The sequence below is a fragment of the Dipteris shenzhenensis genome, chromosome 4 (assembly GCF_047967505.1).
Source record: "Dipteris shenzhenensis isolate YYH24624 ecotype China chromosome 4, Dip_SZ_1.0, whole genome shotgun sequence".
NCBI lineage: Eukaryota > Viridiplantae > Streptophyta > Polypodiopsida > Gleicheniales > Dipteridaceae > Dipteris > Dipteris shenzhenensis.
This window is the reverse complement of record NC_141599.1, coordinates 30,704,373-30,776,461: the sequence shown is the minus strand read 5'-3', so window position 1 is coordinate 30,776,461 and position 72,089 is coordinate 30,704,373. Positions and strand designations below refer to the sequence as shown.

General features: G+C 40.9%; 1 protein-coding gene across 1 annotated transcript; it reads left to right on the top strand.

Annotated features, from left to right (window-relative positions):
- Positions 1-42,398: 42,398 nt before the first annotated feature.
- LOC147902713 (zinc finger protein CONSTANS-LIKE 16-like) lies at positions 42,399-45,689 on the top strand. The gene is made up of 3 exons (XM_087373714.1): positions 42,399-44,330; positions 44,623-44,847; positions 45,068-45,689. The coding sequence occupies exons 1-3, from the start codon at positions 43,182-43,184 to the stop codon at positions 45,101-45,103; spliced, it is 1,410 nt and encodes a 469-aa protein (XP_087229840.1). The 5' UTR covers positions 42,399-43,181; the 3' UTR covers positions 45,104-45,689.
- The last annotated feature ends 26,400 nt before the right edge of the window (positions 45,690-72,089 follow it).

The window sequence follows — 72,089 nt, the reverse complement described above, 5'->3', positions numbered from 1 at the left end:
ATGTTCCATTATCATGGACCTAGTGCTACCATTGATTCACTGTTTTTCTTAGTGGCATTGTGGCTATATTAAGCTTACACAGTTAGTGGGGATAGATTGTCTCAAGAGCGATAGATTGTTTGGAAATGTCATTTAGATAATGATGAGTATTGGGTAGTCATGATTTATTGCATTGATGCTGCCCATCCTTCTACGTAATAGTGACTGGAGACAAAAAGCACCTCAAAAGTTCTATATTGTAGACTACTCCAACTCTCAGATCTCCCTTCAGAATCACATCTTCACAATTCGCAGTACTGTACATGCATATTGACGTATCTTCCTCAATTGAGAATTTAAGGTTTACTAAATTGATCTGTAACGATTTTGTGACAGATGGGCTTGTAGCCTCTCTTTTGCATATCTGCAGTTTGTGCCCTGGGCTTACGGATGGATTCTGGGATCGTCCAATTGCGTTAGGTACATGTGTGTAAGTTGGTGTATTTCAGCATGTGAAAGATGGTCTGATATCTTTTACTGGGTTCTCCATTTATCTTGGGCTTGCATAATTATGGGTGGAATTATTTCATGCATGAAATGATCTCTGAACAATCATAGAAAATGTGGTTAAGTCCCTCTTTGAATATAGTAGTGGGTATGTTGGTGATTTCGTAAGTTACCCTTGATGGCATGACTCAAATAATTTGGGTGTACAAACTACTATATATATGCAACCCTTATCATGGTTCCCTTGAAAGTGTGGATGGCCTGAGGTTTGGACCTCTGAGCATGCTAGTTCTTAAACATCCCTGTTGCTTTTCTATGTTCTTGAAATAAGATGTTTCTCTCCTTTTCTTTAAATTATTATGAGAAAGTCTCCCTTACATGGTACTAGCCAACTATGTTCTTAGTCCTCTAGTTTTTCTTTTTTCTTGTACCTTATCTTAATGGCTCCCTTTATACTAGGCAATCTAATCTATGGCTCATGGAATTTGGACTTGTGAGCTTGGCAACTTCCTCTAGCTTAGAATCTTTAGCAATAATTCTCTTTTCAAGCTAATTATAATATGGCTAGGTCTCTTGGTTGACTACTAGGTCATATTCCAGACTGCAATAACAAGCAGTCGGGGTCTATGACACTTGCAGTCCCAAGCTAGAAGATGTATGTAGTCTAACATAACCTTCTCTTGGATGGATGCAGGTATCAATCCCTAACACTAGTATATGTCTCGATGTAACCAATGAGATCATGTCTTCATTTCTTTGCATGGTCTTCATCACTCCAAATTAGGAGTTGTAATTTCTACAGGATTTCTACGTTATTTTATTTCTCATGTTCCACTACAAGTGTAATTTTAAGATTTGCAAGGAGTTTCTTTCACTTGTAATACCAAGTTCAGAACCACTACTTGTTCTCAGGGTAGTTTCTGTAAGCCTCACACACACACACACACACACACACACACACATTTTTTACACTCTTTCACACATTCATGTAGCTACTGACGTTTTGATATTCACATTATCCCCACTCCCCTCCCCACCCCTACACACACACACTTCCTACATTTCTCTCCCCCTGTACATTTTGCTTGCCCTTTTACATTCACACACACACACACACACACTTATGCTAGTCTATACAAGACATGGGTTGGCAAGCTTATCTTTGCTGGACCTCGTTGTTTTTTCCTCGTGATATACGTCTGATAGAGAATTGATTCCTAGTCTCTTCCTGATTGAACATGACTATGTGTAGCCGACAAGTTATATATGTTTATAAAATTTTTTGTTTCCCATATTAGACTTACAAATCTATGATTGGACCTTGTCTAACATGGTTTTCACACTATTGGTCACCCATGAAAGAAATTGTATATATGTATAAAAGGCTTACATATGTGGGCTCTAAATTCTTAAGATATTAATCCTAGACTTACCAACGTTATTAGAGCCTATAGGGTCTTATGTGTTTGCTTTTTTGAAATTATTAAATCTTGGTGGGAACCTATGGGATCATAAGTCATTCAAAGTCCTAGAATTGCAAAGCCCAAAAATAACGTGAGTTACATGAAAATGATCGTGAAAGAACAAAAGGTCATGGATGATGAACCAACTGCGTTGGTTGAGTTCCTATTCTTGCTATAAATTAGCTTCCATGGCTTTGTAGCTTCTTATAAGGTCTGTACGCCATTGGCTTTGATCTATGTCCTTGGCCTGCATAGCCTCCCTCGCCTTTTACTGCCTCTCGTGTATGATGCAACCTCTATCAACATTACTACCTCCCTTACGTGATTGGCTTAGCTACTGGCGCACTGCATACTTACTGCATAGAAGCCTCCCTCACCATTGCTACCTCCCGTATTAGGTCGGTATAGTGATAGCTATATTGCGTTGGGAAGATTGTAGCCTTACGTGAAGGGTGGCCTAAAATTCCTCAAAGACTTTACGGGTGATGGCATCGTAAAAGAACAGTACCGTTAGTAAGGTATTTACGCATAGCTTGGCTCAAATCCTCCGCTATCGTTCTAACTCATAAGAGATGGAGAGACAAGCAAAAAGATCAAGCTAAGACTAATGGTAGAGTGCATGCATCCACACTGATCAAAAACGTTGAGGTAGAAACCATTTTCGCTATACTTATGCCAGTATGATTATTTACCGTTTGAATATGGCTATGATTTCTGCAATGAACGATCTACCTCTGCGGATCAAGAGCATTGATACTACTAAAGCTAGCAAGAGTACGGAGAGTCGTTGGTATGTACATGAGCCATTGAGAGACTCCAAGACCACATACTTGCGGGTCGATACCTTGAAAATCCAAGGTAAGTATCTAAAATCAAAGATCAAAGTTTACGTATCTTTTTTCGGATCCATATACATAGCACGATGTAAACTGAGGTTTCCCATTACATTTGAAAATACGAGTTTTAAATAACATTCATTAGCATGATTGGAACTATCACCCATTGCCTCTCATATATGAAGGCAATGTTTATACAAAAAACGAGGGCTTATATAGTCACATATATTTGAATACATGGAGGCTTTATACACAGGTATTAATTCACCAAGACGTATATATCTTCACCAAGGCTTGTCTATCTTTCCATCCTATATATGATTGGTTATAAAATACTTGGGCCATGTAATTACTCCCAATATGGTGTTTTGAATCTATGTGTGATAGGATATCAGAATGACTATGACAGGTTCCTTTTTTACCTTCGCTATATGAGAAGGAAAGGTAACAAATACCTTAATGAAAAGAAGCATTTTTGCAAAGGGCAATTATGGCTTCTACATAGGGATATAACCCTATTGTAAGAAAACAATACAACGTCTGTGCTCAACAGATAACAAGATCTCGTATGCAACAGAGAAAAGTAGATAGTATGGAGAATCAAAAATTTGATTACTGTAAAATTGATACAATAGATGGTGCTGCCTCCCAGCCGTGCACTCCTGTGAGAGAAGCTTCGATGGCATGCTGGAAATAGTAGAGGACGGAGGCTGGATGCTAAGGAATCAGGGTTGCTGTAGCCAGTGATAAAATGGGCTTCATGGGCTTGCTCTTATAAAGCCACCACTAGTAGCCGATTAGACCCAATTGGGTGACTGACCCAGTCTGCCCAAAATGGTCGACTGGGGGTCGGAAGAGGCCACCGACCACACGATAGAACCGTGGTGCAAATAGAGCAACTAACCTACGATCTCTATTCGCCCAGAGCCATCCGAGATCATCTGAGCCTCCAAACGGGCCCCGCAACCCGAGAGTGGGCTGCCCTAGGAAATGCTCCATCTACCCTCAGTGCGGTCAGTCATGGGATGCCTTCTCGCACTTGCATGTGGCCTAGTTGGTAGTGTGCCAACTCTATCTGAAGCCGTCCAGCCATCATGCCACACATGGCCCCCATCTGGTGTCCAAACCAGGACCTACCGGATAACCGAGCTACTCAAATGCCTTCTCCTCATATGGGGGGCTTACAAGTAGAGTTAGCTGGCTTCTGCATAGTTACACGAGAGTGGAGCATTGATATCTAACACCTATATTATGATGATCATAGTCTTTATGTATTGGCGTATTTGACTAAGTGACCATTTTTACTTCGGATGGGGATATCTTATAAATCATGAAAGGGATTTTCTCATTACCTCATACTGGGAAATTTTGTATAATGCCAATTCTAGAAAGAGAAATACATGGAGCCTCTGGATACCTCTGACTCAAACATTGGGGTGCCACACGATGCACCACCACCCAAGGTTGATAAGTTTTGCTATTATTAATACCTTATGGTATTGTGACATCGATAACAAGTGGAGTTGTGCTTTGAAGCCTGCAATCCCATAATCTAAGGTTCTTGTTCTGACTTGTCCTTGTTGTGGATGGATGCAGGTGAGTGAAGCTCCTTCAATATGATTCGGTATTTATAATTGAGCAAAATTACATGATTTTTTCATAAACTTTCTTTGTAGAGATTATCTTATCACAAATTGTCTTGATCTCGATAAGTCGAAGATGGATAATGTTTGTCTTGAAATTGCACACACACACACACACACACTTACTAACCCCCTTCTTTTCCTTTCCCCCCCAAAAGTAACTCCCTCGTCCCATACATAATTTTTCCACAATTTGTTATAATTCCATCGTCCTTTATTTTTTTTCACTAATATTTTGTTTTCTTTCCCATCTCCCCGTCCTTCCCCCCAAAATTAACTCCCTCGTCCCATGATGATTAAACAAAATTTTTTTTTCCTAATTTTTGGTTCCCCCCCCCTTTTTTTTTCCTTTTAAAATTTAAAGTTATCACTTATTTCCTTAAATCCCACTTTTTTTATTTTAATCTTTTTCTTTTCTTTGTTATCACTTATTCTCTTAAACCCCACTTTTTTTATTGTAATCTTTTTCTTTTCTTTTTCATTAAATTTTTACCTATCCTACTTGCTTGCTCGAAATTTTTGGTCTTTTAAATGAAAAATTTTCCTATTCTAACTAATTATGCTTTTTCTAAGCTTATGGGAATGGGCTAATCCTACCTATAGTAAAGAACCCCCTTTCTATCGGCCCTCGTTTTCATGGCCCCCCCCTTTTTTTCCATACTAGCATGCGCCTAGCTACCCCCCCAAAAAAAGTATCTATGGACTATTCACCAGCGAATCCTGACTACCCGACTGTATGCTGCCTATATAAGAGAAGCCTTACCTCTTCTAGTCTCTAGCTAGCCCTATAGCCCCTCCCCCACTTGACGTATTGTATGCACTACTGTGCCTTTATGCCTCCCAACCTCCATGCTGTGGTACTGCAGCTGCTGCACTATAGTAGTAGATAGCTTAGACTCCCCGATACCGGTCCCTGTGGCACATGCTTGGCTTAGGCCTTCTGACAGCACTGCTACATGTACGTAGTCTGCAGATCCTACATACTTCTAGAGTCACTTCACCTTTAGCTCCTTTTCTCACATCCTGCTCAGGTACAGTCCACACAGCCTATGTCCTCCTTTTCCATTTAACCCCCTTCTTCTCCTCCAAATCTACTTTTTGGACCTTTGGGTGTCAAAACCCCCCCCCCCTTTTGTTTTTCTTTCTTTTTTCCTTTTGAAGTTCAAGTGTATATATTCTTTAGAACCCCCCCCTCCCCCCACTTTTTTTCTCTCTAAATTTATTAGTGCTTCCTCCCAGCCCCCTCGCTAAGTATATATATACTTCTTTAGTTAACTGCTCTCTCCCCCTCCTTTCTAGATATACTTTTTCTCCCAACCCCCCTCTCTAAGGATATATAAACTCCCCCCTACCCTCCTCTCCCCCTCTATTTAGATGTTTATATATTTTTTCCCAACCCCCTCTCTAACTATATATAGAACCCTCCCCTCCGGCCCCTCTATTTATATATTTTCTCCTTAAACCTCTCTCTAATTAAATATATTTCCCCCCCTTTTTTTCCCTCTCCTTTTCACTATATACATATTCTTATGTACTTCCTTAACTCCTCAAATATCTAATTATCTCCGTTAACTAATTACACATCAAACTTTTACATTTATCCACTTAGCCTTTTTCTACACTTATAGCATTAAAAATTGCTAGGTATTGTTTGCTTTTCTCTCTTATGGTGATAACATGGTTAAAACATTAACCTTATTTATAATAAATAAATGATAACTAGCTCTTAAGCTTGTATTTAATTTTTAAAAAAAGAGAAGAAGCATATAAAAAAATTCTTCTAGTAATGGTTCTCTTTTTTGTACCAATTGATTAGACACAGGTATTTCTCAAGCTTTTACTAAGCTTAAAATTTATTTATTCATTTCATAAAAGCTTGTAAGCACACTTCGTTCTAACCCCCCATTTTTTGTAGGTCTTTCTATAACACCTTAATCTTGATATTTTGAATCTGGATGGTTGTGTGGGTCTTTGGTAAAAGCGATAACAAGTCGGGGCACACATGCATTACTTGTCTACCCACTAGAAGCTATGTTGTTCTCACACTTAGTTTCTCTTGGACGGTGGTAGGTAAGTGGACCCCAACCTTGGAGCCTAGACTACCAGATGGATTTGACACTTTTTTAGCAGTTGTACTCATGAGAATCCATATGTCAATGTTAAAGTTTTTTCCACCTTTATCTGAGCATCGTGTGCCATGTTGTTTATAGGTTTCTATTTTTAAAACACACACACACCAAAAACTTGTTAACCTTTGGCCGGGTTAACCATGTGTAATGTTGCTAGTCCTTGGTTGGGTTAGCTGCATGACACATGCCACATGTCACATTGCTCGTTAAACTCTTATTTGGTTGTGCAGGATTGAGGTTATTGTATGACTTTGCTTCAGGAATGCTCATCCCCTCCACATTTTACTTTTTGTTGGAATTATCATGGCTACACAATCATTGTGCCTAGTGTGTGATTGTCTCCAGATAGTTATGAAAATTCCATGATGTGTCTTATTCCATTGAACAACTTGAAGTTCATAAAAGAAATATCCACTTATGATATAACCCCCTTTTTTTGCAACCACTTACATAGAGGCTTCCTCTTTCGCTTTTTGGTGTGGGAAAGGACACCACTTGATGGGTGTCGTGCCCCCATTGTGTGGTGTCCCCTCGGGTGAGGGTGGGTACACACACACACACACATACACACACACACACACACACACACACACACATTTTCTACACTCTTTCACACATTCATGTAGCTCTACTGACATTTAGATATTCACATCATCCCCACTTCCGCCCTCGCCCCACACACTTCCTACATTTTTCTCCCCCTGTTTGCCCTTTTACATTCACGCATGCACACACACACACACACACACACACACACATGTTAGAGCTATATATAACTTACCCTAACTTAACCGAGTCCTCAACTATATATATGCCTATGATCTATGAATAGAATCACTTCCTTGGGAGCAACTCTTGTGTCTGTCCCTCTCCTCTCTCTTTTCCTACAAACACAACTCTTGTGTTCATCTCTCTCCTCTTTCTCTTACTCTCAACATGGTATCAGAGCTTGGCTACACTCTAGCATGCTTGTGAGGAGAAAGCAACATATTTTTCGTCAATCTGGCAATGGGATCATTCACATAATGTTTTTTTTGATCGTTTCGACTACTTGATTGCTAGGTTTTGAGTTGATATGAAAAAGTTATCAAAGATGCATTCCAAATCATGATTGATGAAAACGGCCTACGATGGTTTGTTTGAAGCATATGCGCCAATTATTTTGATTGGTTGGATCACTATATTCCGATTTCAAGTAAGAAAGTTATGGTTATTTCTTTTTGCTACCTGCTGTCAATAAACTAGTAGAAGAGTGAAGATGAACACCCATAACCAGAGAGGACTTGATCTAGGGCATGAGGATGGAAAAGGTTCATACTTTTATAGAATCAACAATATTTGAAGCAAAAAAAAAAGTAATGAAAAAAATAGACTTAATGTTTAGAAGCTTCCTGATACGGTGTTGCCCTCTCGCTTTCAGTATCCACAAGTTGATCACACCATCTTGCACTCAGTATTTATGTTCTCTTGGATTTAACACACTGGCATATCATGATTTTACATTCCCACATGGAGAAATAAGATGCTCAATCACATAAAGCAAACTTCTTTAGCTATAGGACTCTATAAAAATCTAGATGAAAGGAGGCCCAATACCCACCGGTCATATCCATAAAAACCAAGAGCGCAGGATCATTATTATAAGTGTAGTCAATCTTTAGGGATCAAGATCTTATATAATCGATGCGAAGTAGAATCTCAATCTTGTCGTTAAGAGTAAGACAGTCCCATCTACATGCTTTTGCAGTGATAATTATATGCATTCAACAGACCAAAAAGTTGATTGAGAAAATCACTTGGACAAAAGGTTATCTATCATATGAAATCAATTTTTGATTTCTATTGGGTCATTAGCGAAAAAAAGAGTTTAGCATTTTAGCACTTGTGGTTTCATGCCGCTTTAGCAAAAGTAAAAGCCAATGATGCTTCACATATATTAAGCTAGTTTTTATTTAGTGCATCCTTTACTCATCAGCTTCTTATTTAGTTCATTGCTTGCTAAGTCTTTGTGCAAGTGCTTTGCTACTCAACATTCATAGAACATCCTTCAACCAAAGAGCTCAGTCAATATCTATACTCGGGTGCCTCACAAAACTTGATTATTTTTCACAAACATTATGACATACATCTATGTGTTAGAGCTTTTTTTTCCCTATTGGTATAGAGCTAAACCAACTTCCTTTAATGTTGTACATGATTGGGAACCATGATATCATTGTAGTTCAGTACAATGCTTTGTTCTTGATATTCCACTTGAAAGGTTATGTTATTTGTATTCCACTACATTCATATGCTTGGTGTTTTATTCGCAATGATAATACATGTATTATTATGTTTTGCTAACAAGTTTCGCCACAGCTGAACAAGTTTCCATGAATCTCGGTTAAAGAGACTTGCCAAATATTTTATATCAAGCTTTACTTTCAGCATAAGCTGATTGATTCAAAGGAGCTTCCAAAATATTTTGTCCTATTTCGAAGGCTAGATTTTCTTTGATTATCTTATCATTTACTTTTGATTTCCTAAATGTTTTATGTTATTTTGAAGGTGAGAGTTACTTTCGATTATCTTATGATTTTGAAAGCAAGTTCTCTTTCATCTTTTGTTAATCAAGCATGTCTATAGGCCATCCATTAGATTACTTGACGAATGTTTTATGTTGTTAACATGCTAACATATTTTCTATTTAGCTTTGATATAATTACTTCTTGGATACGTTACTTCACATATGCGAAGGTGCTTCTCACACATTTTCTTATCATTTTCAAGACACTCATTTGTTTCCAAGGTGAGCTCATATGTTCTCTTTCATCACACTCAGTTGTGTCTAAGAGTACATGCAGGTTTGCACAGGTGCCTAGATACAATCCAATGGACTAAATGCACATTTGATACCTATAGGATGAGTACATCTACTTTGTTTTTCATACTCATTTATATTTACGAGTGCATGCAAGGTCTTGCTAGATGAGTGGTTTGTTCCTTCTTTGTCGATTAACTTATTGATGACTTATGGTATGTATTTACTTATTCGTTCACCTTATATCTTCAAGCAAGGCATACTTTTATTATACCCTTTATGTGGTGAGGTATACTTATATGTCTTTCACGATGAACACATATGGCTGACTTATTGATTACTTGTTTGGTAGTGGCACCTATGGATTACTTATTGCGTACTCGTTTGAATGTGGCAAGGTTCAATGTCTTTTAGGTGACAATATTTATGAACACATATGGCTAATTGGTTGAGTACTCATTTGGATGTGGCATAGGGCTAACTACTTGAGTACTTGTCTGGACGTGGTACATGAATTATTATTGAGTCATTAATTGGATGTGACACATATTTACTCATCTGGATGTGGTACATGGATTATTATTGAGTCCTCTTTTGGATGTGATACATATTTACTCATCTAGACGTGGTAAATGGATTATTATTAGGTCCTCATTTGGATGTGACACATATTTATTTGGCTATCACAATGGACACATATGGATTACTTATTGAGTACTCATTTGGACATGGTCATATTACGTACTCGTTTGGACATAGCAAGGTTCAACATCTTTCAAGTGATAATATATTTATGAACACATATGTCTGATTGCTTGAGTACTCGTTTGGACATGGCACATATGAATTATTTATTAAGTACTCATTTGGACGTAGCACATATGGATTACTATTGAGTACTTGTTTGGACATTATCACCATTCCCAGATGCCCATTTTCTTAGTTACTTCTGGATGTTCTTTGTAATCTTGGATGCTCGTCTTTCCAATTGTTCGTGGTACTTCCAGATGTGAAGAGGTTGTTATTTCATTCCCACTATGATTATGTAAGCTGTGTCTAATCCACACCAGCTTTCCTCTTGTCATTCGTGTGTGGCTTATGCTCTTTGTATTTTCGGTTGTTCCGTACTTCCGGATGAGGAGGCTATTATTTCATTTCTGCCTATGATTATGTAAGTTGTGTCTAATCCACACCAGCTTGCCTCTTGTCATACGTGCGTGGCTTATGCTCGTTGTATTTTTGGTTGTTCGATACTTCCGTTTGCCTAGTTGTTCGGTATTTTTGGGATGCCCAATTGTTCGTATTTTTTGATTGTTTGATACTTCCGGTTGCCCAGTTGTTCAGTACTTCTGGGATGCCCAATTGTTCGATACTTCCAAATGTTTGGATGCTCGTTGTGTTTCTGGATTATTGGTTCTTGATTTGCAAGATCATAATGGGCCTTCCTATTGTGCTGTTACGGCTTTCTTACACTATGCAAGCAACATTTCAGCCCTGGCTTTGTTGGACATCTCAAATCTGACACTTTCGGATTCCTAGATGCTCGTTGTGTTTCTGGATTATTGGTTCCTGATTTGTAGGATCTTTATGGGCCTTCCTATTGTGTTGCTACAGCTTTCTTACACTACCTAAGAGACATTTAAGCCCCAGCTTTGTGGACATCTCAAATCGCCCCTCCATACTCATCTTTGGGAGATCTTTGGAGTGATCGAAGCAATTTTCTCATACATTCATCCTTGGTACAATAGAAAAGGACACTTGAATATTTGATGTGTTCATACACATTGCATGAAATCGATCATTTTAGGTGGATGAATTGTGAAAAACATGAAGGCATGATTATAAAGGTTTGAGCAGGTTTGACCAGATTGAACTTGGAGACAACAAGCTCTACTATTTAGATGAAGAGCTCAAACATTGAACTTGAAGATCTCAAGCCCTGATTATGCATCATCACTATGTCAAACAAGTTGAGATTTTTAGGCAGATTTTTCTATTTTTCACACATACTTTGCATTGTATCATGCACCAAACATAGCGCCTATACTTTGCATTGTACTAAGGACAAGTGCTTGTCTTATGCATTTGTACTATCCACATGCAATTTGCACTGTATCATCCAACATTACACTGTATCATTCAAACTGTCATACGGCCATCTTTGTATATATCTTTTCACATAGATATATATAGTGGCTCGGTTTTTTCCCTTGTACTCCCCAAGGGTTTTTTCATTCATAGCTAGAGGGCCTAGTTTGAGTGGGGGTGTTAGAGCTATATATAGCTTGCCCTAACTCAGCCTAGTCCTCAACTATATATATGCCTATGATCTATGAATAGAATCACTTCCTTGGGAGTAACTCTTGTGTCCGTCTCTCTCCTCTGTCTCTTCCTCCGAACACAACTCTTGTGTCCATCTCTCTCCTCTTTCTCTTCCTCTCAACAACACACACAAACACACACTTACTAACCTCCTTTTTTTCTTTTCCCCCCCAAAAGTGACTCCCTCTTCCCATACATAAAATTTTCAGAATTCGTTATAATTCCATCGTCCTCTATTTTTTTCACTAATATTTTGTTTTCTTTCCCATCTCCTCTATCCTTCCCCCTAAATTAACTCCCTCATCCCATGATGATTAAAAAAAGTATATTTTTTCTTATTTTTTGGGTTCCCCCCCCCTTTTTTTTCCCTTTTAAATTTTAAAGTTCACTTATTTTCTTAAACCCCCTTTTTTTAATTTTAATATTTTTCTCTACTTTTTTGCTTTCCCTTTTTATTAATTTTTTACCTACCCTACTTGCTTGCTCAAAATTTTTTGTTTTTTAAATTAAAAATTTTCCTATTCTTACTAATGTTTTGTCTAAGCCTATGGAAATGGGCTAATCCTACCTATAGTAAAGAACCCCCTTTCTACTGGCCCTCATTTTCATGGCCACCCCTTTTTTTCTATACTAGCATGCGCCTAGCCTACCCGCCCCCCCCAAAAAAAGTATCTATGGACTATTGACCATCGAATCTTGACTACTCGATTGTATGCTGCCTATATAAGAGAAGCCTTATCTCCTCTAGTCTCCAACTAGCCCTATAGCCCCTCCCCCACTCGACGTACTATATGCGCTACTGCTCCTTTACTCCTCCCAACCTCCGTGTTGTGGTACTGCAACTGCTGCACTATTGTAGTAGGCAACTTAGACTCCCCGGTACTGGTCCCCATGGCATATGCTTGGCTAGGCCTTCTAACCGCACTACTGCACGTACGTAGTTTGCAGATCTTGTGTACTTCCAGAGTTAATTCGCCATCAGATCCTTTTCTCATGTCCCGCTCAAGTACAATCCACATAGCCTATATCCTCCTTTTCCATTTAACCCCCTTCTTCTCCTCCAAATCTACTTTTTGGACCTTTGGGTTTCAACCCCCCCCCCCCCCCTTTTTGTTTCCTTTCTTTTTTTCTTTTTAAATTCAATATATATTCTTTAGAACCCCCCCTCCCCCCACCTTTTTTTCCTCTAAATTTATTAGTGCTTCCTCCCAGCCCCCTCACTAAGTATATATATATTTCTTTAGTTAACCCCCCTCTCCCCCTCTTTTCTAGATATACTTTTTCTCCCAACCCCCCTCTCTAAGGATATATAAACTCCCCCCTACCCTCCTCTCCCCCCCTATTTAGATGTTTATATATTTTTTCCCAACCCCCTCTCTAACTATATATAGACCCCCCCCCTCTATTTATATATTTTCTCCTTAAACCTCTCTCTAATTAAATATATTTACCCCCTCATTTTCACTATATACATATTCTTATGTACTTCCTTAACTCCTCAAATATCTAATTGGCTTCGTTAACTAATTACAAATTAAACTTTTACATTTATCCACTTAGCCTTTTTCTACACTTATAGCATAAAAAATTGCTAGGTATTGTTCGCTTTTCTCTCTTATGGTGATAACATGGTTAAAACATTAACCTTATTTATAATAAATAAATGATAACTAGCTCTTAGGCTTGTATTTGTTAAAAAAAAAAAGAGAAGAAAAATTTTAAAAAATTCTTCCAATCATGGTACTCTTTTTTGTACCAATTGTTTAGACATGAGTATTTCTCAAGTTTTTACTAAGCTTAAAATTTATTTAGTCATTTCATAAAAGCTTGTAAGCACACTTTGTTCTAACCCCCCATTTTTTATAGGTCTTTTTCTAACACCTTAATATTGATATTTTGAATCTAGATGGTTGTGTGGGTCTTTGGTAAAAGAGATAACAAGCCAGGGCACATAGGCATTACCTGTTTACCCACTAGAAGCTATATTGTTCTCACACTTAGTTTCTCTTGGATGGTGGCAGGTAAGTGGACCTCGACCTCAGAGCCTAGACTACCGGATGGATTCGATACTTTTTTATTAGTTGTACTCATGAGAATCCATGTGTCAATGTTAAAGGCTTTTCCACCTTTATCTGAGCCCATGATGTATTGAGTAGAGGTCACTACTTATACCTTTGGTGAATTTGTAGCTCTATTGTCCATAATTGTGGACTAGGTGACTGGTGTTCTGTTGTAAATTTTTTGAATTTTGGAGTTTACCAAGTTGTATTGAGTGGGCATGACTATTTTGAACAAAAAGTTCCAAGCAAAGTGAGAAAGTCAAAACATTTGGAATAGTGTAATATTTATATACATTTGGTTAATATGAGTTCTCCTTCCTTTCTTTATTGTGCCATTACAATCAAGGCTTTTGCAATTTTTGATCAATTATTTTTTCTTTGTTCTTAATAAATTTAAAATATGAAACTGGAACATATTTATCAATTAATGTATTAAGTGAGTAGGCTTCAATTTATTTTCTTATATTAATCCATGATTTCTGATTTTAAGTGCATCTTTATCAAAATTCATGGTCGTCAAATCATGAAGAATTTTACAATTACCTATCTCTTTTTAAAGATCCAATATATAGAAGCACAATTTTCTTGATATTAAGATGTCTAAAATAACCTAGTAAAAATATTGTATATCATATTATAATGTTTTTCTATAGATAGGTACAAACTTTACCTTTGTTTTAAAAGTCAAGTAAAATCTAGCACTACATAATAGTGTTACTAATGGACATTCAGTAGTCTACTAGTAAGACTTTATTAATCCAAAGCTATATCTTTATATTGACTTAGTATTGTCTTATAATTCCAACACATGGTCCTTTGGAACGTACACAAATCATGAATAGAATAAAATTGTCAAAGGAATCCAAATTATGTGAAAGCTACAAGGCAACAATTGCATGTAGTGACAATAGATGTCATAATTGAGGAGACGTATTGACCCTTGTAGGACATTAAAAAAAAAAATTCTAATACAAAAATATTGGTGGCCAGTAGTTCTTGAGAGTATAAGTTATGGTGACAAAATTTTGGACAATATACGTTTGCCACAATGTATTGGCAGGGAGGAGACATGGCGATGGACACATTGAAATTCCATTCTCACCTTGGAATGCAATGAAGCACATTTTACTAAGAATATTCACATTTTGAATTAGTTTATAGTTCTCTCACTACCTTGCAACTTCAATATTTCAATTAGCTAACACTATGTTTTCTCAAGCTAAAGCCAAATTCTTCTTAACTCAACCCTATATTGGGGCACCTAACATGCATGCTTCAGCAACAATTGCACACCTGTCAAAGCATAACCATCTATTCCTAAAGCATTCAAAATTACGCAAAGGCTTGGTAATTTGGTAAACTATTTACCACCAACTCACTCATAAGGGGAACCAAATCAAATCAATATTGGTACTAGAAATTGAATCAAAGTCTAGATAACTACTCAAATATATGCATGCTTGAAACATAGACCCACATTGTGACTTAGTTCAAAGGTCTCTAGCTACCTCAACTTGATTTTCATGAAAATATTGTTATAAGTTTTTTAGCCCTTTTGTCTTTTCTTATTTCTTTGTTATAAAATTTGAAATGGTTTCTTAAAGCAAGTTCTCTCGTACTCGTTCTAAATGCGTTGTGTCTTTCTTTGTCTCTCTCTCTTTCTCTAAACTCTCCTCGTACATGTAAAATCCATAGTGTGTCTCACAAATTCATTCTTACTTTGGAACGAGGTAGGGTTAACGAGCATGCTAGGGAATTGTATGGCAATGTTTTGTTTTGATGCTTGAAAGGGAGTTCTAAGGAAATAGTTTATTTTGGAGTATGACGAAATCAGAGCGTTAACGTCAATGAGTGTCACGGTGGTGCAACGCTTGTCCAAAATAATGAGGAGTCTTGAGGACCCCCGATAGCAATAATAAGTTTGAGGGCTCATCTGCCAAAGAGATTCAGCCTTGAGACCCACCATCTATGTGAAGCAAGAGATTCTCAGCCATGAGTTTCTTGTCAGAGAAAACAAGGTGGCAAGCGTGGCTGCAACCACGCCAGTAGTAGACCATGGAGCTCGTCATTCCTTCTCTCTTTTTCCTGTCCTCGTGGGTCCTCATGACTTTATACTTCACGGGCCCTTCGCCTGATTGCATACTCTAGATGATCGCCCTTGTCCTGTTGTTAATGCTAGACATAATAGATCTACGTGATTCGAGGATCTGATCCATCCTTCGTCTTCGCCTTAAAAAGTACTTTTCGGTTACTACCTTGAAAGACTCCGCAAGTCGCCTTCAAGCTTCGGCCGGTGGAAAAAATTCGGTGTCCATAGTACATGCTGTCATCGTGAATTCATATTTTGTGAATTCATATTTCTGGTGGGTTATCGTAGACTAAATTTGGACACTCATCTAAGTCGTCCGAGCTGGAAAGTGCAAACACACATGGTGGGCTTTTTCAGATGCGTCAGAACTGGGATTCTGTGCACATAAAAATCTCGACTGGGATTATGAAGTTTGAACTATGAGATTTTGGGGTTTTAATTTTAGTCCGGTGGCGTACAGCTTACAACGTTTACAAGTTGGACCGATACACATGTTCAATCCTAATTATTCTTGCTAGGGATGTCCATTATGTATTTGGATGTTTGTGAGAAAATCTTCCGAGATAGATATCTGCATTCTAAAATAGTTTGAGTAACCAGGAAATTGACCGATTTTTAGTAATTTACTAGTCCATTCCTAAGTTGGCTTTGCAAAGAAGAAATCGATGCTTTCATGAATCTTGATTCGTTGCAACGTGAATTGTTTGACGGTTAGTTGTGAATAAGGTAATCAATCTTGATTGTAGAGCAACTCATGCATGGGATCCATGTTGCTCAATGCTAGGTTGAATTGAATTGTTTGGCACCTCCCAAAACCATCTTTTTCAGTGCTACATAGAGTGCAAGTATAATAAGATTGAGTTGGGAATCGGGATCTCAATTGTTGGTGTCTCTCTTTAGTCATTTTATTAAATTGTGCATTTGGACCCGTATCGTTTTTTTCTCCCAGAAAAAAGGAAGCCATATTTGGTAATATTTTAGACCTAGAGGTAGCTGCTAGCTGTTACTACAGGCTTTCTCCTCTCACACACAACAATATAGCAACGAGGAAATTTCCTTATACCCCGTTGCATGCCTTCTTATCATCGAACCTCACTCTAAGCTAGTGAGGCATGAACTCCCTAGGGAGTGTTGAGGTTTCTATGGAGGACTCCCAGGTGCTCGCTACATATGCGGATATCGCTAAACATGGAGCACAAGGCGCCTTTGTTGACGAAGCCTTCCATGCTCTCCCTCTCCCATGACCTTCAAGACATCAATTGGCACTACGCTTCAATTGATGAAGGTATTCAAAAGGCAAAATCACTTAAAGCTCGAGTTGCTGATGGTTCCATGGAGCTTAAAACTCTGTCGTGAGTACAATAGGCTTCACAGCTACAATTCCTTCCTTCTCTTCATGGGTAGGGTACCTATAGAAGACAAGTTCTCACACTGGTTCCATGGAGCTTTTTAGGACCGGTACACATTGTGAGACGTCAGATTCATTGGGAAAGGTTTTTTCATGCCTATGTGGTAACACTGGTGGAGAGAAACTAGTTGCTCATTGCACCATTGGCGATTGTCATAACTTCATCTACAATATACTCTAGAGTGCCATGTTCAAGGTGGATGACATTTTGCAGCATGATTGTCCTATTTGGTTCCACTTCCCAAGCTCAATTAGCTCTTTGCACAAGAGGTGGCTACCATTGCAGCCACACTTGGTCAAGTTCTATATGTTCCACTAGTCCATCCTAAAACAGCAGCATTGAGAGCTTGTATGTTGTGGGATAGAAGACAAAAAGTGCCGTCTTGATTGGAGATTGCACTGTCCAACCGGTGGAAAATCATTGTACCTATGGTCTTTGTCTCTTTCCTCGATGCGTGTTATTCCTGTAGACAACTAGGTCACTTTGCTCCTGACTAACCTCTGCGTAACGCTCCCAAACCTCCCACAGATGAACTAGATGGAAATGACAGAAAGATGTGCAAACTCATGATTCCAATGTTAATGAGGTGCGCTCAACAAATCCAACTCCCATGAAGAAGCCACTGGAGCTCACACCTCAGGAGATAGAGCTTAAAGATCATGATGCTTCTAAGGCCACTAGGAAAGGACAGGCACAATTGCTAAGGAGTCCCCTAAAGCCTCGTTTAAGCAACAAACGGATCAAGCATCGGAAGGTAACGAGAAGTGGCAATGTATGATAAAAAATGTACATGAACGACATGTCAAAGACCTGGAACATTCCTGTCACATGGTGTCTACTTCTCGAGGCCCAAGCTTTAATAATCTTAGAGCTATCAAGAGTGCGGCATGCCACTCTTTGATAAAAAATATTTACACACCTTTGGAAGATATTATGGAGGATGAAGGAGATAATGCCACAAATGATTGCCTCGAATAATCTATCATTACTAAGCTCGAGCATACGAGGTATGTGTGCCAATTGGAAGAAGTAGTTTATTGTCAAGATTATTTGAAAGATTAAGCCTTTCATCTGCGCTTTCTAAGAAGTTACAATAGAATCTAACGATTTTGATTGTATCTCAGTCCCCGGTTATAGTTAGTTCTCTAACTACCCTGTAAGAGGGCAAGGAGGAACTACTCTCCTAGTTAGCTTTGACTTAATGCCATCACTACTAGAAGTGGATCCTTAGGGTTGCTATGTGGCAGCACAAGTGTTAGTAAGTGGAGCATCCTTCACTATGGTCTCAGTGTATGTGTCCAATGTTCCTAGTAAGCAAGCCCAGCTATGGAAAACCATGCAATAGCAGGGCAAGAGCACTTCGTTGATCAACAGGTAGTATTTGCAGTGTTTGGAATATGACTACTTAGTCTAAGGATCATTTGCATAGCTTCAGTCACCTGAGGCCAAGGCCTTGTTTAGCACTAGCACATCTTTTGGGTAAGAGAGTCATATTTTGACGTTTTCACAATAGTGGGAGAGCTTCCAAAGGACCAATGAGCTAATTGATTAGTGTTCTCCGACACACAAATTTCATTTGTATACATGGCATAACAGGCATGGTGACTCAACATGGTGTGCGGCAAGACTCGACCATATTTATGTTTCAAGAGACACCGGGTGGATTGACCCGAGAGTGGAGGGTCAAGTGTTTCAAGAGGGGACTGCTTTAGATCATCTCCCAATCTTCTTTCAGTTTTCCCTAGCCTCATTGGCTCATGAGGCTAAAGGTCCACGTTTAATGCTAACATCTTATTCGTGGTAGACTAGATTTTGATCGAATTACTCATGATACTTGGCATAGAGTGTGATCGACATCTTCACACCTTGTGAAGAGGTGGGAGGCATGCTTATAGGTAATCATGATAGTCTGCAAAATGTATGGAAAGGCCGCGGCCTAGAGAAAGCACTTTCAAGCAGCTAGACTCGAATACACTCACTCTTGCATACTCTTGGCACTCTAGGAGCTGAGCTTCCTCATGACCCCTATGTGCCTGCTCTCCTCAAGTCAGTAGAATTCAATATATGGGCTTAGTCCCACACAAAGATGGCGGCAACTGAAATTCAAGCTGTGGATGGAGTTGGGGGATAGGCCATTTGACTTCTTCTGTAAAAGCATTAAAGAAAATCACCTCAGCGAGAAAATTCAGGTTGTGTGATGATCAAGGCAGAGTTATGTTGAACCTACATCTCTTGTAATAACACCGCAAGAATAGATGATGTTGCATAGGCCTTTCTTCGAACTTGAACTTGGAATATGTGGTTTATCAGATGGCCTTGGAGAAGGAACCCGGTCCTGATGGCATACCGCTCGATTTCTATAAGTGTTACTAGAAGACGTGTGGCCAAGACCTTATAGCATTTTTGAACTTCTATTGTGCCCAAGGTTCTCTACCACCTTCCATTAACATGGGTGTAATGAAGTTGATCCCCAAGTCCACTAGTAGACTTTCGCTGGGTGTCTGGAGGCACCATGCTCAATGGAGCATACAAAATAATCCTTGCCGAGGCAATAACATTCCAAGTCAAATTCATCCTGTCTAAATGTATCCACAGTCAACAATATGGTTTCATCCATGGTTGCAACATCCATGAAGTGATCCTTAATATGCTTCTAGCTATTGAAGCAATAGTGACCACTGATCGTAATTTCTTCCTACTAAATCTTGACCTAGAAAAATCTTATGATAGGGTTAACTGGGAATTTATGCTCAAAACTTGGTTTTGGTCTAGGGTTCATATAGATGACGTCCACTCTGCTTTCGAATGCCATGGCTATAGTCTGCATTAATGGGTATAATCACAAAGCATTCTCATTACGGCATGCTATCCACCAAGGATGCCCTTTTGTATCCTTACAATTCCCTATACAGTAACTAAGCCATTGCTTCACTAGATTGATTACCATGTTCAACTTGGATTGATTTGAGGACTCCCTCTCCCTGATCAGAGCTAGTTGAATATAGCCCAATTTTTTTCTGATAATAATACCAACCTCTTGGTGGGCGAGAAGGAGAATTTAGATTTCTTGCTCAACATACTATGCCAACTTTGCTGATGTCTCTGATTTGCAGATAAATACTCAAAAGTCTACAGTCCTTTGGATTCCCTCCATGCCTCAACCAGAATGGCTACCTACCTATGGATATAGTATTATTCCCCATGGAGTGCTATTCAGGTATTTGGGCTGCTCATTAGGCTACGGGGTCACGATCAAGCAGAGGAAAGATTGATGTATAGACAAAATTCAACATATTTTCCATAAGTGGAGACATAACTCCTTGTATCTAGTTGGGAGGATAACTGTGCTCAAACACATCATTTTACTAGCAGCAATGGTTTACATCTCCGCTGTATTTTCCTTTTTCAAAATGGCTTTTCTGGCCATTGAAAAATTGGCTAGAGAATTTCTTTGGCATGATCGGTGGCATTCCATTTTGTGGCAGCTAGACATTGTGCATAAAAGTGCTAAAGCTTGATGGTTTTGGGATTGAACCATTGAAAGAACAATGTGATCGCCTTTGCACAAAATGGCTCCTCAAACTACACACTCAACAACTTTGGGCAGTTTTGAGCAAGCATTGGATTTAGTAGGAAGGAGTGGTCAGGATTAAGTATGGAACGACTTCATGGCAAGAGATTTTATTCTCTCCTTTTGCACTCCAAATACTTCAATCTCTGCATTTAACTGCTCTGATAGTAATTTGGCAAAAAATGATGGGAGAGTGTTCGTTGGTGGTCCCCAGCGCATAATAGATGATAGCTCGCTTTCCCAAAACATATGGATATGTTGTGAAGCCTTTGACAATCGAGTAGTGCCTATCCAGTTGAAGCCAAACGTCGCAAGGAGGTTGAATTCGAGGGGCATCTGTTTGTGGGCGGAGCTATAGGACTGAGGTCTCCACAATTGGCACTCTTCTCCACAACTACACCAACATTTTCGCCTAACCAAGTAGAATTGCAATTCATGGCCACATTGCTTCTACGTTTGAGACTTGAGTGGTAGACTAGTCTACATATACAACTTTCAGGAGACTTCAAGGGGTGGATTACGAGCTCGATGAAGCTTGCCCATAAGCTCAATTTTAGAGACCTCTACAACCCACCCCCGCTAATTGCACGAGTTTCAACTCACCTATCATGAAAGCAGTATGCTCTACATGAATCTAGGGACATATGGGCTTCTCAGCTTAGAAGGGCATGGTAAACTACACCTTCATATCGACTCAATTTCCTACCATAGAGGTTAATTATTTGCAAATTCTCCACCAAGGATCTAGTGTCGAAGTGGAGGCCCATCTCTCCTGTATGTTCACTTTGCAAGGGAGCTTTAGAATCTCATCATCATCTCTTTTGGGGCTACCATGTCATCACAACTATTTGGCATGCAGTGTTCAATTGGTTTCGCAAAGTCCAATTGTCAGTACAAGTCTCATGGAAAATTGTTAGTACAAGTCTCATGGAAAATTGCTTTACCTACACACAAGGGCAAAATGGCTGACCCGTTGTGGTAGGTGTGGAGCCTAGTTAGAGCTCTTATCATTTAAAAGATATGGATAGTGAGAAATAATATCATTTTTCTCCATGTCCAAATTTCAAGATCTCTACTGAGATTGATATTTGAGTGGAAATACTCTAAAATTTGGAGCACCTAAGCTTCGATTGCCTTTGTAGCTGCTCTGCAACACTACTATGTAATTATTTTCATTTTCATTTCCATCCTAATATAACTTAATCTCTTTCCCTCACCAAAAAAAGAAATTGAACCATAGCATTGCTAAATGCTATGCGTCTTCACTCATGTGATTTGTGTTGTACTCTTGGGGGTTAACCTCACAAACTTTTAGTATACCACATGCATTCAAAAGGATAGGTTACAGGTATTTTAATTTAACTTTTTTAAAAACTTAACAAGATTACAATAAGAGGAGGGGTTTTTTAATTCTATTTTAGGAAAAAATCACTTGTTCATAAGTAAAGAGGGGTGTTTCTATGGGGGAAAATTTTTTAGTTGAGGTGTTTTTTAAATACCCCTTGAATGCACATGATACATAGGGTTTCTTAATAGTGCAACCCTCGAGGCTATACTGCAGCCATTGACTGCAGCAACCATACCTTGCTGCCGCCATACTCAACCCCATAGCTTTCTAGCAAAAACACTCCACCTTTGCCATGTGGCTTGGACCTCCTTTTAAAGCATCTGTGTGCCCTCCACCACCTCCTTAGCTTGCAATCGCCATGTAGAACCTCCTCCGCCTTACCACCACCGATCTTTGCCTCTCCTTTGTCAACTCTACCTGCCTCACTTCCTTCATCATGCCCATTCCTCCCCCCTTTTACCCAGTTGGAATAACTCTCGCTCTTCAATTGGATGGCGCATCCACTCCATCACTAGCTCCTTGCAACAATTTGCTAGATCACCCTTTCAATGGTGGTATTTGAGTGCATTGAAAGTATGCCTAAGGATAATCTCCATCCTAAGAGTTTCATCGTTTGTGGGAGGTGACGAAGCATGGGTTGATTTGGACATGGAGAGGGACCATACCCATGGGACCCTCTCTCTCCCAACATACCTTTCAACTCTCTCTGAACGGAATGCACCTCGGGTGCAGCTCCAACCCTCCGTTCACCATTTTACCATGTCACTTTCCTTTTAGCAGATGTCCAAGGATTTGGCCTCCTTGTTAGACACTACGAATTCAAAATTCCTGACAACAAAGGGTGCACTTACCTCTGTAGCTGAGGTCTAGGGCCTTCAGCTCCACCTTCTCCTACTCCAGCCAAGCTCCTCCACCTATTCATTCAACTTCATCCCCTACCCACGCCAAGTTCATCTGTGTATGGTGGAATCTCAAGGCTCATAGCATAATGTTGAGGAACGACGGTGTAAGCGTGGACTCCACATTCTCCTCTATCACTTAGACTATAAGATAAGCATTCGAATTGAGTTGCCATTTTGCTATAGCTGAATTTCATTGTAGTTGATAGGACAGGGAAGGTTCAACCATTCTACTTTATTGTCGCCCTTTTCCTTGCTCTGCTTCACTGTCTAAGAAGGTGGAGAAAGCCCATGCAAAGGCACCTCATGCAAAGGAGGACCAAGAGGGCGAGTTGGGAGGGGGGGTCGAGTCACAGAAGCATAGCTCATAATTCCTCCCATCCTGACTGAAATGGAAACTTGGCAAGGGAGCAATGAGCAAGGATCAAGCGTAGATCATTTCTTGCAGCATTCGGGAAGTGATGAGCTCAAACATGTGAAAGAAAGGCAAAGAGCAGAAGGCGATGGGATCGGTGGGATGCAATGCACCTTTGAAGGGTGGTGAATGCGGATGATCAACAAAAGAGAAGGTTGATGAATTGGCCTAAGGTCGATCAAATGTGAAGTTGCCGTCCATTCCATCTTTTCAGGATCTCTTGAGGGTTGCTGTGTATTTCTTTTTGAAACTAGGAGTGCTTGCACGGCTGACGAGCACATAGCTTTGCATCACATAACAGTGGAATAATTGTTATGCTTCCTGTTGCCAAGTTGTGTCATCCATCGACTTCCTTCTTTCTTTCCATGCCACTCCATGAGGGTGGATTTTAATAGTGAAGCCTTAAAAAAGCATGGGTTTTAATCTGAACCATTAAAAAAGATTCAGCCCACTCTAAACCTTGAGATAGGCTGTGGTGTCGTTCATACATCTAAGGGGGAGTGCAATATTTTTCTTTTGACACCTGGTCATACACAGCCAGCTCAGTGCTATGCATTTCAGAGTACCACAGCTCCAATTTTGCACCTTGTACATGGATATGTGGGCATGTTGAATAATGGAAGACCATACTCCCAAATTTGATTGGGTTTGCACAAGCCCATATATTTTTATTTTTATACTAATAGGTAGCTTTCCCATGTAGTGCTTGAAGGTATAAATTTGTATAGGGGCAATTGCTACATGTTCCTTAGGTTCCCCTCCCAAGATCGATTCCATATCTGCTACAAGTACGTACAAGCTCACAAGAAAACACATATGAATGTATGTTTCTACATATTGCCACACCTTGGCTCTAACCCTACCAAAGAACACCTAGTGCATGAACTGGGAAATTATGCAATTGATCACCTCCAAGTCCATCTGGACTTAATGCCATATCAGTCTCATGTGACTTCTTCTTTGAGATGGTAGACAATGTCTTTCTTGTCTTTTCCTTGAAGGTGGCAATCCTTGCTAGGGCATTTACAATATCTAATCTCGGTGTCCCCTCGAAGACCATGTCTTCTACAAGTATGCATGACTCCATTAAATGAATGTATTACAAGTTCTTTGCTCCCTCCTTCCTACCCCCAAATGAAAACTCCTATGAGCAATGGCACATGTTCATGTAGTGGGAAATTTTTGGTAAGCTTTAGACGCTCCGAGCTTCAATTGCCTTTGGAGTTGCTCTAAACTGTTGTGTAATTCTTTTCACTTTCATTTTCATTCTAATGTAAATCTCTTTTGCTCACAAAGTTTTAAAAAAATTGAATCCATAGCGTTGCTAAATGCGATGCGTCTTCACTCCTGTAAGCATCTCTACTTGTGATTTGTGATGTGCAGCCATCGATTGCAGCAACCATACCTTGCTGCCGCCATACTCGATCCCATAGCTTTCTGCACCTTTGCCATTCGGCTTGGGCCTCGTTTAAAGCGCCCTCCACCTCCTCCTTAGGTTGCAATCGCCAAAGCTCCTCCTCGCCACCACCTATCTCCGCCTCTCCCTCATCAACTCTACCTCGCCTCACTTCCTTCACACTGCCCATTCCTCCCCCCTTTTGTTCCACGTGCAAAAGTTGAGTGCTCTCTAATCGGTGAAACAAGTCGTGCTTTGCTTTTGCGTCTTGTCGTGCCCAGTCACTTACTTGGTCATGTGTTCAAGGCCTGAAGGTCGCCAACGATCATCTCTTCAGAACGTTCACGATCAGCACTGGTCCATTCATTCTTCACTCTCCATCGTCAAATTCTGGCATATCTCGTCCTTGATGAATGTGGGGCTCAGGATCGGATGAAGTGCTCTCATACCATGTTCGAATTGAGAATGAGTAATTAACCTTGTATGAAAGAAATCAAATGAGATGAAGACAGAGACACGAATTGATGTTTCTATTGAACGTACGTGTGTACAAGTAGGTTCTTTCCACTGCAACACATTGGGGGTTACAACCAGCTATTAAGGCCATTCTCACTATAAATGCTTTCAAAGCGTTGAACTTCAAGTCTCGCTTGTGATCTAACTAATAAAATAATGTTTGACTTAAAACGTCTAATAATGTTGTAACTTCTAACGTCTTTTACCCAGCTGGAATAGCTCTCGCTCTTCGATCGGATGACGCACCCACTCCGTCGCTAGGTCCTTGCAACAACTTGCTTGATAACCCTCTCAATGGTGGCATTTGAGTGCATTGAAAGTATTAAGTTAGGCTTCCTGGACACATGAAATAGGGCAGCCATGGCCATTCTTTTGGACATTAGGTTGCAGAGCAACAAAGGTCATAGACAATACAATGTCAACTTCATCCGCCACATGCGAGTACAGCGCAATCGAAGAGAGTCGTCTTAACGTCTACGATGTTAGTGAGACTTGATGAACGCCATTACCCACGCAAAATCCTCGATTGCTTTGGCCAAACACTAAGACTTCCACGGACGGGAGAGAATGGGGGTAGTCCCACCTCAACTTCATCTTCGAGGATAATCCCACAGATTGTTCCCAGTTTTCGTTCCACTTTAAGCCGAGCCACAATCAATGCAACGCTCTCTACCAAGAATCTCTTGCCCTTCACAACCTTGGCCATCATACACCTGCTTTGCAAGAATAAAGTCTAGCTACGTGACATGCGCATTACTCTTTCTTCCTCGGATCTTCCCCCATCCGTGCCAGCCTTCGCTAGAATGCCCTGAGCCTTAACATTGCTACTGGGTCGCCGAACGTCTCATGCCAAAAATACCGCAGTCTAAGTATATCGCCAAACAGTGGAACAACCTAAATAATCACTCAGTACAGCAATGCCAACTCAATGGGTTTGGTTCATTTATGCAGATAGTTCTGTGGAATGCTTTGAGAGCGATCCATCTGTAGGAACCATTGGATTGTGATCTCATGAGGAAAAGACCTTGCAAGCTGCAATACAAAATCGCGGAGGCATGGGATGAATCTATAAGTTGATCAAGATAATGATTTTTCTACACCCCATTGACCGATGAAGCTAAGATTGCTAGTGCTTTGCATTGCCGCTACAACCCACCGTCTTTAACATCCAGTCCATCCCTCGCACCCTTTTGAACTGTATCATCACCAGTAGTACGATACGTTCATTGATTGCCTAGGAGACAAGCAGGCGTACGTTCATGATTGCCACTCTTGTCGACGATGCATAGAAAAAGACCTTGCAACACAAAATGGACGCATGATTTTTCCATACCCCATCGATAAATAAAGCTTAGTACCACTATACAATCCACTACTTAACTATATGTCCGTCTCACGCCTTTTGAACTTCATCATCCTACCACTAGTAGGAGACATGCGTACATTCATTATTTCCTAGGAGAGATGATTGCCTACATTCTTATTCCACAACTCGGTTAACTATGAAGTGGATGTGTCAAAATCCAAGGTTATTGAAGTGTTTGCTTCCTATGCATCCTCCAATGTCTACTTTTAATATATAAGACAAATTACAATACTACATATATATTAACTATTATGTGGATGTGTCACAATCCAAGGTTATTGAAATGTTTGCTTCCTATGCATCCTCCGATGTTTATTTTAATATTTAAGACAAATTACAGTGTACATATATATGAATAACTTTGTGGGCCATGGGATGAAAAAAGTAATACGCTATACAAGGTGTTATAATTAGGCTGAAAATTTCAATACCAGGATCCCCAAACTTGGAAAATTCCTAAATTTCAAGTAGTATTTGTTTCGGATTATTAGCTAACCACTTTTATTGTAGCCCTATTGAGCTTAATGTGTATCCAAAGAAAATGAAGCACTTCCTCAAGTTAACCCCCCCCCTTCCCCCTCCTTCCCCCTCCCCCCAACTCCCTCCCTCCCTCACCTCCTCCCCCCTTCTCTCTCTCTCTCTCTCTCTCTCTCTCTCTCTCTCTCTCACACACACACACACACACACACACACACACACACACACGTGCGCATGCACACACATTCTCATTCCCAAATCTAGAAGGTATAATTTTCAATTGGATATATAATTGTGCGGCTTAATTCCCAAAGCTGGAAGAGACAATTTTCCAAATGACTAGAATCCCCTTGCCTGTCCTTTTAAGGCCGCCTAAATAAATTGCTCTACCCTTTATAAGATGCAATGCTTGTCCTTCCCCTCCCCCTCTTCCACTCTTCCTATTAGAGCATGGTTTCCACCCATATGGATGAATTGTCATATGATCTTGTCTGCCCTCTTTTTCCTCGTGCTTGGCCCTTCTGGAGGTTTATTGTGCACCCCTTTCGCTACCTTTGTGTTGTGTCCAAAAGTAGGTTTTCTTTTCCTTTTTAGAAGCTGTGAACCTTTTTCAAAGAGAAAAAACATTTTTTTGTTCTCTTGTTTTATGTATCATTTATAAGAATATTGTGCTCCTTATTAATGTATTAATATTGAGCTGCATTTTTTTAATGGGTCTTTGTTCTCTCTTTTTTAATTTGGTCATACAAGGGTGCATTCAACTCGAAAAAAAACTTTAGTATGAAATAGGAGGGGGAGTTAGTCCCTTAGGAGACCCTGATAAGAAAGATAAAATTTCAGATAGAAAAGGACATCGCTTGATATTGAAGAGACAAAATATGCTAGATCTTGGAAGAGGATTTTAAACTCACTTAAAATATAAACAAATTCCAAATTGAGATAAAAGTCTCCATTGGGAAACTATGGAATTATGGTGGATACGCTAAATTTCATTGAGAACTCCTCCTCCCAAGGCAAGCCATATTAAGATCATATTAGAGTTGAAGCTTAATATCACCAAAAAGGGCAATTGTCCATTTGATTTTAGTTGGTCTACGCCTAATAAACCTTTATGATGGCTCTCCAAGGATAAATCGTAGGTATGAAGTATATGCATAACGAATTTTCATGATATATAATAGAGAGTGCAACTAATATCCACATTAAGTTCAATTTATCACAAAGAGAGAACTATTGCATGAGAATTTTCTAGGAAAGGAAATAACAGTGGGGGAAACTCTGAGGCTCTAGATCCTAAAATCCCTATTTCTTTAAATTTGGATGGTTCCTTGGCTTATGGGCAAAAAACCAAAATATGAAAAATTAATTTTGAGTCATTCTAAGATCTTCATGCTTTTCTAAAATTTTGGGCTACCAAACTGGGATGCAGTTTCTTCTTATATCTTAATTTAAGAAATTGAACAAAGATGACCAAGAAAGCATGTTGATACTTGTGGTTTAAAACATTGACAAAATAAAAGTTCATAAAATCAAGATGACCATCTGTAAGTACAATGGTTGGCAATGACTCTCTATAGCTTCAATCATTGGAGAGAAATTTGAGAAAATAGCACACATGTAAAATACAAAGTAAGAATACATCGTCAAGAGGTCTTTCTAAGAAGCATTAAGGTATTAGAAAACAATCAAGACATGCTGAGAGTTCATTTCCACAACCCTCTTCTCGGTCATTTGTTCCATATGAGTCTGTTGATGGAATTTACTATTCTTGAATGTTTGTAATGTGTTACTTCTTTGGTTTCATTTGATATTTGTTTCTTTTTTTCTTCTAATGGTAGCACTTCTTTTTTTAAAAATGTTTTTTAACTTTGTTTATCTTACTTTCTTGTGCATTTACTACCCACCACTGTTTTGGAGGATTGCCTTCCTACTTGAGGTTATAGTTGATGCTCTTTTATCTAGGGTTATAGTTGTTGCTTGGCTTGGATTCCCATCTTGCTCCTATTGATATCAATCAAGCTGTCTACTATCCTTAGAGGGAGGGCTTTATGTTCATGAAGATGCTCGCTTTAGGTCTAAGTTTGTCTTGCATGGTCAATACTTTGGACAATTGATTTTTATAATGTGATCGTGTTGAAAAATACTTATAAGTCCTCATCCAAGTTGAAGAAAAATTCCTCATCATCACAACAAGACAAAGCACCCACAAACGCGCACACAGACGCATTTACTGAACTAAAAAAAAACCTTACGGGTGCGTCTATTTGCACGCGCGTCTATTTCTGTGTCTAGAGACCCGCGTCTAACAGCACGTCTATATAGCAGACAGACGTGCACCTAGACATGTAAATAGACGCTCTACTAAAAAATTTAAAAGACGAACATACGCATCATTAAACGTGTGTATAGACGCATTTATAAATGATCTTATAGACGCGTTTGTAAACGTGCAAATAGACGCTTCTCAAACAGACAGACGCACGCACTGATAGACGCGCTACATAATATTTTTTTTTAAATTTACAGAATGCTGTGTATGTTGTGTATGCTATATAGTTACAAGAATCCCATTTCCACATTGTGTAATTCAATTCTTACAGCCAACCGCATTTTAATTACAATTCCAAATAAAACATTACAACTCCAAAACGCAATAAAATTAAAAGCTCAAAAAGTGCTTGTATGTACATATAGCACAAAGCTAAGCCACGTCATGTGGCTTGAAGTATAAAAAATAAGAGGAGTGTATATACAAGAGGCACAAAGCCAAGCCAGTGGCTTTAAGTACAAAAAAGAGTAGCTAGCACTACTTCTATGACTAATCTATGTTCTCCACATCCTTGCTCCCTTCCACGCTCCCTTCTGCGCTCCCTTACGTGCTCCCTTCTCCGCCTCCTTCCTCGTCTTCTTCCTCGTCTTCTTGTGCAGGGACCTGTAAACAAGGGACAACATAAATCAATGTATGAAAAATCAAATCTTTACTTATAATATTGACATTATTTAATTACTTTCAAATAGCTCAGGCGCCGCTCCAGTAGCCCGGATATACTGCTCCTCAATAATTAACCCATCATGATAGAAGTGCTTCCATGTATCTCCTCTGCGATGGTGGTGGTGGTAGGCTATCTCGACAGGAGTAGGGTATCTGCCCACGATATCAAGCTGCAAGGCGACACAATTTGCGGAGGGGTTAGTACAAAGAAACAACCTCCTAATAAACTACATAAGCAACATAATTTGAGATCGATACTTACAAATTGGGCCTCCCATGATTCAACACCCCCTGCTCCAAAATGCACGCTTTCATATTGCTCCATCTGGATCCTTCGTGCCTCCACGTGCTGCAGACTGGGGTCCTCCCTCGCTGACTTCATTGCTTTCTTCCACTCATGCTTGTGAGTGGTGTGGGGCGGGCCCCTTGGTGGTTGACCTCCCTCGAGTCTGGCAAGCTCCGCTAGTGCTTGCCTCTTAAGCGAAGATCTTTTATTGCCAAGTATCGTAACAATCTTTGACTTGGCCCATTTATCTGTGAACTGATGATTGGGGGGGTTAGGATACCTAGAGCGAATAGCAGCGAGGGTCTCATCAACCAACCTCTTTGGCTGGTCTTTGTAGTGGATAAAGCAATCTCTGTAATTGTTAGCAATTACAGAGTGCATGAAGGCCATGATGTCCTTCCCCCGTGCATCCATCAAGATGCCTCCTGTCTAAGTGATGTCATAGAAGATCGTACCATCACCCGGAGGCACGTCTAAATCATCTGAATCATCATCGTCTCCACCACCACCCCTCCCAAAGCAATGTGCCATGCATCCCCCATTGCTCTCCCTGCTACTACGCCTGCTACTGTGTCGTGTCGAGCTAATACGCTGGCCACTCGTAGCTGGAGACTGCACGGGACTACGTGCACCACTCGTAGCTAGAGAACCGAGTCTCGATTGCACAGGAGTACACCGACGGCTCTGTAAGACAGAAGGACCTCCTGACGGCATGGGGGAAGGGGCATAAGATGGCATGGCAAAAGGGGCATAAGAGGGCATGGGGGAAGGGGCATAAGACGGCATGGGAGAAGGGCCTCGGCTGTATAGCCGGCTGGGCTATGTTGACTCCGCTGGGGTAATCTCAGCTGGTGTGGTTGGTTTGGAGTCTGTAGTGCCGACTCCTAGGGGGTGTTTAGAGTACCCGTCATATACCCGTATAACTCCACAGGACTAGGAGGGTGCCCTAAAAGGTTATATAAGTCCCTAGAAATAGACTCCCGGAGATCAAGTGAGCCTGAAGAGCTTCCTGGCCACATGATCAACTGGAAAAAAGAAAAAAAGACGATTACTGATGAGCTGAGAAGAAAGGGGAAGGGAAGAAAAGATTACTGTCGGAGCGCGTCTATAGACGCGTCTAAGAAGCGTGTTTATTTTTGCGTATAACAGTGCGTCTATAGACGCGGCTGTCTGTGTCTACAAATAGGCTAGATGCGCGTCTAGACGCGCCTGTAGATGCGATTTTAGACGCGCTCTGAGATGCGCCTATAGACGCGCTCCGACAGACGAACTTTTCTAAAAAGTAGAAAAGGACATGCGCCCGACACAAAAACGTAACACTGATACCAAAATCATGCGTTTCTTGGATACGACAAAGGACAAATCCAAAGAGAGCAACTTCCAAAAAAGATCAACAGTAAAAAGACTTACCTTGGATAGAGGTATGGAAGCTTCTTCTCCTTTTTCAAAGTTGCTTCTCTTCCTTATTCACTCTCTTCTCCTTTAAGCTTGGAAGTAAGTGTGGGTGCCTTCCTCTTAAGTGTAAGCTTGGAAGTAAGTGTGGGTGCCTTTCTCTTAAGCATCAAAACTGTGGATCTGCTCATAGCAAAGCAAGCAAGCCACGCGAAGTATAAGTAATGTGAAGAAAAGCAAAGCGAGCGCGCTTAAAGCAGATTTAAAAACCGCGTCTATAAGCGCATCTAATAGCGCATCTATATATGCATCTAAATATGTGTGTAATTGCACGTCTAGATACACAGAGCAGACACGGTTTTAGACGCGCTTGTAGACGCGCATCACAGAACAGATAGACACGGTTGTAGACGCGCATTTAGACGTGTCACAGAGTTTAAAATTAAATATTTGAAGAAAAGCAAATTTTTTTGGGTTGTTTGTTTGTAGGATGTTTTCATCTTCAACAAGTAGCTCTAGTGAGGATGAATCCCTCCGTATCCACCATCGCAAAATGTGGTTGGAGCAAAAAATCAAATGTATGTGTGATCGATGTCAAGGAAACATGTATCGTGCACGCAGGATTACACTCAATCACATCTCAAAGTATGGAGAATGGGATGCGACCATAAACATGGTAAGTGTTAAAGAGTTAAGGTTGATTGAGATACCTATGGGTGTTCATATGTTTGAGTTATGATCCCGTTTTAATTTGATACAGGATGCAGTGCCACACCCGCATATGTTGCCCTATGCTCGCCGTGAGGAGGTGAAGCATCGGCGATATGAGGTGGGATCTTTAGGAGGGACTGTTACAGATGCATGGAGTGATGGTGATAGTAGCCCTTGGCCATTACCTCATGAAGCCATGGAGGAGGAGGTGTTTGATGAATATGGTGTGGGATTTATATGTCCATCAAGGGAGGGATGATAGCATGGAGCAGGATGATCTTTTTACTGCAGCATCGACTCCACTGTTTGAGGGGTGCACATTCTCTATTCTACGTGCCTCCCTTGAGTTACTAAACGTGCAAACCATCTATGGATGGAGCAATGCAAGTTTGAATGCATTACTCAAGTAAGCTTTAAAGTCTATTTTGCAAACATGGTGAATTATGCTAGTGGGTCAATTACTCGAATGCTTTTCCTCATTTATGGTCTTCACGTGCAGGCTATTGTGTAAAATGCTTCCAAGGGAGAATAAATTACTGACCTCAAGAGATATGGCAAGGCAACATGTGACCTCTCTTGGAGGATTAGATTACAAGCACATCCATGCATGTGTCAATGATTGCGTTTTGTTTCGTGGACTACATAAGGATGCAAGAGAGTATCCTACTTGTGGAGAGGCAAGATATAGACAGATCTCAAAACTTTGGACATGCCTCATAAGGTTCTGTGACATTTTCCCATAATCCCTCGCATCCAACATATGTTCAAGTGCAAATCCATTGCAGAGCTCATGTCATGGCATTCCTCCCATCGATCAACCAATGGCAAGTGGAGAACTCCTGCAGACTCTCCTGCGTGGAAGCATATTGAAGACACATGGCCAAGCTTCAAGGAAGAACCTAGGAGCTTGAGACTTGGATTGGGTATGGACGGTGTGAACCCATTTGGTCTCAAAAGCACCTCTTACAGTGTATGGCCAGTGATATTGGTGAATTATAATCTTCCACCCTCTATGGCTATTAAGAAAGGACATGTTATGCTGTCCCTTCTAATTCTAGGGAAACATAAAGTCAAAAATCCTGATGTTTATTTGGAGCCTTTGATTGACAAGCTAGAGATACTTTGGAGAGGTATCGAGGTGCTTGATGTGAGCAGGCCTCCCTCGTCATGAGAGTTCAACTGCAAAGCAGTCTTGATGTGGATGATGCATGACTTCCAAGGCTATGGCGAGTGTTCAGGTAAGAATTGCACTTCTAATTATGAATAGGCAAAGGATGTGGCACCCTAAACCCACCTTCAACTCTTAATTGCATCTACTGTTCAGGTCTCACTACATCAGGTTACCATGCATGTCTTGTTTGTGGTCATTCGCTAGTTGCCTCATCGGTAGATGCATTGAATAAGGTCATCTATGAGAATCACCATCGATTTCTCCCACCTGATCATCCTAGATATGTTGTCCCTTGGAATGAAGTCCTTCCACAATCACTCACCGCGGGAGATTGGATGAGAATTTGGGATGGTTCCACGACTCCTCCACCACTTGGCATGAGCTGGTGTTCATATTGCTAATAGGGTGTACTTTTTCATTTCTAGGTATGTGAGCTCAAAGGAAATAGATCCCACCACGCTTGAGAATGCTCGAGTTATGTCAATGGAGGTGGTTTGTTTAGTGGAGGAGACATTTCCACGTTCTATTCTCACAAGCCAATTACATCTTATAGTGCATTTGGTGGATGAGATTGCTATATACGGTACTATACATGCACGATGGTTGTTCTTCCTCGAGCGCTTCACGAAGACCTTGAAGGGCTTCGTGAGACAAAATGCAAGACCCAAAAGTAGCATGGCCGAGGGTTGGTTGGTACAAGAGTCACTTGTATATATTTCTGAGTTTCTTGTTGATGTGGATAGCTCTCTCCCACGACTATGGAGAGATGATGAAGACCTAAGGATGACCTCTATTGTGCCTCAAGGGAAAGGACACAACAAAGTAATAGACACGGAGTTGCATAATAGTATCAACCTCTATTGCATGCTTAATAGTGATGTGATGAAAAGATGGGTGATAAGATAGGATGCAAAGGCAAGAAGACAAGAAGAAAGGGCCCTCTTTCGTACACACCACAGATCTCATGTGCCATACCCTCAGTATCTAAGAGCACTTCCAAAGGATATTCATGTGGATTGGCTACTTGATGAAATGGAGAAAGCAGAGAAAGACAAGGGGATGCATATCACAATGGAACAATGGGAGTATGCTAGGGGATGCATGAGCAAGGTCGGTATATAGAATGTTATGCATAAGTTAGGAGCTTTCAATAATTTAGATTGCTTATTTAATTGATTTTTTTTTGGGTGTAGTGCACTATGTTCAATGCTATATGGTGTGAGGGCAAGCATTTTCAAACACAATGGATTGATGATAAGAGAAACACACAAGATTGTGGCATCATTGCTAGCTTTGAGGGAGCCAATGGAGCCATGGATGATTATTGTGGCATAATCCAAGATATTATTATGCTTGACTTTCGACGCTTCTTTGTGTATGTTTTGGATGTAAAATAGTTTAAGGATATGGTGGAAAGAGGCCCTAATGCAACAATCAAACGCCATGCAAGTGGCTTTGTAACAATTGACTCCACAAAGTTTTGGCAAAGTAGGAAAAACACACTAGTACTACCGCAACAATGTGAACAGGTACTGTGCACACATATAAAAATACTCGCTTTTAAATATTTGATGCAAGAAAAATAACATGATTGTATTTGTGTTTGAATTAGGTTGTCTATCAACCAATGGTGGATAATAATAGATGGTGGCATGTCATACCTATTATGCCACATTTCAAAGTGATGTATAGTACATTTACTAATATGGAGCATATGGAGGATGATCATGGCCATGGACGTGATGATGACCATGATACGAGAGAGGACGATGATCATGAGATAGGAGATACAGATATTGAGGCCATTACCCGTGAGGACGAGCCTACCATTGGTGATGCTGATTTCGATGAGCATATGAGTAGCACAAGTAGTAGTGGGTTGAATGTATTTGTAGCTCTAAACACTTGTTTGGATTTTGAAATAGATAGTTTCGCAAGGGTTGATCTCATTGAGGATGAGATTGAACCGTAGCCCATCATTGATATTGGCAAAACTATTTTACATATTGTCTCATTCTCCTCACCTCACTTAATTCTTGTATATGTGGGCTTGCAAAAAAGCATTGATGTTTTTGTTAAAATTATGTGCTTGGGTAATCATGGGCAATGTTTGGAAAGCAATGATGTATACCAAAATCTCACTTTATTTTGCGTCTAAATACGCATCTAATTCCCAGTGTAAACGTGCTAATAGACGTGCTAATACACGTGCAAATAGACACGCTGATAAACGCAATGTTAGACGGGCTCGTATTTTCTCAGTGTAGATGCACAAATAGACGTGTTCATACACGCGCAAATAGACGAACTATTAGATGCGCTATTAGATGCGCCCGTAATTTCTCTATTCAAGCAACGCCTATAGATGCGCCCGCTATTTTGCGCGTCTATAGTTGCTTTGTGTTGTTGTGCATGTATTGTATCTTTTACACTTGATATATATGAATTGTGGTGATTCTATGGATACAAGGATTTTCATTGCTGAATACTTTGGAACCTTAGGAATGAGACTATCAAGTGTGCGGCTTAAGATATGCATTTATATATTCCAATATCCTTGTTGCTTTCTCGGTGTCAAGAATGGTACATCATCTTTTTATTGGATTTTGAACAAAAATCTATAAGTCTATATAGAGAAAGGGTATTTTTATCCATCCAAAATTGTAAGTAAGGGGTTTTCTAAATACCCCTTGAATGCATGTTCTATCTAGGGTTTCTTAATAGTAAAATACTACAAGACACGGGCTGCTTTCTGACGCCGATACCGAAGCTAAATACAAAGTATAAAAAAAAACAAGTGAAAAGTGTCAGAATGTCCGTCGATGTGTACGTCGTAAAGAAAGCATCAATGTGGGATTTGATCTACGCATTGGTAAGTAAATGTTCTCAGTGTCAGCATAGGCATTGGTATATATCGACACTATAGTATCAGTATAGGCGTCGGTATGTCAGTATAGGCATCAGTATATACCGATGCTTTAACAGAATTGAAAAAAAAATTGTGGGGCAAGATGGGGCTTGTTTCAGTCCCATCCTACGCCACAAATCTTTTTTTTATTAGAATCATGATTAAATGTTACAAAAGAGGTCTACAAAATCATGTTACAATGTTACAAAAAAGTCTACAAAATGGCAAAAGTAGTGCCGAAGTTGAGAATGGAAAATCTGCCGAAGGTGCTACAAAATATCAAAAGTGCCGAACTCAAAAATGGCAAATCTGCTGAAATAATGAGCTACAAAATGGCAAAAGTGCCAAACTCAAGAATGGCAAATTTGCCAAAGTTTAATGCGCTATAAAATGGCAAAAGTGCCGAAGTACAAAACGACCAAATGTCCTATCCTACTAGGCTGCTCCTCCTCCAAACTCTCCACGTCCTCCTCGCCCTCCTCTTCCTCGTCCTCTCTGCATAGGTTTGATTTCTCGCCCTCCTCTTCTGCGAGCCTCTCCACTTCTTTTTGAGATCCAGTCTCCAAGTTTGGATCTCCAAATGGGTCGAAGTTTCCTCCCTAAGAACAGAACAAGTTAGGAAATAAGATAAGAGAGTCAATTGTAAGACAACGATGATACTCAAATGACAACGATGAGGATCAGGATATACTCACATGGCGCTCTGCCACCTTTTGCTAATCGATTCTATATCCTTCTTGCTCATTCTCCTTAAACCAAGGCTTGGCTCCAATCTTGAACGTCTACCTATACTCGTCGTTTGGAGGCCTACCAATCATAGATTCCTATGGATCCAAATTCATGGAGTTAGATATGAATGACAACATTTAATGGCTAAACATATTAGATATTCAGTAGAAGATAAATATATACTTATAGCCTCCAGGCATCTCACCGCCCTCCGTTGAGTCGCGAATGCATCTGTATCCTCCTCAAACTCCTTCTTCTCTTTCTTCCAATCTTTCGGGTCCGCCCACCCTGGCTTGGGCTTACGTATCTTAACAGCCTTCCTTAAGTCGTATCTACCAGACCTTAGGAGCTCTCCCATGTGCGTAAGCATGGCATTTCACTCAAACTCATACCTGGGAGGATTGGGAAATTTTCTCTTTAGGGCATCTATGATGGCATCCTTGGATCTATTGTTGTGCTGATTCCAAGGTTTGAATATATCCTTGGGGAAGTGCGTGCTCATTGAGAGGTCCTCGGGCAAAAGATAGTCCGAAGGATGCATGGTGGATGGAGTAGTAGAGGCAAAGTGCGGAGTGGGAGTAGCAGAGGTGGAGCGAGGGGTGGAGCGAGTGCTTAAGGAGTGAGAAGTAGCAGTGCAACTGGTGCGAGGGGTGCTGTGGTCTATGAGAGGGGAGGGCAAGGGACTTGCGTCTCATGAATAGGGGGAGACCTGGAGCACTGGGAGTGTGTAGACTTGTCTACATCTCTTGTGCCACCACAGTAGCCTCGACCCTTACTACTCTTTCTGGACCCACGAGGGTGACACCTAGGTGATGATCCCTTGGAAGGGGCAAGAGGGGATGACTGTTGAGTAGGAAAAGCCATCGAGACTAGCTAGCTCATCATTTCCACTCCATGAGGCATCAAAGTGCATCATAGTCAAGGGGCCTATTTTTATCTAGATTCCTCAATTTTAACTTGAAGTAAACATGACTCAATCATAATGAGATCAAATATGAGATCGAGTGGCCCTTAAAAAGTCCCATATTCCCAAAAATGTCATCCAAGGCTTGCTAATGGTAAAGATTAGCGTGCAATGCCCCAAGCCATGCTTTCATTTTCCAAATTCCATAAAAACTAAAAGAATTTCTCCTTAGATGAGATTGAGCAAGATGGGATAAGCTTAAGCAATAAAGCAAAATTTTCTTACCCTAGAAAGGTCTACTTGTGTTCTTGAATGCTTAGATGAGCTAGATCAAATCACAAGTGCATGATTGCACCTATTAAAAGTGAGAAAATTCAGTGTGTCCAAGAGATCAAGATCATATTATGTGTGAGCTTTACTACTCAAAAGCCAACTTCTCCAACAGGCCTATTGAAGATATGTAAATTCTCATGCATAGTGTATAAATCCACGAGGCATGTTTTCATTTGACAAAAGGACAAAAATTAGTGATTTGATGAGGTTGAGTATGAACTAAAGTAATAGGGCAATTTTACAATATTTGGGCTACCATAAAGTCCTACAACTAGGCATGGCTATGGTCATGAAATTAAGCCAATGCAAATGTGCATCAATGCACCTAATCATAAGCTCAAGCTTTTGAGACATTTGACATGGCTTATACCTCAAATAGTTATAGCAAGCCACCATCATATGTTGAATATGTATTAGAGTTTTGTAAAGGACTTATCAAAGTTGTAGTAACTCTATTGAAAAGAATTATGAAGAATTTGGGATTAATTGGGTTTTAGGGTCAACCCATGTCTACCTATGCTTTTTAACATAACAAATGGACCTATACTAGTTTGCCAAACTTTTAAAAAACATTTGAGGTCGAATGTGATGTAATGATTATTGCCATAGGTCGTGCAATTTTTCAAGAAGAAAACCTATTTCAAATTTTAAGGAGGATTTAAATGCAATCGAGAAAAGCTACTATATATGATCAGGAGTTGTATTCTCTTGTGAAAGCCTGAACTTTGACACAATGGAGACTGTACTTGCTACGAAGGAGTTCATTGTGCATATGGACTATAAAGCATTACTAAGAGAAGATGTAGCTGAGGCATTGTAAATGGGTATGTTTTTGACAAGAGTACCCTTTGATGGCTAATCACAAATTTGTAGTCATGAAGAAAGTGGCTAGTACATGGAGTAGGATAAGAACTTCTTTGGTCATCATGAAGAATGTGGTGGAATATTTTTGTATATGAGGAGATTTTGTTTAGAACAAAGAGTTCATCAAGGACTTTGGAGCGTGTGTGAATGTTAGCACTGTTGATATTGAACCATACTTAGGGTAACTACTTTTAATTGCATTTTAGTCTTATCACAATGAACGACCCATGAGACCAATCAGCTTGCTTGTTTCGGCAATGTGTGCTTTGGTGGGTCAATAGAGGTCACATGGGAGCATAGATTGGATGAGTTTCACATCATTTTAAGATTTTGTATGGAAGGTATTAGAGCAATGAGAAGGCTAGCCAAACGTGTGAGTTGGTTAATGATTGACCAAACCAATAATGTGGTATATTAAAAGTAAAGTGGTTAATCTATGGGTCTATGTAGTTATTGTCATGCTCTTGTCATGTGTTATAAATAGGTGTGCTTGCTATGTTTGTGCATTTTATGCCTCCACACAGTCCGTAGTACAAGATGAATCTATATTGATGGAAGCCATGGTTTGACCATTAGCATATCAAATAGTATTAGGGAAGAAGCAAGCAAGGTAAGGGATTGTGGAGTTTTTTGCCCAAAGCGTTAAGCTTATCTTTGATATTTGGTTTCAACTATAGAGCCATCTCTGTTCATTCTCGTAATTTCTTTCTTCTAATATAAACTTATTTCCTTGCAAAAAATGTTATAGAATATAGCTTACTTCATTTCATTTTGTTTGTTTTCTACTTAGACTTGAATTCTTCTAATTCTTCACTATCACAAAATAACTAGTTTTAGAAAACTTGCATGAAGCTTTGATATAGTGGCTCTTAAGAAGTTGTGTCATATATGCATCCAAGCTTGTACAATGCCAATGAAACATGGATATTGAATAATTTTGATTTCAGTTCATCAAAAGGGCTATAAGAACTACACATGGCTATCTTATCTTATATGTTCTTTCTTCTAATATAAACTTATTTCCTTGCAAAAAACGTTATAGGATATAGCTTACTTCATTTCATTTTGTTTGTTTTCTACTCAAACTTAAATTCTTCTAATTCTTCACTATCACAAAATAACTAGTTTGAGAAAACTTGCATGAAGCTTTGATATAGTGGCTCTTAAGAAGTTGTGTCATATATGCATCCAAGCTTGTACAATGCCAATGAAACATGGATATTGAATAATTTTGATTTCAGTTCACCAAAAGGGCTATAAGAACTACACATGGCTATCTTATCTTATATGTTCTTTCACCCAACATTTTCTTTCATATAGGTATAAAAGGCAATCTATGTATACATAGATTCTAGCATTGTTCCTTCCATTACCTCCCATATCTCCTTGACACTAGATGACTTGAAACATTTACTTTCTAAATTATAAAATTTGTTCATCAAATTTTCTATCCTTACCCTCGCCTTACCAAAGTTTGGTATGAGTGAGTTGGTCATCATGGAAAGGTTGTAAATGACTTGAAGTAGTTTCCCTAGAACACACTTGAGTGCGGAAGCTCTCTTGTTTCTTAACAAGGACACCACCCTTTAGGTTGGAGAATGTCCCAATCATTGATCTCTTAGGCTTTGAATCATGAGCAAAGGCTATCCCTGGATGGTATCCTTGGGCCCTGATATGATGTAGAAAAACACATGCTAGTTACTTGCTATAAGATTACAAGACACCAGATGAAAGGCACAACTCAACTTTGTGTGCCGGCTGAATAGTTAAGAGAGCAACATAGATTTAAAAGAGAAATGTTATGTAGAACCGAAATGGCGCAAGAACGTGGGTGCATGATCAGGTGCTGCAAATGGAACTACTATTGAGATTTAGGGTAGCTACCACATAAGTTGACACAAATGATGGTGATGTTTAGGAATATCATACTGAATCACTCGAATATGCATATTTTCTTTCTGTAAATTGACAATTTAGAGCTATTACTGTACAATAATAGTAAAAAAAAGTGTTCCACCTTAGATGTACCCACCCGACAATTTACTCAAGAACTTTTTACCATAATTTTAAGAGGAAAAGTTACCTATGTAACACAAGCTTGTCAATGAGAAATCGGGTGCGAAGTTCTTCCTTCTATGTCGAGAAGCATTAATCTCGGAGAAAAAAAGTTGTGCATGGGGGCATACGTCACTTTTATCCCTTTTTGCTCCCACTGCCGGAGACTTAGTTAATGAGGACAACGGTCGCACGGGGCTTCTATTAACGTTGTGAGCTAAAAAAAAGTAATTATTATTATTATTAATATTATTGATTGGGCCAATACGGGAAGAATTTAGTAAAATGCACGAAAATGGAAAGATGACTGGTCGGGGTCCACATGGTGGGCCCCGGCTAAATTTGGCAAAGGGCGATAAGAAAGGGGTAGGGCCCACGCAAATGAAAGACTACAGTTTGTCGTGATGTGTTCCAGAGGTGCCAGCGCAGCAGCCGCTGATTGTCACAAAAGGAAGACGCGTACTGGAGCGCCAATGGGGTCCAGTGAGAGCTTTGTCGGGTTCTAGATGATGAGGGGTGACGAGGCAAAAGAGTGGGGTCCAATGGGCCTTTATAATTATGTTAAAGGTATATTCCCGGATTCCTTACCACGACATCGTACTTCGGGGTAGGAGAGGTGTTACTGCGGAAATCAGCCAATGGGAGCGCGAGAATGGGGATAGACAATATATAGAGCAGATGATGACAAGATAGGTTGACCAATCAGAGTGCGCGGGGAGGGGGTGATAAGATTGACGTGGAGCCAGTGGTGACTGGCAGAAATTTTACTTGACACGCTGGCGGGATAATAGAATTAATAATGCATGTATATGAATGAATAGCAACTTCGTCTTCTACATCGTCTCTCTCTCTCTTTCGTTTTCCTTCGTCTTTCTCGCGAGCTTCGTGACTGCAGCTTCTTGCTGCTTCCTCCCTTCGCTTTTGATCGATTCTTCCGACCTCCAGTAGCTCTCCCCCATCACCTTAACCTTCCTTGGCTTCCCTCCTCCCCTCCACCATCACACCATCGCTCCCTTTCCCCCCCCCGTATCTTAGCTGCTTTTGGCCTTGCGACCCCTGTAACTGATCTCCTCTATCGCTTGCACGGAACCCATCAGTGTTGCTGCTTTGCTCCCTCAGCTTATATTCTAGCTGATCAGCAACTCAGCACCTTGCCCTAGTCGTCACCATCCTTGTTCGAACTCGGCACCGCCGCTGCATCGCAGCTCTTCGATCGACCTGCCTTAAGCACCACCCCAAGGATCCTGCTTTAAGCACGCAGCTCCGTTGGGCTCCCGAACTCATTGTATATCGATGGGGAGCCCCCCCAGCTGTATGGATGGTGGAGATCGTCACAACCTATAGTAACACGACTGCTGAGCTGAACAGCGCTGCTGTTTTGTGGACCTGACCTCGAGTTTGATGAAGAACTGATTTGCAGGACAAAGCGCTTGCGACACTAATATCCTCCAGCTGATCAATCTAAGGGCGTCTTGACTGATGGGGTGCTGAGCTGGACGCAAATCTGTAGGGCGGTCGCGCGCTCGGTCGCTCTTAGGATGGATTGCGTATCGCATCCCGCGAGATAGCACCAATCCAAGGGGGTGGAGCTTGCGTTTAAGGGAGTAGACCATGGAGGTGAGCAAGGCAATCAGCATGGTGATCGGAGGTCGTGCTGCTCGTGCCTGCGATGCATGTGGGCGTGAGAGGGCTCGCTGGTATTGTGCTGCAGATGAAGCATACCTATGCGAGCGCTGCGATAGCACGGTTCACAATGCGAACACAGTTGCCAAGCGCCACGAGCGCGTCCGCCTGGGTACCAACGGAGCTCCTATGAAGATCGAGCGATCATCTTCCGGAGTCGTGAAGAAAGATGACCCCTCCGCTCTGCTCCCTGCTAGCCGCGGTGGCTGGCAACATGCCTCTCGCAAGAGGTCCCGAACTCGTCGACACAACCATGGCTTCGCAGCCTCTCGCCTCGCGAAGCCCAGTTTTGCTAGCTCCCTAACAGAATTAAAAGTGAAGCCCGAGCCTTGTAGTCCAGGAGCTGAAGTTCAGGTCCCTGAGAATCACCTGTTTGAAAGCTTTTTCGATTGTAAAGACCTGCAGGATGATACTCTGCTTCTTCACGAAGTTCCAATCTACATGCCATTGGATCAGGAGCTACCACCCTTCGATTGCGCTGATCTTCCTGAAGAAAAACCTTTGACGCAGGATAGCTCTTTTCAGGTTTCTTCTGAGCGCATCGAAGATGCTGAGGATCTTGTGGAGGAGCAAATAGAATTTCTCGTGGCTGGAAGCTGCATTGATATCGACCACTTCCTGGATTCGGAAGCTGATCTTTGCGATCTTGACGTCGATATTGACTGCGTTATTGGAGAAGGGCACGAGATGCCGTGCATAGATGGCATGGGAATACTCAGTTTCTGTGATGGGCGGGTTCTGAAGGAACCAGACCCATCCCCGGCCTCTTCAGATGGTCGTGCTCCGCAGGATGGGGACGACCAGTCCGAAGTAGGCTATGGCGAGCTTTGCATGGGCGGAGAAAGTCCCCGAACGTGGCTCTACAAAGTGAAAGTGGAAAACCCCTGCCCTGACTTGGGAAAGACCGAATTCGATGCCCCATCAATTTTGGGTCAGAAGCTGGATGGCTTTCCATGTAAGGATAGGCCGAAGTTGGGTCTGAGGCTGAATCTTGAGGATGTTCTGCATGCTTGGTCCGATCGGGGATCGCTGTGGATGGATGGGCAACCTCCTGCTGAAAGCTCTTTAGATTGTTTGGTAGGTCGATATTTTCGTGTTTTTTTCGACATTTTCAATTTGCCGTGACACAGCCAGTGTGACGATCAATCCAAACAGTGAATTTTTATATAGTTAGAGCGAACGTAGTAGCATGCAGAGTACTTGTGTCTCGACGGTGATCGGTCGCCTTCTTACGAACTCAGAATGGAAAATGATTTCCGTGCAGTAAGCATTTTTGTTACGTAGGGGCAATGGGGAATTGTAGTAGTAGTGTACTGTAGGGTATCATATGGGTTTTAATTCTGGGTAATCGATGCTGCTAAATGTGCAGGCAGCATTCGATACAGGGCTTGTGCCCGACTTGAGTCTCAACAGTAGCTGCAGCACGCAGTCAGGAGAGCATTTAGGCCAAGTTCCAGTGAGTAAAGACAGGAGGTCAGGAGCAAGAGAGGCTCGGGTCATGCGCTACAGGGAAAAACGTCGCACCAGACTTTTCTCCAAGAAGATACGATACGAGGTCCGCAAGCTCAACGCCGAGAAACGTCCGCGGATGAAGGTCTGCTTACAGCTCTCTCTCCACCTTCATCGAGGAAAATATAGCTCTGTATATGGCACCAAATCTGAACACCGTCTGTCTTAGCCAGTCGCTCCAAGAACGTTCGTTCACAAGTAGTTCAACTCAGTTTCTGGATGTTGAGCCATCAGATACGGGAATTCTGATGCTTGCTTCATAGCACCAACCTGTATTCCTAAATATCTTTGTTTTGGTATTGCAGGGTCGATTTGTGAAAAGGATCCCGGGCATGCCGTGATAACTTACAACGGTGACGGAGGAGAGTGACTTTCTCCCTCACTCTGTATTCTCACTTCGAGACATCTTGTGCTGGCGCTGCGAATATACTTTGTGCACGTTCGATATTTCTTGGAGTGAAAGCCGTCTTGTTTACAGGTGTGTAGTACAGTTTTGTGTTTGCGTGACGGTTTCCTGATCAGATTTGACGAAGACAAACATGTGGGATGTGGGCTCCGAGCTTCTGCTGACAAAATAAGACTTGTTTCCATCGTAAGCCAGAGAAGCCTTCCATCGATGATGGGAGCGTGCTGTCCTCGACAGCATGCTGATCATGTAACATACATCCGTGGGATAATCGACGTCCATATTTCTGTTACTGAACCTCCCATACTCGATGAAGTGCGGGGTGATCTCTCGATTGCACACACGGGACCATGGGGTTGTGTCCAGTGCGCTGTAAACATCTCGTTGATGTAGAGAATATTTACTTATTCAAGGAGTGTGCTAGCATAGCTATCTTTTTTTCGCCATCTATGTATGTACTTCCTTAAGAACTTTGAGGAAGCCATTGCTTCGTCTGAGGAGGAATAGTATGCTGAAGGAAAGCGTATATCCAAGTAATACCAAGGTTCATTACAGGATTACCGTAAACAAGCTGCGCAAAGTAAAAAACAGAAATAGCAATGGCTTGTTGGGTACCACTTCCAACCTTGTTTTCTCAAATACCAGTGCAAATAAAAAGATCATCAATCATATAAATCGAGCGTGACTGCAAACGACAAACAAGAGCAACTCAGACGAATGTAGTGGAAGAGAAAACATTACAGCTAAGAACAGGTCGCGTCTCCATCTCCTGCACGCAATCATTTGTTGGTCATGTTTTATGCTTTGTATGCGAGAATGAGCAGAAAGCCATTTCTCAGTGCACATGAAAGAAGAAGCTTTGAGGTGTGTATACAATAGAGCTGCCGTATGATGCGCTGAACGGCAGTGTGAGGAAGTAGAGAAAGGTGTTAGTAGTTCAGCTCTTCAAGTGAGGTGCAAAGATTTCCATTGAGAAGGTTCAAGCAAACTCGCACTGCTTAGGATCAATGTAGATATACCTGTCCACCATGGGAAACAGCCACGGTGGAAGATGGTTCTGCTATGGGGTGTTTCATTGACATTAGCTGACGAGCCCCTCCAGGAGTGAAAAGAGTTTGTTTCATGAAAATGGCTACGATAGAGCAACATGCCGTAACATTATCGTAAAGCATTACTAAGCAGTACGATAAGAGATATCTCTGCAAGAACTCGTGGAGGTCTAGACAGCTGTATGGTATTGTAGCTACTGAGGGTTTGTTGCATCAGAGTGCCATAAACATTACCTAGCCTAACTAAATTTCGTATCTCTTGCAAGATTTCAAGAAAGATCTTGGTTAGTTCATCCTTTCGCATTTACACTGAAGGAGACAGGAAAACGCATCCAATTTCTCGTATTGTATAAGCAAGAGGTTGAAATTAAGAATAATAGTAAGCGAAAGAGGTAAAAGTATAAACCCCGCTGAGAATGGAGGATGATCTTGACAATTGAGTGTAGAAAGTGTAGATTCTAAGAAAGAAGGCGACAAGCCAAAGTAAGTAATCAGAAGCACCTAGAAAGTGTTGACACACCTAGAAAGTGTTTACAGTGTAGAATATAAGAAAGAAGACCACAAGCCAAAGTATGTAATTAGAAGCACCTTAAGTGTTGAAAGTGTAGAATATAAGAAAGAAGACCACAAGCCAAAGTATGTAACTAGAAATGTTTTGTTGCACTACAACACCCTAGGTGAAAGGTGAAGATGTGGAGCATCACACTTTGCATCCACTAATTGGTGATTAGTTGCACCCTCGTAAGAAGTAATGGACTGATCCATTTGGTTGAAAGAGCGATAGAACTTGACTAGGTAGTGGTGGAAGGGCTGGTGAGGTTGGCATAGGGAGTGGCGGGACTAGTTATACCGTTGTAAGAAGTATTGGAGTCCATTTGGTTGAAAGAGTGATAGAATTTGACCACATCACTCAAGGGGTTGTTTGAGCTTTCTAAGCTAGAGTACATAAGGTTTTGGCAACCTTGGAGGTTAGAGATAAGCTGCAGGAAGCTCGTAAGGTTTCTAGAAAATTTTTGTCAAAGTTTGGTTACGATTGCTAATTCAATATTTCTAGGCCTACTGGGTTAGCATGCATTAAATTAGGTATTTCAGCATGCGTTAAATTAGCCCATGTGCTAACGAGGTGGTGAGTTATTATATCAGCATCCTTTGTATTAGCAATTCAGTGCGCACTGAGATACCAATTATTCAACATGCACTGAAGTAGCCTTAAGTTAGTGTGCTGTTCGAATTGATTTATTCTTGGAAATTGTTCATAGTACCCTTACACATGATTGTACACAACATGCATTTCATTAATTTTGGACTGTTGCACTTTCCAAAATCATTTTTATAAGTATCTTTGGATTGTGCACGCTCCAAATCCATTAACATCGTCAGTACCGTTACACATGAATGTACACAACATGCGTTTCTTTAACTTTGGATTGGTGCACTCCCCACAATCATTTTGATAAGTATTTTTGGAATGTGCACTCTTCAAATCCATTTTTATACTTGATTCCGGAGTACTTCACGATTAAAAAGTAAGATAATGTAAGTTTTTGGAACATCTTATACATCAAAGCTAGAGTAAGCACAACATCTTATACATCAAAGGTAGAGCAAGCACTGCTCTCACAGCAATTTGTAATGCTGTTAACAAACACTCACAACAACACAAAGCAACTATAGACGCGCTTGGTAGACACACAAAATAGCAGGCGCGTCTATAGGCGTTGCTTTAGTAGAGGAATTACGAGCGCGTCTACAAGCGCGTCTAACAACTCGTCTATTTGCGCATCTATTAACATGTCTAATTGTGCGACTAGTCTGAGGAAATATAGGCTCGTCTAACATCGCGTTTATCAACATGTCTATTTGCGCGTGTATTAACACGTTTATTTGCGCGTTTACACTGAGAATTCGACGCGCATTTAGACGCGTAGATAGACGCAAACTAGAGAATATAGAAAGTGAGATTTTGGTGTACATCATTGCTTTCCAAACATTGCTCATGATTACCGAAGCACATAATTTTACAGAACATCAATGCTTTTTTGCAAGCCCACATATACAAGAATTAAGTGAGGTGAGGAGAATGAGACAATATGTAAAATAGTTTTGCCAATATCAATGATGGGGCTACGGTTCAATCTCATCCTCAATGAGATCAACCCTTGCCAAACTATCTACTTCAAAATCCAAACAAGTGTTTAGATCTACAAATACATTCAACCCACTACTACTTGTGCTACTCGTGCTCGTCGAAATCAGCAACACCAATGGTAGGCTCTTCCTCATGGGTAATGGCCTCAATATCTGTATCTCCTATCTCATGATCATCCTCCTCTCTCGTATCACTGTCATCATCACGCCCATGGCCATGATCATCCTCCATATGCTCCATATTAGTAAATGTACTATACATCACTTTGGAACGTGGCATAATAGGTATGACATGCCACCATCTATTATTATCCACCATTGGTTGATAGACAACCTAATTCAAACACAAATACAATCATGTTATTTTTCTTGCATCAAATATTTAAAAGCGAGTATTTTTATATGTGTGCACAGTACCTGTTCACATTGTTGCGGTAGTACTACTGTGTCCTTCCTACTTTGCCAAAACTTTGTGGAGTCAATAGTTACAAAGCCACTTGCATGGCGTTTGATTGTTGCATTAGGGCCTCTTTCCACCACGTCCTTAAACCACTTTACATCCAAAACATACACAAAGAAGCGTCGAAAGTCAAGCATAATAATATCTTCGATTATGCCACAATTATCATCCATGGCTCCATTGGCTCCCTCAAAGCTAGCAATGATGCCACAATCTTGTGTGTTTCTCTTATCATCAATCCGTTGTGTTCGAAAATGCTTGCCCTCACACCATATAGTATTGAACATAGTGCACTACACCAAGAAAAAATCAATTAAATAAGCAATCTAAATTATTGAAAGCTCCTAACTTATGCATAACATTCTATATATACCGACCCTTGAGGCACAATAGAGGTCATCCTTAGGTCTTCATCATCTCTCCATAGTTGTGGGAGAGAGCTATCCACATCAACAAGAAACTCAGAAATATATACAAGTGACTCTTGTACCAACCAATCCTCGGCCATGCTACCTTCGGGTCTTGCATTTCGTCTCGCGAAGCCCTTCAAGGTCTTCATGAAGCGCTCGAGGAAGAACAACCATCATGCATGTATAGTACCGCATATAGCAATCTCATCCACCAAATGCACTATAAGATCATATTTTGTATCATGTAAAGTACCTCACAAGCTCGCCCATCTTGTAAATACAATCTTTCACGTCCTTCGATGCACTACGTGAAATGCTAGGAGGTAGTATGAACTGAACCCACGAGGAGGTGGTTGATTAATTGCTTATAATTATTCACTCACAAATTTTAAAGGAAAAAGATATTGAGCACATAAAATACTTACTTGAAGCATCTTGTGCCAATCATGAGATTTCAAGCCATATAATTGCTCTACACCTCTTTTCTTGCTCTTTGTAAAGGCTCCCTTCAAACACCTCATGCATCCAGTGGGAGTACGAATTGTAGTAATAGAGCGCTTCACCATCGCCATCTCTAGCTTTGATAACATCCACAGTGCACGAGGTAAAAGAAAACGCCCATTTGGTCTCTCTTGTGGCCAAGCTTCACGCATCCTCCCTGTGGTACGTAGATCCTCCCTTATGCCTGCGGAATCTCGTGTCCCATTCAAATGCTCCCAAATGGTAGATGCCACATTCTTGAAGATATGCATGGGATCAAGCAGGTGATTGATCTTGAGGTGGGACCAATATGGTAAACGATAAAAGATGGAGTATCTAAACAAAATAAAGTGTTAGCGGGCAATCTTTATTTCCAGTCAATATAGCACACAATAGTTACAAACCCTTACCGGCTCATGCCAAGTGGTGGAGGAGTCGTGGAACCGTCCCAAATTCTCAACCAATCTCCCACGGTGAGTGATTGTGGGAGGACTTCATTCCAAGGGGCAACATATCTAAGATGATCAGGTGGGAGAAATCGATGGTGATTCTCATAGATGACCTTATTCAATGCGTCTGCCCGTGAGGCAACTAGCGAAGGACCACAAATAGGACATGCATGGTAACCCGATGTAGTGAGACCTGAACAAAGACGCAATTAAGAGTTTAAGGTGGGTCAGGGTGCCACATCCTTTGCCTATTCATAATTAGAAGTGCAATGCTTACCTGAACACTCGCCATAGCCTGGGAAGTCATGCATTGTCCACATCAAGATTGCTTTGTAGTTGAAGTCTCGTGATGAGGGAGGCCTGCTCACATCATGCACCTCGATACCTCTCCAAAGTATCTCTAGCTCGTCAATCAAAGGCTCCAAATAAACATCAGGGTTTTTGACTTTATGTTTCCCTGGAACTAGAAGGGACAGCATAACATGTCCTTTCTTAATAGCCACAGAGGGTGGAAGATTATAATTCACCAATATCACTGGCCATACACTGTAAGAGGTGTTTTTGAGACCAAATGGGTTCACACCGTCCATACCCAATCCAAGTCTCAAGCTCCTAGGTTCTTCCTTGAAGCTTGGCCATGTGTCTTCAATATGCTTCCACGCAGGAGAGTCCGCAGGAGTTCTCCACTTGCCATCGGTTGATCGATGGGAGGAATGCCATGACATGAGCTTTGCAATAGATTTGCACTTGAACATATGTTGGATGCGAGGGATTATGGGAAAATGTTGCAGAACCTTACGAGGCACGTCCAAAGTTTTGAGATCTGCTCTATATCTTGCCTCTCCACAAGTAGGACACTGTCTTGCATCCTTATGTAGTCCACGAAACAAAACACAATCGTTGACACATGCATGGATGCGCTTGTAATCTAATCCTCCAAGAGAGGTCACATGTTGCCTTGCCATATCTCTTGAGGTCGGTAATTTATTGTCCCTTGGAAGCATTTTACACAATAGCCTGCACGTGAAGACCATAAATGAGGAAAAGCATTCGAGTAATTGACCCACTAGCATAATTCACCATGTTTGCAAAAGCTTACTTGAGTAATGCATTCAAACTTGCATTGCTCCATCCATAGATGGTTTGCAAGTTTAGTAACTCAAGGGAGGCACGTAGAACAGAGAATGTGCACCCCTCAAACAGTGGAGTCGATGCTGCAGTAAAAAGATCATCCTGCTCCATGCTATCATCCCTCCCTTGATGGACATATAAATCCCGCACCATATCATCAAACACCTCCTTCTCCATGGCTTCATGAGGTAATGGCAGAGGGCTACTATCACCATCACTCCATGCATCTGTAACGGTCCCTCCTGAAGATCCCACCTCATATTGCCGACGCTTCGCCTCCTCATGACGAGCATAGGGCAACATATGCAGGTGTAGCACTGCATCCTGTATCAAATTAAAACGGGATCATAACTCAAACATATGAACACCCATAGGTATCTCAATCAACCTTAACTCTTTAACACTTACCATGTTTACGGTCGCATCCCATTCTCCATACTTTAAGATGTGATTGAGTGTAATCCTGCGTGCACGATACATGTTTCCTCGACATCGATCACACATACATTTGATTTTTTGCTCCAACCACATTTCGCGATGGTGGATACGGAGGGATTCATCCTCACTGGAGCTACTTGTTGAAGATGAAGACATCCTACAAACAAACAATCCAAAAAAATTTGCTCTTCTTCAAATGTTTCCCCTCAAACTCTATGGCGTGTCTAAAGGCACGTCTAAAAGAGTGTCTGTTTGTTCTGTGGTGCGCGTCTAATTAAACAATGTTTAAAACCATGTCTAAAACCACGTCTAAAACCGCGTCTAAAACCGCGTCTACCCTGTGTATAGAGACGTGCCTATAGACATGCTATTAGATGCGCCTATAGACGCGGCTTTTAAACCTGCTTTTAGCGCGCTCGCTTTGCTTTTCTTCACACTACTTATACTTCGCGCGGCTTGCTTGCTTCGTTATTAGTTGATCCACAGTTTCAACGCTTAAGAGGAAGGCACCTACACTTGCTTCCAAGCTTACACTCAAGAGAAAGGCACCCACACTTACTTCCAAGCTTAAAGGAGAGGAGGGTGAACAAGGAGGAGAAGCTGCAACTTTGAAAAAGGAGAAGAACCTTCCATACCTCTATTCAAGGTAAGTCTTTTTGCAGTTGATCTTTTTTGGAAGTTTGCTCTCTTTGGATTTGTACTTTGTCGTATCCAACTCTCTTTGGATTTGTACTTTCTCCTATCCAAAAAACGCATGATATGGGTATCAGTGTCATGTTTGTGTGTCGGGCGCAATGTCCTTTTCTACTTTTTAGAAAAGTCAGTCTATCGAAGCGCATCTATAGGCGCGTCTCAGAGCGCGTCTAAAATCGCGTCTACAGGCGCATCTAAACACGCGTCTAGGCTGTTTGCAGATATAGATAGCCGCATCTATAGACGCACTGTTATACGCAAAAATAGACGCGTCTATAGACGCGCTCCGATAGTAACCCGATTCTCTCTTCCCTTCCCCTTTCTTCACAGCTCATCAGTAATAGATTTTTTTTCTTTTTTCCAGTTCAACATGTGGCCAGGAAGTGCTTCTAGCTCACCTGATCCTCGGGATTCTATTTGGAAGGACTTAGATAACCTTTTAGAGCACCCTCATAGTCCTGCGGAATTATACATGTATATGACAGGTACTCTAAACACTCCTCAGGAATCGGCACTACAGACTCCAAACCACCCCACACCAGCTGAGATCTCCCTAGTGGAGTCAGCACAGTCCAGCCGGCTACACAACGCAGGCCCATCTCCCATGCCGTCTCATGCCCCTTCCCCCATGCTATCTTATGCCCCTTCTTTCATGCCATCTTATGGCCCTTCCCCCATGCCGTCAGGAGGTCCTTCTGTCTCGCAGAGTTGTCGACGTACTCCTGTGCAGTCGAGACTCGATTCTCCAGCTACGAGTGGTCAGCGTAGTCCCGTGCAGTCTCCAGCTATGAGTGGCCAGCATACGAGCTCGACACGACATGGTAGCAGGCGTAGTAGCAAGGAGAGCGGTGGGGGATGCATGGCACAGTGCTTTGGGAGGGGTGGCAGTGGGGACCATGAGGATTCAGATGATTTAGATGTGCCTCCGAGTGATGGTACGATATTCTATGACATCACTCAGACAGGAGGCATCTTGATGGATGTGCGGGGGAAGGACATCATGGCCTTCATGCGCTCTGTAATTGCTAACAATTACAGAGATTGCTTTATCCACTTCAAAGACCAGCCAAAGAGGTTGGCTGATGAGACCCTCGCCGCTGTTCGCTCTAGGTATCCTAACCCCCCCAATCGCCAGTTCACAGATAAATGGGCCAAGTCAAAGATTGTTACGATACTTGGCAATAAAAGATCTTCGCTTATTTAAGAGGCAGGCACTAGCGGAGCTTGCTAGGCTTGAGGGAGGTCAACCACCAAGGGGCCCGCCCCACACCGCTCACAAGCATGAGTGGAAGAAAGCAATGAAGTCAGCGAGGGAGGACCCCACCAGTCTGCAGCACGTGAAGGCACGAAGGATCCAGATGGAGGAATATGGAAGCGTGCATTTTGGAGCAGGGGGTGTTGAATCATGGGAGGCCCAATTTGTAAGTATCGATCTCAAATTATATTGCTTATGTAGTTTATAAGGAGGTTGTTTCTTTGTACTAATCCCTCCGCAAATTGTGTCGTCTTGCAGCTTGAGATCGTGGGCAGATACCCTACTCCTGTGGAGACAGCCTACCACCATCACCATCGCAGAGGAGATACATGGAGGCACTTCTATGATGATGGGTTGATTACTGAGGAGCAGTATACCCGGGCTACTGGAGCGGCCCCCGAGGTATTTGAAAGTAATTAAATAATGCCAAAATTATAAGTAAAGATTTGATTTTTCATACGTTGATATATGTTGTCCCTTGTTTATAGGCCCGTGCACAAGACGACGAGGAAGACGAGAAAGGAGGCATAGAAGGGAGCGCAGAAGGGAGCATGGAAGGGAGCGAGGACCACGACTCCTCCACCACTTGGCATGAGCCGGTAAGGGTTTGTAACTATTGTGTGCTATATTAGCTAGAAATAAAGATTGCCTGGTAACACCAACTTTTGTTTAGATACTCCATCTTTTATCGTTTACCATATTGGTCCCACCTCAAGATCAATCACCTGCTTGATCCCATGCATATCTTCAAGAATGTGGCATCTACCATTTGGGAGCATTTGAATGGGACACAAGATTCAGCAGGCATAAGGGAGGATCTACGTACCACAGGGAGGATGCGTGAAGCTTGGCCTCAAGAGAGACCAAATGGGCGTGTTTTTTTACCTCGTGCATCATGGATGTTATCAAAGCTAGAGATGGCGACGGTGAAGCGTGCTATTACTACAATTCGTACTCCCACTGGATGCATGAGGTGTTTGAAGGGAGCCTTTACAAAGAGCAAGAAAAGAGGTGTAGAGCAATTATATGGCTTGAAATCTCATGATTGGCACAAGATGCTCCAAGTAAGTATTTTATATGCATAATATCTTTTTCCTTTCAAATTTGTGAGTGAATAGCTATAAGCAACTAATCAACCACCTCCTCGCGGGTTCAGTTCATACTACCTAATAGCATTTCACGTAGTGCATCGAAGGACGTGAAAGATTGTATTTACAAGATGGGCGAGCTTGTGAGGTATGTGAGCTCAAAGGAAATAGATCCCACCATGCTTGAGAATGCTCGAGTTATGTCAGTGGAGGTGGTTTATTTAGTGGAGGAGACATTTCCACGTTCTATTCTCACAAGCCAACTACATCTCATAGTACATTTGGTGGATGAGATTGCTATATGTGATACTATACATGCACGATGGTTGTTCTTCCTCGAGCGCTTCATGAAGACTTGAAGGGCTTCGTGAGACAAAATGCAAGACCCGAAGGTAGCATGGCCGAGGGTTGGTTGGTACAAGAGTCACTTGTATATATTTCTGAGTTTCTTGTTGATGTGGATAGCTCTCTCCCACGGCTATGGAGAGATGATGAAGACCTAAGGATGACCTCTATTGTGCCTCAAGGAAAAGGACGCAACAAAGTAATAGACACGGAGTTGCATAATAGTATCAACCTCTTTTGCGTGCTTAATAGTGATGTGATGAAAAGATGGGTGACAAGATATGAGGATGCAAAGGCAAGAAGATAAGAAGCTGAAAGGGCCCTCTTTCGTACACACCACGGATCTCGTGTGCCATACCCTCAGCATCTAAGAGCACTTCCAAAGGATATTCATGTGGATTGGCTACTTGATGAAATGGAGAAAGCAGAGAAAGATGAGGGGATGCATATCACAATGGAAGAATGGGAGTATGCTAGGGGATGCATGAGCAAGGTCGGTATATAGAATGTTATGCATAAGTTAGGAGCTTTTTATAATTTAGATTGCTTATTTAATTGATTTTTTCTTGGTGTAGTGCACTATGTTCAATGCTATATGGTGTGAGGGCGAGCATTTTCGAACACAACGGATTGATGATAAGAGAAACACACAAGATTGCGGCGTCATTGCTAGCTTTGAGGGAGCCAATGGAGCCATGGATGATTATTGTGGCATAATCCAAGATATCATTATGCTTGACTTTCGACGCTTCTTTGTGTATGTTTTGGATGTAAAGTGGTTTAAGGACGTGGTGGAAAGAGGCCCTAATGCAACAATCAAATGCCATGCAAGTGGCTTTGTAACTATTGACTCCACAAAGTTTTGGCAAAGTAGGAAGGACACACTAGTACTACCGCAACAATGTGAACAGGTACTGTGCACACACATAAAAATACTCGCTTTTAAATATTTGATGCAAGAAAAGTAACATGATTGTATTTGTGTTTGAATTAGGTTGTCTATCAACCAATGGTGGATAATAATAGATGGTGGCATGTCATACCTATTATGCCACATTCCAAAGTGATGTATAGTACATTTACTAATATGGAGCGTATGGAGGATGATCATGGCCATAGACGTGATGATGACCGTGATACAAGAGAGAAGGATGATCATGAGATAGGAGATATAGATATTGAGGCCATTACCCGTGAGGACGAGCCTACCATTGGAGATGCTGATTTTGATGAGCACATGAGTGGCACAAGTAGTAGTGGGTTGAATGTATTTGTAGATCTAAACACTTGTTTGGATTTTGAAGTAGATAGTTTGGTAAGGGTTGATCTCATTGAGGATGAGATTGAACCGTAGCCCCACAACTGATATTGGCAAAACTATTTTACATATTGTCTCATTCTCCTCATCTCACTTAATTCTTGTATATGTGGGCTTGCAAAAAATTATGTGCTTTGGTAATCATGGGCAATGTTTGGAAAGCAATGATGTACACCAAAATCTCACTTTCTGTATTCTCTGGAGCGCGTCTATTTACACGTCTAAATGCGCGTCTGATTCTCAGTGTAAACGCACAAATAAACGCGCAAATACACACGCAAATAGATGCGCTAATAAATGGGATGTTAGACGGGCCCATATTTTCCCAGGTCAAACGTGCAAATAGACGCGGTGATTTACGCGCAAATAGACGAGCGTTTAGACGTGCATTTAGATGCGCCCATAATTTCTCTACTAAAGCAATGCCTATAGACGCGCCCGCTATTTTGCGCGTCTACCAAGCGCGTCTATAGTTGCTTTGTGTTGTTGTGCTGTGTTGTTGTGCTGGAGAACATAGATTAGTCGTAGAAGTAGTGCTAGCTACTCTTTTTTGTACTTAAAGCCATTGGCTTGGCTTCGTGCCTCTTGTATATACACTTCTCTTATTTTTTGTACTTGAAGCCACATGATGTGGCTTAGCTTCCTTATTTTTTGTACTTAAAGCCACATGACGTGGCTTAGCTTCGTGCTATATGTATATACAAGCACTTTTTGAGCTTTCAATTTTATTGTGTTTTGGAGTTGTAATGTTTTATTTGGAATTGTAATTAAAATGCATTCTGTAAATTAAAAAATATATATAATAAGGTGCATCTATCAGTGCGTCTATAAATGCGTCTATATACGCGTCTGTCTGTTCGACAAGCGTCTATTTTTGCATGTATAAATGCGTTTATAAGAGTGTCTATTTAAGTATCTAAAATGTGCATCTGTACGTGCGTGTATCTGCTATATAAACACGCTGGTAGATGCGGGTCTCCAGACACGAAAATAGACGCGCCCGTAAGTTTTTTATTTGGTTTAGTAAACGCGTCTGTGTGCACGTCTATGGGTGCTTTGTCTTGTTGTGACTTTCTATCCTCCTTGAACATCATGAGCAAATGCTCGTCATGTATATACATTTTCTTTATCTTACAAGAATAAGGCCATGCATGATTACTTCATAGTACAACCATCTAGATTCTTGGAAATGGAGTGGAATCATATTGCACTTCAGTAAAGGCTATGGTGCTTCATGTAAAGGTTGTGGAGCTTTGTGTGGATGTTGTGATTCTGTTGGTGCTTCATGTGGGGTGTGATTTTGTTGGTGTAGAATGGATCTTGAAGTCCAAGTTCTGATTGAGTCTCCCGTTCTTGCATTGGAGGTACACAATGAATCTCCTCTACTTCAACAGAATTAGGCATACATAGACAGATTTGTATTGATGTAGATGACAGTGTTATGGTCACACTACATCTGAAAATAAATGAACATTAGCTTATTAGATTCAAGACACTTATTGAAGTATCAAGACATTTGAGATTTTGAATCAAACCTTAAAATGGCCATCATCACTTTGTCATTCACCTATTCAGTAGGGTTAGAATTTCCTTTGTACTGAATGGAAAATACGTAGGGTTTTGTCGAATGACAAACACCGCATCGAATGAGCTCCCCATTTCACCAAGGCAACCATGCCGGAAGAACTCATCTCTGTGATACCTGAACTCCTTTCCTTATCTCTTCTCCTCTCTTAATCTCCATGCCTTTGTCTCCTCTTCCTCAATCCCCACTAAATCCTCATCCTAGGTATCCTGTCGAATATAATCATTAATATGTTCTTGACCAGTTAAAATTTGAGCATTCAGAATAGATGTAGTGGGAATTGAAGAAGAAAGAAGTGCTCTAGAGGTGTGTCCTTCCAAAGGACGAGCATTTTCTGAGTGAAATCTTTCGAGCGTCCGAGCGAAGGGAAAAAAAAGCTTCCAACTATGCATAAATATGGAAAAAATCGACCAAAAGAAAACATAGTTTCACTTAGACATATGCAAAGTATTATAGCAATGCCTATTTTATAACAAAATCTTTAGGTGAATCTTTAGGAGTGGTGAGAGCATAATGGGATGGCTTTTGAAGAAACCCACATGTAGAGTAGACTTCTCTATGAAAATTCCCTTATGATCCTTCTTACAACTTTTACTTAATAGGGGGTGACATTGAAAACCCTCTCTCAACCTATCTTCATGAAAGGGTTTCTTCAAAGAAAACTCATTGAAGCAAGTCATCCACGTAGTTTCGCCAGCGAAACCCCTTTGAAGCAGGTCTCCCAAGGCCCCTTTGAGCACATCTATGGAGTTATATTTTGAAAAATCTTGCATATATAGTATTAAATATTACATGTATTTTATGAGAGTGATATATAAGCCCAAGTTAATACTTATTTATAGTAATTTAAACTTCTTTAGAAACATGTCCATAAATATCTTGTTATTTATGCTATAAAAACACTAAAAAGATATTGCCATATGATATAAATGTGTTAATAAGTAATTATCTATGCATAGTATTATTATATTGAGAGTGATTATGAGGGATGTTTCTTAAAGGAATCAACACTTTTTTAAGGTAATAACAGGGGTACAAAGGGATGTCTCTAAATAAGAAAATTATGTTGTGTAAAAATGAATGAGTGACTACTCTGTATGTTTTTATGATAAAGGGATCTAGTTCTAGTGAAAGTAAAAGTGTAAAAACATTGTTTCCTAAAGAAATACATTTTTTTAAATCTCTTGAAAAACATGCTCGGATAAACTTGCTCATAGGTTTTTGCTCGTAAAATTGACGCATCCTGTCCTTCCATATTGGTAAGATAGGAAGAGCTGATTTTGGAGCACTTCCAACGTCCACCACTTCATTGATGCTCTCACAAAGCATCAATAAATCTTTTTGAAGTTATGAGTTTACAAATGTATGTTGCTTAGAAAGACTTTAGAAATTTGTTTATATTCTCTTTAAATTGGATTTATAAAAAATATCAAAAGCAAACATAACATTAAGGTTTCCTACTTGTAGTAGTTTTTGTCATCTTTTAATGTAATGATGTGATACACCATCATCCTATGAGGCATCATTACTATCCTCTCCATCACTCTTTACATCCTCATCATTACCACTCTCAAAATTCTCATTATCAAGTGCATTCAATTCTTCTTTATTTCTCTATCTCATCATCATGGCCAAAATTGAGGTTCTCTAGGGATTTAAAAAGGTTTTAAAAAACAAAACACATACTTTTATTTTTAGAAAGTCATCTTCACATTCTAAACGCAAAAAACACGATTTTTTCCACCGATCGAAGGTGACTTGTTGACTAGGAAATTACGATGCAGTATGACCAGATACCGTGTGGTTATATCCTTAATATATTGAGTGGCCCAAGATGACACCGTGTCACAATAACACAAAGCAATTAAGACGTGCTTGGTAGATGTGCAAAATAGCAGGCGCGTCTATAGGTGTTCCTTGAGTAGAGGAATTACGGGCACGTCTAATAGCGCATCTAACAACTCATCTATTTGCGCATTTAAATTGAGAAAATACGGGCCCGTCTAACATTGCGTTTATCAGCGCGTCTATTTGCGCATGTATTACCACGTCTATTTGCATGTCTAAACTGAGAAAATACTGGCTCGTCTAACATTGCGTTTATCAGCGTGTCTATTTGCGCGTGTATTAGCGCGTTTATTTGCACGTTTACACCGGGAATTAGACGCGTATTTAGATGCAAACCAGAGAATACAGAAAGTGAGATTTTGGTGTACATCATTGCTTTCCAAACATTGCCCATGATTACCAAAGCACATAATTTTAACAAAAACATCAATGCTTTTTTGCAAGCCCATATATACAAGAATTAAGTGAGGTGAGGAGAATGAGACAATATGTAAAATAGTTTTGCCAATATCAATGATGGGCTATGGTTCAATCTCATCCTCAATGAGATCAACCCTTGCCAAACTATCTACTTCAAAATCCAAACAAGTGTTTAGATCTACAAATACATTCAACCCACTACTACTTGTGCTACTCATGTGCTCATCGAAATCAGCATCACCAATGGTAGGCTTGTCCTCACGGGTAATGGCCTCAATATCTGTATCTCCTATCTCATGATCATCCTCCTCTCTCGTATCACGGTCATCATCACGTCCATGGCCATGATCATCCTCCATACGCTCCATATTAGTAAATGTACTATACATCACTTTGGAATGTGGCATAATAGGTATGACATGCCACCATCTATTATTATCCACCATTGGTTGATAGACAACCTAATTCAAACACAAATACAATCATGTTATTTTTCTTGCATCAAATATTTAGAAGCGAGTATTTTTATATGTGTGCATAGTACCTGTTCACATTGTTGCGGTAGTACTAGTGTGTCCTTCCTACTTTGCCAAAACTTTGTGGAGTCAATAGTTACAAAGCCACTTGCATGGCATTTGATTGTTGCATTAGGGCCTCTTTCCACCACGTCCTTAAACCACTTTATATCCAAAACATACACAAAGAAGCGTCGAAAGTCAAGGTTAATAATATCTTGGATTATGCCACAATAATCATCCATGGCTCCATTGGCTTCCTCAAAGCTAGCAATGATGCTGCAATCTTATGTGTTTCTCTTATCATCAATCCGTTGTGTTCGAAAATGCTTGCCCTCACACCATATAGCATTGAACATAGTGCACTACACCAAGAAAAAATCAATCAAATAAGCAATCTAAATTATTGAAAGCTCCTAACTTATGTATAACATTCTATATACCGACCTTGCTCATGCATCCCCTAGCATATCTTCCATTGTGATATGCATCCCCTCGTCTTTCTCTGCTTTCTCCATTTCATCAAGTAGCCAATAACATGAATATCCTTTGGAAGTGCGCTTAGATAGCGAGGGTATGGCACACGAGATCCATGGTGTGTACGAAAGAGGGCCCTTTCTTCTTGTCTTCTTGCCTTTGCATACTCGTATCTTGTCACCCATCTTTTCATCACATCACTATTAAGCATGCAATAGAGGTTGATACTATTATGCAACTCTGTGTCTATTACTTTGTTGCGTCCTTTCCCTTGAGGCACAATAGAGCTCATCCTTAGGTCTTCATCATCTCTCCATAGTCATGGGAGAGAGCTATCCACATCGACAAGAAACTCAGAAATATATACAAGTGACTCTTGTACCAACCAACCCTCAGCCATGCTACCTTCGGGTCTTGCATTTTGTCTCACGAAGCCCTTCAAGGTCTTCATGAAGCGCTCAAGGAAGAACAACCATCGTGCATGTATAGTACTGCATATAGCAATCTCATCCACCAAATGCACTATAAGATGTAGTTGGCTTGTAAGAATAGAACGTGGAAATGTCTCCTCCACTAAACAAACCACCTCCACTGACATAACTGGAGCATGCTCAAGCGTGGTGGGATCTATTTCCTTTGAGCTCACATACCTAGAAATGAAAAAGTACAGCATATTAGCAATATGCATTTAAACTTGCATGGAGCATTCATACGCATCATATTTTGTATCATGTAAAGTACCTCACAAGCTCGCCCATCTTGTAAATACAATCTTTCACATCCTTCGATGCACTACGTGAAATGCTAGGAGGTAGTATGAACTGAACCCACGAGGAGGTGGTTGATTAGTTGCATATAATTATTCACTCACAAATTTGAAAGGAAAAAGATATTGAGCACATAAAATACTTACTTGGAGCATCTTGTGCCAATCATGAGATTTCAAGCCATATAATTTCTCTACACCTCTTTTCTTGCTCTTTGTAAAGGCTCCCTTCAAACACCTCATGCATCCAGTGAGAGTACGAATTGTAGTAATAGCACGCTTCACCGTCGCCATCTCTAGCTTTGATAACATCCACGGTGCACAAGGTAAAAAAAAATGCCCATTTGGTCTCTTTTGTGGCCAAGCTTCACGCATCCTCCCTATGGTACGTAGATCCTCCCTTATGCCTGCGAAATCTCATGTCCCATTCAAATGCTCCCAAATGGTAGATGCCACATTCTTGAAGATATATTGCATGGGATCAAGCAGGTGATTGATCTTGAGGTGGGACCAATATGGTAAACGATAAAAGATGGAGTATCTAAACAAAAGTTGGTGTTACCAGGCAATCTTTATTTCTAGCTAATATAGCACACAATAGTTACAAACCCTTACCGGCTCATGCCAAGTGGTGGAGGAGTCGTGGAACAATCCCAAATTCTCATCCAATCTCCCACGGTGCGTGATTGTGGGGGGACTTCATTCCAAGGGGCATCATATCTAGGATGATCAGGTGGGAGAAATCGATGGTGATTCTCATAGATGACGTTATTCAATGGAATGCTCTCCTCCTCGATAGTATTCCATAAACCCCAACTTGGTTACCCATGTTTCTATCATTCGGGACATCAATACTTTTCTATCACATCAATATTATGCTATCACATGTAGTAGAAAAAATTATGCATTATGCAGATTGGATAAAGTTTAACATCGAAGTGCATGCGTGTGGGTAGGGTTCAGATCGATCACACTAGGAGTGGCATTTTTTGAGGGTCACATGAAACAACCCACAGTATCTCCACAAGCTTTGGAGAGACCATTTCGGGGCACTCATTAACAAGGAGGAGACTATCAAAGAGATAGTCCAAGAAAAGTATCAATAGATATTAGAAGACGTGCAAGATGAGGTCCCACTGACCCATCTAGCCATGAGGAGGAGGAAAGTATGAGTGCTAGTAATGTAGAGTAGTAGACCTCCTCCTCTCTTTTGGAAATTTTGGAGAATATCTCTTTTGGAGACAAATTTTGTATAAGAATACTCTTTTTGCGAGAATTTTTTATATGAACATTCTTTTGGAGATAAACGTTGTACCTGAACATTCTTTTGGACCCAAATTTTGTATATGAATACTCTTTTGGATGCATCTGTAATTGTAACTTATGGAGATATATGATAATATATGATGAAGTATTAAGTAAATTGTCTTTTCATAGTTTTAGTAAATTGAACCTGAGTTTTAAGTAGTAGATTGTCTTTTAAGTAAAGTGTAGTATTTATTACTTTTTTCGTTTCTTACCCACTCTTGTGTTTGTGTTTGTTTTCTTGTTTGTGTTTGTGTATGTCCAATCCCCCCAAATTGGACATGTCAGCACGTCACACGTCTAGAGAGAACAAACCCCGTGATCATGGGACCCCTTGTAGGAGGAGATGTCATGGGTTGTACTCTACAGAAGACTTCGATTCCACTCAACTGACTCCTTAGGGGCATAGCCCTATGACTACCCTTGGGTGGACTCCCCACGGGCCAACTCCTAAGGGGCCTTCCCTTGCGACTACCCCTCGGGAAACTCCTTTGCTAGCAGCCCATGGCTACATCAGGAGTCTCGATGAGTTTGTCGCATCCATGAGTGACATTAAGGCAACGAGATTGTTCTCTCTTTGTCCTAGAGGACCTCAACTATTCCCTCTCATATACCCCTCGGGCGTAGATCAGGGATATCGATGGCTTTACCTACTCGATAGTCATCCCCTATAGGCCCCTCCAAGGGGTCATCACCTAGGCATACCCATCGTAGGTCTAGAAAGAGTAGTAAGGGTCGAGGGTGCTGTGGTGGCATGAGGGATGTAGATGATTCTACACAGGGCCCATCCCTCCAAGTCTCCCTTATATCATGAGACACAGTACCAGTTAGGTCCCTTGCCCTCTCCAGTCATAGGCCGCAGCACCCCAAAAACCACGTGCTCCCTTACTCCTCGCTCCTTAAGCGCTCACTCCATCCCTCTCTCTAACTCTGCTACTCCATCCACCGCAAATCCTTTGGACTTTGTTTTGCCCGAGGACGTATCCTATAGAGTGAACAACGTTGGGGAAGTTATACATGACAAGGACAAGAAGATAGTCACAAGATACATGAGGAGGTTGGTTAGCACCCACTTCCCTAATGATATATTCAAACCTTGGAAACAACAGGCCAAGAAAGCCAAGGAGGCCATCATAGATGCCCTTAAGAGACAATCTCCAAATCCTAAAGGTTATGAGTTTGATCGAAATGCCATGCATACACAAATGGGGGAGCTCCTTAGGTCTCGTAGATATGAATTAAGGGATGTTGTTAAGGATGGTAAGCACAAGCCAAGGGGCAGAACCAAAGGATTGGAAGAGAGCAAAGAAGGGTTACAAGGAGAATCTAGATGCGTTTGAGCCTCTGTAGAGGGAGGCGAGGCTACGCTTGGAGACCGTAGGTCCTTTGCACCTTGAGAACAGTGGTAGACTCGGCAACAAGGCATGGGTGGTAGGTATATATTTATCTTCTAATGAATTTATAATATGTTCAATCGTTCAAATTTCTTGTCATTCATATCTAACTAATTGAATTTGTATCCATAGGAATCTATGATTGGAAGGTCTCCAAACAACGAGTATAAAAAGACATTCAGAGTTGGAGACAAGAAATGGTTTAAGGAGAGGGAGAAAGAAGGATTCCATATCGATTGGGAGGTGGCAGTGCATCATGTGGCTATACCCTATTTCTCTTTGTTATCGTTTGAGTATCACCATTGTCTTACAATCAACGCTCTTAGTTTTTCTAACTTGTTTCATTCTTAGGGAGGCACGTCCGAACCATCCAGAGATCCAGACGGAGAGACTAGATTTGAAGAAGTGATTAGGCTAGCAGAAGAGGAGGGTGAGGGATCAGGTGCACGCAGAGAGACCGAGGGTGAGGAGGGTGAGGAGGATGAGGAGGGTGCATGCAAAGAGACCGAGGGCAAGGAGGACGAGCAAAAGCAATAGTAGGATAGGACATGTAGTCATTCAGTATTTTAGCACTGTTGCCCTTTTGTGTAGATTACCTCAGCAGATTTGCCATTTTGGAGTTCGACACTTTTGCAATTTATTAGCACATTAGCGGATTACTTCGGCGGATTTGCCATTTTGCAGCACACTGCATGGCATATTTGCCATTACTTTGTAGACCTTCTTTGCAAAATTGTAATGTACACCTCCGCATTTGTAACATTTAATCATGATTTTAATGGAAAAAAATTGTGGGGTAGGATGGGACTAAAACAAACCCCATCCTTCCCCACAAATTCTTTTTAAGCTTCTGTAAAAATGTTGATATATACCAATTTTGGTACCAACACTGCATTGTTGGTATATACTGATGCCTACACCGACGCCCATACCAACACTATCGGGCATATTTTACCGACGGTACACCGACTCCCACACCAACGGTTTCTTTGTGACGTCCACACCGATGGACTTTTTGACAATTTCCACTTGTTTTTTTTTTTAATCTTCATATTTAGCATCGATATCAGTGTCAAAAAGTGGCCCATGTCTTGTAGTGTGGGCACTGAAGTCATTTTTTTACTATTGGTTGGCTGTTTAGAAAAATTGCCAACTTTCTTGTACATCTTGCAGGAGCTCTTGGAGAAGGGAGACATTGCAATCAAAATCTTGGTTGATTGCACGAACTTGCTATGCAGGATTGATCCAAAGGAGCGAGCTACCGTGGAAGCAATTTTGACAAAATTGCATAGTTTCAATGTAAACTAGGATGTGGCAATGCGAACCATTGAGGAAATGTGAAGATGGGATGTTGACCATAGGCTGCATGGTTTTTTAGCTTCACCCATATGACCACAATTTTGATTGCAAAATTTATAGTGTCTTTGGATTGTACATATGGATTATTGAAGTTCCTATAACATGTATCTTCAACTCAATTGTAACAATTTGCAAGAGTTTGTATTTTTAATTTGTGTCCTTCAACTTGCACAAGCATCTCACTTTGTGCTTTCTGCAATAGCTAAAAATTTAAGCTACTCGTCTTGTTGAATTTAATCAAACATGGGCACTTCCACAATTAAAATAGTTAGATAAATTCTCACATCTTGTAATTTGAATAAGTGTCTTACAATTAAATGTTTCAACACCATGTCACTCATTGGTTATCGGCATGGTTATTAGATCTTTGCTCTCTCTCTCTCACTATCGCAACGTTCAACATAGCCGCAAGACGGAAACCCGAGGGTCAAGTTAGCCATCAAACACATAATGGGTGTGGCTGATGCTACTCTCCTACCAACAAGGAGAGATGAGGCTCACACAATTGCCAATGTGAGCATGTATCATGATCTGAATGGCTAGAAGTACGACCACATCAATATTGTGGTCACCAACGACTATGTAGTAGCAATTTGGGGCTGCAGCAATGCCTCACATGGATGATGGTGTGACATGAAGTTGGGGGTAATAAACTTCACGCACCTCTTCACTTCTTGCTGCTTTCGAACTGACAGCCAAAGATATTTATCATTGAGAATGGGACATTAGAAAACAAACTTTTATGCCAAGATACCACACCATACTTTCCTCCCTCAGATGAGAATGAAGATGGTAACATCCCAAGTGATGTTGTAATCAAGCATAGGGAGAAGGAAAGGATCAGCAGAGGCCATAATCTCAACGAGCCAGTCTGCACCAAAAAGAAGAGCGATACGTTGTTGAAAGAAGATCTTGCAGCTCAACATGACATGAACTGATATATATCGAGGAGTTTGAAGGGGCTGATTAGGTCGGATGGGTAGACTCCGAGGAAACATTGCACCTCCTTCATAGACACCTTTACACTTCGCTCAAAACACTCTACAAACTATCATTAGACATAGAGGCCTATAACTTTTAGTAGAGACACGATATTAGAGATTCAAGCACATAAAACGATGCGCCTTGAGATGGGCTTCGCGCTGATATAAGTTTCATTGAAAACAGACAAACGGTTGAAGAGATATGGACAGTTTACTAGAAGGGGTAAAAACTGTCATGAAAACAGACCATCAAACACAGAGACCCATAACATTTTCTCAACATTTTGCAGCACTATCTGATTCAAGATCCAAGCACATAGAGACATGCGCCTTAAAGAGAGCTTCACGCTGATATATGTTTCGTAAGAAACAGATAAGTGACCAAAAAGTTATGGACAGTTTACTAGACGGGGGTAAAAACTGTCATGAAAATAGACTATCAGGCACAGAGACTCATAACTTTTTGCGGCAGTATCTGATTCAAGATCTGATCATATATAAATATGCGATTGAAGAGAGCTTCGCGCTGATATAAATTTCATTACAATCGGACTAATGAGCAGAAAGTTATGAGCAAAACACTAATAGGGGGTCAAACTGTCATGAAAACTACCCTCCACCCAGGCTAATTTCGCCTGAGCAGGATGCTCCCTCAAGACTCCACCTTCATCAACTATCCACCCCTCATAGATTTTGCCTAGAAGAGGGGAAGAAGTTTGCATGGTGGCTCAAGAAACAGATGGACCATGTATGCAGTGTGAGCGGCCGAATAAAAAGAACTTTCAAGGCTTTAAAAGAGAAAAGGGACGAGACACTCAAGAGAGAGAGAACCTGAAGCGACCTTCATTACAAATAGAGTGAGGATCCACTTCAACACTACAAACACAAGGGAGAAGAAGAGGTTTCATACATACAAGAGGGAGCGGAGGCTCCAAGACTACTCATAGAGAGAGAATAAACTAGAGAGAGATGGACTCAAGAGTCTACATAAGAGAATATCTACAAGAGGGAGAGAAGGCTCATGGAAGAGGCTTGGGGGGACTAGAGCTACAGAAACATGAGGCCTAATGGTGGAAGAGATTGATGAACAAGGGAGAGGAGGGCATGAAGTTGTTCACCAAAAGATGTGACATGAAGTTGGGGGTAATAAACTTCATGCACCTCTTCACTTCCTGCTGCTTTCGAACTGACAGCCAAAGATATTTATCATTGAGAATGGGACATTAGAAAACAAACTTTTATGCCAAGATACCACACCATACTTTCCTCCCTCAGATGAGAATGAAGATGGTAACATCCCAAGTGATGTTGTAATCAAGCATAGGGAGAAGGAAAGGATCAGCAAAGGCCATAATCTCAGCGAGCCAGTCTGCGCCAAAAAGAAGAGCGATACATTGTTGAAAGAAGATCTTGCGGCTTAACATGACATGAACTGATATATATCGAGGAGTTTTAAGGGGCTGATTAGGTCGGATGGGTAGATTCCGAGGAAACATTGCACCTCCTTCATAGACACCTTTACACAGCTCAAAACACTCTACAAACTGTCATTAGACACAGAGGCCTATAACTTTCAGTAGATATATGATATCAGAGATTCAAGCACACAAAGAGATGCTCCTTGAGATGGGCTTCGCACTGATATAAGTTTCATTGAAAACAGATAGACGGTTGCAGAGATATGGACAGTTTACTAGAAGGGGGGTAAACTATCATGAAAATAGACTGTCGAGCACAGAGACTCATAACATTTTGTAGCAATATCTGATTCAAGATCTAAGTACATAGATACATGCATCTTAAAGAGAGCTTCGCACTGATATATGTTTCGTAAGAAACAGAGAAGCGGCCAAAAAGTTATGGACAGTTTACTAGACGGGGGTAAAACTATTATGAAAATAGACTATCAGATACAGAGACTCATAACTTTTTGCAACACTATCTGATTCAAGATTTGATCACATATAAACATGCGCCTTGAGAGAGCTTTATGCTGATATAAATTTCATTACAATCGGACTACTGAGCAGAAAGTTATGAGCAAAACACTAACAGGGGGTCAAACTGTCATGAAAACTGCCCTCCACCCAGGCTAATTTCGCCTGAGCAGGATGCTCCCTCAAGACTCCACCTTCACCAACGATCCACCCCTCATAGATTTTGCCTAGAAGAGGGGAAGAAGTTTGCATGGTGGCTCGAGAAATAGATGGACCATGTATGTACAATGAGCGGCCGAATAGAAAGAACTTTCAAGGCTTTAAAAGAGAAAAGGGATGAGACACTCAAGAGAGAGAGAACCTGAAGTGACCTTCATTACAAATAGAGTGAGAATCCACTTTAACACTACAAACACAAGGGAGAAGAAGAGGTTTCATACATACAAGAGGGAGCAGAAGCTCCAAGACTACTCATAGAGAGAGAATAAACTAGAGAGAGATGGACTCAAGAGTCTACATAAGAGAATATCTACAAGAGGGAGAGAAGGCTCATGGAAGAGGCTTGGGGAGACTAGAGCTACATCAACATGAGGCCTAATGGTGGAAGAGATTAATGAACAAGGGAGAGGAGGGCTTCTTTTATAGAGATTTTATTACCCTCCTTTACCCATTTACAATTGCTGCCTGTAGATTCCTTTCCCCATCAATCACATAAGCACGTATGTCACCATCCATGTCCTTTTTGGCTACTCTTGCCATGTGTCCCATCAAAAGATGCTCAAGACTCTTAAAATATTGAGAAAGTCAAGAGTCTCTCCACATGGAGCCCATAAGGACCCTCTCTTTTCAACATGTCCACAACCTCCTTATTCCACATAGGAGTTCTAGAAGGATTCCTCTTGACTTCACACTCCTCCACATGCCTTCCACACACTTGGCATGTGGCCTCTCTTATATTATTGGAACACATGGACATGAGCCCACCTCTTTATATGACTCACTCTTCCTATTTTCTAAAAAACTCATAATATCCCATACACAAATAACTCTCACCCCATACCAAGGTATTTATAATTCATACCTATGGTATTTACAATGAGCCATTCCACTCATCCTCTCAATCCCATACAATATCATAGAAAATAGAAATACGTGAGAGTCGCTAGGCTATCACTTGATACTCAAACTCTTATCAAACATAGAGAAAAACAATATCAATGCCAAGTTAAAAATATCAATTTTTGGTGTCACATCTTCCCCCCCCAGCAGATCGTCTCTAGTACAGAGAGGGTCTGCTGGCCCTCAAGGTGGTCGAGCATAGAAGAAGTTAAGGCGATACTCATTGGTGCATTCGGATATCACCATGCCATCAACATCCTCAAGCTGATAGGTTCCATTTGTGACATTCATATACATCCTTATGAAGGCGTGGCCAAAAGTAACCAATCTCTGCTTCTGTTGTGGAGTTAACGCTCGAGGCAACATGCCTTCTTCCACATATTTCTGAACATCTTGTAGTTTTGGCCATCCAGTGTCTACCCAAGAAACCACCCCCCGGTCTGGCACTACAATGGCTTTAGCTAACTCATCTGCCCTTTGATTTTCTTTTCTGTTTATATGAATAAACTTGCAAAAATCAAACTGACTACATAGTGCCATAGCCTTTTGATTAAGCTCCTTCAAATGAGGACTTCTTGTTTGTTAATGCCCTTGCATTTGCTTTATAATAAGCTCAGAATCTCCTCTTACTTCCAATTCTTTAACTTGACTTTGAAGACAATCCTCCAAACCAAGAATCAAAGCATTATACTCAGCTGCATTGTTAGTTGTGATACCTGGAAGCTCTTGTCCTCTTGCCCATACCTCTTGACCTTCAGGATTCATCAAGACTATCCCCCCGGCTCCTTGTTGGCATGAAGGACTAAAAGCCCCATAAAAATACAAAACAAAAGCTATTGGTGGTGTATCCCTTTCATCTTTAATGTTCTCCTTACATTTCTTTTCTTCTCCTAGATCCTCCCGCCCTGTGAGCAAATCTGCCATAGTGGACCTATTGCTATTTTCAGTGACAAAAGAGAAAGAGAACTCTTGAAGCTCTGACAACCATTTTGCAAATCTCCCCCTAGGATTAGGCTTGCGAACTAGATATGCTAATACAGACTGAGAGGTAAGGAAGAAAAATGGTCGAGGTAATAAATAGGAGCAAAACTTTCTGACGAAAAACACCAAAGAGAGAGCTTACTGCTCCATTTCTTCATACCTTCTTTCCACATCTGTAAGCTGTCGACTGGCATAATAGATGGGTTGCATTCTACCTGCCTCTCCTTTTTGTAGCAATGCAGCACCAACTGAATGCAAAGATACACTTGGATTTACATAAAAGTCTTGAGACCAAACAGGGGGCTTCAATATTGGGCCCTTACTCATGGCCTCCTTAAGTTGCTGGAAAGACTCTTGTTGCTCCACACCCCATTGGAAAGAAACTCCTTTTCTTGTCAACAAGTTCATGGGATGCACTATCTCTGTGAAATCATCACAAAAGCGTTGATAATACTTGCTCTTTCCTAGAATTCTGCGAACACCAGTGACATTCTTAGGACTTGGCAATGCCATGATTGCTTGAACCTTGTCAGGATCCATTTGCAAGCCTTCTTCAGACACAATATGCCCCAACAAGACTACTTTTGTTTGAGCCAAATGACACTTGCTAGGATTTAGACACCCTTTTGCTTCATCAATCCTAGCTAAGGCCATCTTTAACTTCTCCATGTGATCTATGCACCGAGAATAAATGCAAAAATCATCCAAAAACACCCTTATGAACTTTTCCAAGAAAGGCTCAAGAACTTGACTCATGAACCTTTGAAATGTAGCTGGTGCATTGGTCAACCCAAAAGGCATCACTCTAAAAGGCATCACTCTGTAAGCAAAAACTCCCCAAGGTGTGACAAATGATGTTTTCTTTTGATCTTCCTCCCGAATACGAATTTGAAAGTACCCAGAATACCCATCACATACAGAATACATCTCATGCCCTGCTACTTGGTCTAGTATTTCATCTTGGAATG

Coding starts and splice junctions, on each gene's coding strand:
- LOC147902713 (XM_087373714.1), top strand. CDS start 43,182: ATGGAGGTGAGCAAGGCAATCAGCATGGTGATCGGAGGTCGTGCTGCT. Junction 44,331..44,622: donor AAAGCTCTTTAGATTGTTTG/GTAGGTCGATAT, acceptor CTAAATGTGCAG/GCAGCATTCGATACAGGGCT. Junction 44,848..45,067: donor AGAAACGTCCGCGGATGAAG/GTCTGCTTACAG, acceptor TTGGTATTGCAG/GGTCGATTTGTGAAAAGGAT.